Source organism: Erythrolamprus reginae, unplaced genomic scaffold (genome assembly GCF_031021105.1).
Source record: "Erythrolamprus reginae isolate rEryReg1 unplaced genomic scaffold, rEryReg1.hap1 H_7, whole genome shotgun sequence".
NCBI lineage: Eukaryota > Metazoa > Chordata > Lepidosauria > Squamata > Dipsadidae > Erythrolamprus > Erythrolamprus reginae.
In genome coordinates, this window is record NW_027248528.1 from 1,240,528 (window position 1) to 1,311,998 (window position 71,471).

The following is a 71,471-nucleotide window of genomic DNA, read 5'->3' on the forward strand; positions in this document are numbered from 1 at the left end:
ATCTGGCCGGCACCTACATGCACGCTGGAGCTGAGCTAGGGCAACAGCTCACGTGCCAGCATACATGACTCCACATGCCACCTGTGGCACCCATGCCATAGGTTCGCCATCACTGTCCTACAACATCTTGAATCTCCAAAGATCTACACAAGAGTCCTCTTTGTAGACTTTAGTTCAGCATTTAATACCATCATTCCAGATATTTTTCTAACTAAGCTGAACCAGCTAGCATTACCTCAATGCACTTGTAAGTGGATCATAAGCTTCCTAATAAATGGGAAGTAGCAGGTGAAGCTAAGCCGAATCACATCAGATACCTGTACAATTAGCACAGGGGCTCCCCAAGGCTGTGTGCTTTCTCTACTTCTTTCTACACTGCTCAAAAAAATAAAGGGAACACTTAAACAACAGAATGTAATTCCTAGTAAACCCAACTTCTGTGAAATAAAACTGTCCACTTGGGAAGCAACACTGATTGACAATCAATTTAGTTATTTATTAATTGGACTTGAATGCCTCCCTTCTCACAACATATAGCAAAAACACAACAGTACAGTTTATCCACTTAATATACTAAAAAGATTCTTAAAATTCTAAATTTAAGACATTCATTTTCATTCATTCATTGATTACACTAACTGCATTAGTTGGACAGGGGAAGGTCCAATGTCCCCCGTCCGGATGGCAAATATGTGTTTTTAAACTCTTTTGGAAAGCAAGGAGGGTGGGGGCAGTGCGAATCTCCGAGGGAAGCTGATTCCAGAGGGTCAGGGCCGCCACAGAGAAGGCTCTTCTCCTAGATCCCGCCAGCTGACATGGTTTGGTCGATGGGACACTAAGGAGACCCACTCTGTGGGACTTCACCAGTCACTGGGATTCATGCGGCAGAAGGCGTTCTCCGAGATAGTCTGGTCCTATGCCATGTAGGGCTTTATAGGTCATAACCAACACTTTGAATTGTGTCCGGAAACCAATTGGCAACCAATGCGTTCCATGGAGTGATGACGAAATAGGGGCATGCCTTGGAAGGCCCATAACCGCTCACACCGCTGCAGTTTGGACGATTTGAAGTTTCCGAACACTCTTCAAAGGTAGCCCCATTGCAGTAGTCAAACCTCGAGGTGATAAGGGCATGAGTGACCATGAGCAAAGACCCCCTGTCCAAATAGGGCTGCAACTGATGCACCAGGCGAACCTGGGCAAATGCCCCCCTTGCCACAGCCGAAAGATGGTGATCCAAAGTCAGCTGTGGATCGAGGTCATTTTCTTTTAGAATGGACTGCCCTGGACACAGCACTGAGGAACGCGACCGAGGTATTGGTATAAATGTCAGGTAGGGCACACGTTATCCAGGCTCATCCCACCACCACCACTGGCATCGCTACACGCACACATTCTATTTGAGGAACACTGGACTATATAAAGCGGTATTTTAACAGTTCTTTGTGTTGTGTAATGGGATGGTGTAATTGTAGGAAGCAGTCCAACAGGATTTACAAATGACAAATGTAGGTTAATCCTCAACTAAAGCAAAGTTATTATTTGTCCAGAAGGGGGAGATGTTGAGAAATACAGTTTTGTGGAAAGAGCTGTTAGTGGCTGAAATAGGTCGCCAGGCCTTTAATGCAGCTTCTAATGCATGCCTCAGAAACAAATCCTTTTGCTGACCACACAAGGTATAGAAAGTTACTCACTTATCCCCCTCTCAATTTTTCCTCTGTATTCCTCTACCCATATTGTACAACAGTTTAATCTTTGGGGGTTGAAAGTGTTACACCCTTTGAAGGGATCCTGGATTGGGGATAAAATTTATTATTTATTTATTTATTGGATTTCTATGCCGCCCCTCTCTGAGGACTCGGGGCGGCTCACAATGTATAAAATATACAATATCCAATATCTTAAATCCAATTAAGTAATTAAAAATCTAACCCTCCCCTCCCCCCCAAAAAACCCCATAAAAAACAATCATTCCATTCATTTCACATTCTCTCAACACATTCCTTGGCCATGGGGCAAGATCTAATGGCCCCAGGCCTGGCGAGGAGGGTGGGGGCAGTACGAATCTCCAGGGGGAGCTGATTCCAGAGGGCCGGGGCCCCCACAGAGAAGGCTCTCCCCCTAAGCCCCGCCAAATGACATTGTCTAGTTGACTGAACCTGGAGAAGGCCAACTCTGTGGGACCTGACCGGTCGCTAGGATTAATGCGGCATAAGGCGGTCTCGGAGGTATTCTGCTCCCATGCCATGTAGGGCTTTATAGATCATAACCAACACTTTGAATTGAGTCCGGAAACTGATTGGCAGCCAATTCAGACCGCGGAGTGTTGGAGAGATATGGACATGTCTGGGCAACCCCGTGACTGCTTGTGTGGCTGTATTTTGCACAATGTGTAGTTTCCAAATGCTTTTCAAAGGTTTCAAATTTAATTTTAAAAATTGGAACGAACCAATAAAATTCTAGAAAATGCATAGAGAAACCATCGTGTTCTGCCCGGTTCCATGTTAATTAAAATATTGAAGGTCACATTCTTACAAGGAAACAGGCATCTCAATCACAAAAACCCAAAGAATGTATAAAAACTCACCTACAATCAACCCTATTTTGTCAGCCATCCCAGAAACATGCTGCTGCCACTAGCTTCTGGCTACCAAAAAACCCAGGGGTCCTCAAACTACGGCCTGCACGCCATATGTGGCCCACCAAAGCCATTAATCCAGCCTGCACAGGGCAACAAAATTGGCACACCCCACCCACCCTTTGTTTGAGCGTAGGACTTACTTTCATGAACTCCGTGGGATGGAATTGAAAGGTAAGGCCAACAATTTTGGCCTGTAAGACATTCTGGAGGAGGGAGAGCTGAAAAACGGGTGAAAATGGCTTGTTTTTTGACTTTAAAAATCAGACTGTTTTTGCCTGGTTTTGGTCAGCAGAATGCTTCTGGAGGCAGGGAACCTCCCTCACTTCCAGAAGATAAAGAGATAGAGAAAGACAGAGAGAGAGAGGTTTCTCAAGTTCCTTGTGGCTGAGAAGAATTGATACAAAACCGAGTTTCTTGATGTGGACCACTAGACCAGTGTTTCCCAACCTTGGGAACTTGAAGATATTTGGACTTCAACTCCCAGAATTCCCCAGCCAGCATCCGCTGGCTGGGGAATTCTGGGAGTTGAAGTCCAAATATCTTCAAGTTCCCAAGGTTGGGAAACACTGCACTAGACGCCTAAATAGCTTAAAAAATGACCTAGTAAAAAAGAAAAGTCAACCAAAAGAGGAACATGCAAGCAAAAACAAGTAGACACAACCTCACCAGAAAAACAAATTAAAACTTAATTTGGGTATATTGTTTAATGGGCTGATAAATGGGCCACGTTCAGTCACATGACCATCTAGCCATGACCACCCAGCTGGTCCACACACACACACCAACAGACTGAGGAACCGTGAATTGCCCCTGTTTTAAAAGTTTGAGGACCCCTGAAATAAACAGACACTTCCTTTCCTGCAGCCTGCCTCCATTTTTATGACCTTTAAAGCCCTTCATGGCACTGGACCAGAATATCTCCGAGACCGCCTCCTGGCGCACAAATCCCAGCGACCGATTAGGTCCCACAGAGTGGGCCTTTTCTCCGGGTCCCGTCAACTAAACAATGTCGGTTGCTGGGCCCCAGGGGAAGAGCCTTCTCTGTGGCGGCCCCGACCCTCTGGAACCAACTCCCCCCCAGAGATTAGAACTGCCCCTACTCTCCCTGCCTTCCGTAAACTCCTTAAAACCCACCTTTGTCGTCAGGCATGGGGGAACTGAAACACTTCCCCCGGGCATGTACATTTTATGTATGGTATGTTTGAGTGTGTGTTTGTTAGCAAAATGGGGTTCTTTTAAATATTTTAAATTATATTTGGATTTGTTATAAACTGTTGTGTTATGCTGTGAGCCGCCCCGAGTCTGCGGAGAGGGGCGGCATACAAATCTAAATAATAAATAAATAATAAATAAATTTTATTTCCCGGCTTGGAATTGAACCAGATTTCTCTTCCAACAGTAGGAATCTGGGCCGAAGGCAGCATGCTTTTAGAATTGCTGCCATAAGCCACTGGAGGGAATCTGTTCTCCCTCCAGCTATTTGTGACCTTTGGTTTCTGTTGTTCCTCACCATTAGCCACACTGTCCAGAACAGAAAGGAAAAGTGCTCCAACCACAGAAGGATTGTTTTGGTGAACACCCTTTAAAATATGTGAAAGCTTCCCACAGGACATCAATGTGCTTATAACTGCACTTAGCAATTATCAGCAAAGAATCGGAGATAATGCTGATGACTAAACTGGACGATTAAATTGATTTAATGCAGTTGCCAAAGGAGCTCTAGACACAATAATCAGCTATTGCAGAATCTAGGAATAAAGCCATATTTGGACCAGGTTCTAAATTGTACAGTGATACCTCATCTTACAAACGCCTCGTCATACAAACTTTTCGAGATACAAACCGGGGGTTTTAAGATTTTTTTGCCTCTTCTTACAAACTATTTTCACCTTACAAACCCACTGCCACTGCTGGGATGCCCCATTTCCGGACTTCCGTTGCCAGCGAAGCACCTGTTTTTGCGATGCTGGGATTCCCCTGAGGCTCCCCTCCATGGGAAACCCCACCTCCGGACTTCTGTGTTTTTGTGATGCTGCAGGGGAATCCCAGCAGGGGAATCCCAGCATCGCAAAAACGGGCGTTTCGCTGGCAACAGAAGTCCGGAGGTGGGGATTCGAGGGCTTCGGTGTTTTTGCGATGCTGCAATTTCACTGATGCTCCCTTCGCTGGGAAACCCCACCTCCGGACTTCCGTTGCCAGCGAAGCGCTCATTTTTGCGATGCTGGGATTCCCCTGTAGCATCACAAAAAAACAGAAGTCCAGAGGTGGGGTTTCCCATGGAGGGGAGCCTCAGGGGAATCCCAGCAGTGCAAAAACTGGCGCTTTGGCTGGCAAAAGGGGTGAATTTTGGGCTTGCACGCATTAATCACTTTTTCATTGATTCCTATGGGAAACATTGTTTCGTCTTACAAACTTTTCACCTTAAGAACCTCGTCCCGGAACCAATTAAGTTTGTAAGACAAGGTATCTCTGTATTCTCTTTTTTCCTGCCCTTGGTTGGTTTGTTACTCTGGGTTATGAAAGAGACATGCCCTGTATTTTGATAATGGTCGGGATCTGGTCTTGAAATCTTTGCTTTAAGCTGTGCTGGCTACAGGCTGCTCCAAAGGGAGCCTGGGTAAAATTAATCCATAATCATCTCTTAGCAAATTATTTTTATTTTCAGGGAATTATTTCATTTGGGCTTCTGAGCTGTATTAAAAATCTCCTTACCCATCCCACAGCTGGGAAATGAACCCTGATAAATATGAAAATCTGCTTTCAAACTAATATTCTGGGGGAAAGGGAGTTAAATTTCAGAGAGTGACTTATTCTCCCTAAGCTTAGAAGCAATAATTCCCTTTCAATAAGAATTGTGAACATATTGAAAGAACGTGTTGCCAATTTGTGGGTTTAGTGCAGTGTTTCCCAACCTTTTTTGAGCTGCGGCACATTATTTACATTTACAAAATCCTGGGGAACATTGAGCGGGGTTTTTTTTAAAAAAGGTTTGGAAGGGATTCTCCCGCCAGGCCCCAAAGCTCACCTGCTGCCGCCGCCAGGGAAGCTCCAGCCGGGCAGAGCGTTGCAGCTGGCGCAAAGAAGGAAGCTCAGCTTCCGGTCTCACAACTTTTTGCTCTTCGCACTCTCAGCAAAAGGTTGCAAGACCAGAAGCTGAGCTTCCTTCTTCGCGGCACATCTGACACTGGTTGGGAAACACTGGTCTAGTGGTTAAGGTGCTGGTTTAGGAATCAGGAGACCATGAATTCTAGATTAGATTAAGAGAGCTGGAAGGGACCTTGTCGTCATCTAGTCCAACTCCCTGCCCAAGCAAGGAACCCTACACCATTGCCAACAAATGGCAGTCCAATCTCTTCCCGAAAGTTTCCAGTGATGAATCACCCACAACTTCCAAAGTCAAGCTATTCCATTGGTTGATTGTTATCACTGTCAGAAAGTTTCTCCTTATTTCCAGATTGAATCTCTCCTTGGTCAATTTCCATCCATTATTCCTTGTCTGGCCTTCAGGTGCTTTGGAAAATAGCTTGACCACTTCCTCTTTGTGGAAACCTCTCAAATATTGGAACGCTGCTATCATGTCTGCCCTGGTCCTTCTCTTCACTAGACTAGCCTTGCCCAGTTCCTGTAACCATTCTTCATGTTTTAGTCTCCAGTCCCCTAATCATCTTTGTTGTTCTTCTCTTCGATTTTTCTTGAACCTCAACATCTTTTTAATAGCGTGGTAACAAAAACGGGATGCAGTATCTTACTAAGGCTTTATAGAGTGGCATTAGTACCTCGCTTGATATCGATTGTATAACTTCTGTTAATGCAGCTAAGGATTGCATTGATTTTTTTGGCTGCCGCTGCACACTATTGACTCATATTTACCTGGTTGTCCACTAAGACAGTATTTCCCAACTTTGGCAACTTGAAGACATTTGGACTTCAACACCCAGAATTCCCCAGCCAGCGAATGCTGGCTGGGCAGTTCTGAGAGTTGAAGTCCAGATATTGTATCTTCAAGTTGCCAAGGTTGGGAAACACTGCACTAAGACTCCAAGATCCCTCTCACAGTCACTGCTATTTAGCCTGGTTTCACTCAGTTTATATGTGTACTTTCAGTTTTTCTTACCTAAGAGTAGGATTTTACTTTTCTCAGCATTGAATTTCATTTTATTAGATAGGGCTCAGTGTTCAAGTCTGTCAAGATCTGTCTGGATCTTGAGTTTATCCTCTAGGACGGTGATGGCGAAGCTTTTTTGGTTCAAATGTACACACTTGCCCCCCAAGTACTCCCTCTCTTCCATGCATGCACACAGGCTTCACTGATGCCTGGGATAGTGGGGGAAAAAAGGGAATAAGAGCAAACCGGAAGTTCAGAAAAACAGACTTCCGGTTTGCCCGTTGTGCTATTTTTCGCACTCCAGAGCCTTCAGGGAAACTTCCCTGAAGCCTTCGGGGGGCAAAACGGCCTTTCCCAAGGCTGAAAATCAGCTAGTTAGCACACACATGCGCTCTGGAGCTGATGTACCCCCCAATATGCCTGATGTGCCCCCCAATATAACTCCGCATGCCACCTGAGGCACGTGTGCCATAGGTTCGCCCTCAGTTTTAGGGTGTTAGGTATTCCTGCTAGCTTAGTACCATCTGCAAATTGTTTATGAAGATATTAAAGAGTACTGGGCCTAGGATGGAACCTTGCAGTACTCCACTGCTTACTTCCCTCCACGTAGACGTAGACCCATTGGCGGATACAGTTCTGGGGTCGTCTCAGGCATGAAAGTTGGCTGGGAGACTTTGGGCCAATTATTCTCAAACTATCTCACAGGGTAGTTGTGGGCAAAATAGGAGGTCGGAAGAGCAAAAGGCATGTTCACTGCCTTATTTATATAAAAAAAATGAAGGTTGGATTAAAACAAATCTAATAAATTAGGAGGAAAAAAAACCCCAACGTACGGCTAGCGAAACAGCTTACAAATCCCGATTTTCTGGTTTTGTACCCCTGCTCACAGAATGTCTTGAATGTTTCAGACTGATTGGATGGAAATAAAACATCCAAGCCTTCGCTTTAATTAGCTAAGCTTGGCAAGTGCCCAAGGAATTTATATTGTCTCCCTTGTTCTAATCTACCAACTGCCCTCCGATAGAAGGAAGGGGGCGGAAAAACCCTCACCTCCATCACTTCAATACTTTTATTTATATAATACATACACACACACACACACACAAAAGTACTGTACACGCCTAACGTTTCCCTTCCCCCTCGCACTGTATATTTCCCCCTCCATATTTCTCTTAATACAGAAGCTCTCTGGACAACAGAGCCAGCCGCAGTCCTCCCCACCCACCCCAGTCCCTGCTTTCACACAGTCCCTGGCCCAGCCGTGTCCTGGAGCTCCCATCTTTAGCCACAGGAAGTTAACATGTCTGAGCTGTGGGGGGGTGTCTCTGGCAGGAGCCCCGCCTCCTCCTTCACAACTCAGGTGCCCCTGGAGGTGCCTGGGATGGCAATCCAATGGTTGAGAAGGTAGAGGCAGATTTGGAGGAAATTTAACATTTCTTAGGCTCCACCCCCTACATAAAGTTGTCCAAAGATGCTGGTTGGCTTTCAATCCCAGCCATTGTCCTTAATCATGTGGTTCAGTTCAATTATGAATTTGCCCTCCTTGTATTTCTGGCTAGTCTCGAAGGCTTGTTCCTGTAGAAGAAGAAGAAGAGAAAGGAATGATAAGGGTGGGAGCCAACTATTAGGGAAGAGCCTTCTCTGTGGTGGCTCTGACCCTCTGGAACCAGCTCCAACCAGAGATCAGGATTGCCCCCACCCTCCTTGCCTTTTGTAAACTTCTTAAAACCCACCTCTGCCGTCAGGCATGGGGGAATTGAAACATCTCCCCCTTGCCCATGTAGTTTTTGTGTATGATTCGATTGTGTGTTGTTTTTTATATATTGGGGTTTCTTTTTTGGACTTTTTAATCTAAAACTGTAATCTAGATTTTTTAAGTATTAGATTTGTTACTATGTACTGTTCTTCACCATTGTTGTGAGCCGCCCCGAGTCTGCGGAGAGGGGCGGCATATAAATCCAATAAATCTAATCTAATCTAATTAAGGGTGCAATTGTTTTAGAGAGGGAGAGGAAGAGGTCACCAAGCAGGAGACTCACATATTTCCATCCAAGGGTGGTCTTGCAGTTTTCACAGTATATATCAGCTACAGCATGCAGACCCGTCAGCAGCACCCGCTCCTCTGCTGGGCCACATCCAACATTCACTCTGTATGGAGCCAGAAGAAAACCCAACATCGTCTTAATATAATAACAGAGTTGGAAGGGACCTTGGAGGTCTTTTAGTCCAACCACTTCAGACATGGCTATCCAACATCTTAAAAACTTCCGTTGGACCATTCAAGTTGAGGCAAGTTGTTCCATTGATTAATTGTTCTAACTGTCAGGAAATTTCTCCTTAGTTCTAAGTTGCTTCTCTCCTTGTTCAGCTTCCACCCATTGCTTCTTGTTCTACCCTCAGGTGCTTTGGAGAACAGCCTGACTCCCTCTTCTTTGTGGCAACCCCTGAGATATTGGAAGACTGCTATCATGTCTCCCCTGGTCCTTCTTTTCATTAAACTAGCCATGCCCGGTTCCTGCAAACGTTCTTCGTATGTTTTAGCCTCTAGTCCCCTAAACATCTTTGTCACTCTTCTCTGCACTTTTTCTACAGTCTCCAAATCTTTTTTTACATCATGGCAACCAAAACTGAGTGCCGTATTCCAAGTGTGGCCTTACCAAGGCATTATAATGTGTTATGAACACTTCACGTGATCCTGATTCTATGCCTCTGTTAGTGCAGCCCAGAACTATGTTGGCTTTTTTGGCAGCCACTGCAAACTGTTGGCCCATATTTAAATGATTGTCCACTAGACTCCGAGATCCTTCACAAAGTTACTACTGTTCAGCAAGGTACCACATATACTGTACCTGTGGATTTTTTTTTCTTGCCTAAATGTAGAACCTTTTTTTTCCACCGCTAAATTTCATTTTGTTAGATAGCGCCCAATGTTCAAGTCTGTCAAGATCCTTCTGTATCTTGAGCCTACCTTCTAAAGCAGAGGTCCCCAACCGCCGGTCCGCGGACCAGGACCGGGCCGTTGGGGTTTTCCAGCCGGTCCGTGGCGCCGCTGCCCTCCCGGCAGAGGACATTATGCAGGACAGGGTGGGGCATCGGGCAGGGCGGGGAGAATCAGGAGGCTCCTTTGGCGGCTGGGGGCTGCCTGGCTTTGTGATTTTGGCTGGGGGGGAGTTAGGAGGGTCCTACTTCTCCCCCCCCAGCCAAAAACTCAAAGCCTATCTGCTGGATACGGGCGATGAGCGGGACGAGCGGTGCCGAAGCCGGTGGCTGTGGCAGCTGCTGCAAGAGGCTTCCGCGCTGCTCTGTCCCACTCATCGCCCGTATCCAGCAGATAGGCTTTGAGTTTTTGGCTGGGGGGGGACTTAGGAAGGTCCTACTTCTCCCCCCCCCAGCCAAAATCACAAAGCCAGGCAGCCCCCAGCCGCCAAAGGAGCCTCCTGATTCTCCCCGCCCTGTGGAGAAGTGTGGAGGGCTGCGTCACTAAGCTCCACCCCTCCATAACCCCACCCCCATTTGACCAAAGCCCCCCCCCCCACCGGGCCATGGAAAACTGGTCTAGCTTAAAGCCGGTCCCTGGTGCAAAAAAGGTTGGGGACCTCTGTTCTAAAGAGTTGGCTCTTCCTGCCAGTTTAGTGTCATCTGCAAATCTGATGAGTTCCCCATCTATCCCCTTGTCCAAGTCATCTTAGTTCTAACAGGGCCCATCTGTCCCATTCTGTTTTCCTAGTATGAGTTCTACTTTGCCTTGAAATCACTGATGAAGGAAATCAGTAAAGTGATGAAATTAAATCCATGGAATTGTCCTTAGGAGCTTGACCCATTGCTGACAAAACAATGGCTCTGTTCCCTTTGGTGGGTGCTTGACAAAACCCAGGGTTACTTTGAGGGGAAAGGTGGGATGTTAGGTTAGATTGAAAACACACCAGGATAAGAACAAGCCTAAAACTTCCTCACAAACTGGATATGAAGATGGAGATTATTCCAAGATTTGGCTTGTGTCCAGCTTCAGAGTCACTCAGTGGCTTCAGAAGCACAACTCCCAATGAGGGAGGTCAGCCCACAACCCCCTTGTGGAAAGGAGGGCTAGTGTTTCTCTGTTTTGCGGTCTACCAAGGTGTTTTGAAACACAGTGCCACAGAGATAGGCTGGAGCTGGGGAGGAAAGATACCAAAAATAGTTTCTAAGCTTATGGTGAAAAGTCAATTGTGCAATGCATAGTCACAAACAAGGGTCTGCCTATTAGAAGAGGGGCTGGTTAACCTCCAGGCTGTGGCTCTGCTATCAAAATAGAAATAAAACTTACAAATACCCAGTTGTTCCTGCAACTCAGTTGCAGAATTTGCTCATTCCTATACAATCCCTGGGAAATAACCTTCTTAAATGTGGTGTGCATTTCCATTTGGAATGAAGTGCCAATGAATACTAGATCTGAAGTATTTTAAGTTTCATTTGAAGGCCTCCTATATCTTTGAACTTTTATTTAAATACCCCACATTCCTGCTGGGTTGACTGTCTTTGGAAAAGGGGAGATTAGCCTATTAGGTTATTTTTTTACTGAAACATACTCCTACCTTCTCTCATTCTACTATCTTAATAGCTTAATTGCTTCTGTCTTCCTCTGTTTCTTCAGCTAAGAGCCAATAAAAATGAAATATTGTCTCTTCTGCTGATCCCTTAAGCTACAGAAGCCCATCAAGATTCAGAAGATCTTCAGGGTGTGATCTTTTCTTTTATTTAGCTGGCTGGGTTTTTCTCCAGAAAGGATTATTTGGTTGAGTGAAATCTCTATGCGGATACAAGTACTGCCTAAATACTACCTCTTTATTATGGTCACAGACCAATAAATAAAGCATTGTAACAATAATAACAGTAAAAAAATAAAAGACACAGAATAATATATTGCAATTGGTAGCAGATTAACAGTAGGCAGATAAAGTTTGCCTAATTTTACATACAATTTGTATGTACATTTGTATGTACAATTTTACATAGAATTTGGCCACGTTCAGAGAAACTACTTCATACTGATCTAATAACAGGAGTTGCACATTAAAAGATCAGTATTTCTCCGATACTTTATCGGCTAGGGCAGGGGTGAAATCCAGCAGGTTCTGGCAGGTTCTAGAGAACAGGTAGTGGAAATTTTGTGTAGTTCAAAGAACCGGCAAATACTATCTCTGGTTGGTCCCAGGAAACATAGAAACATAGAAGACTGACGGCAGAAAAAGACCTCATGGTCCATCTAGTCTGCCCTTATACTATTTCCTGTGTTTTATCTTAGGATGGATATATGTTTATCCCAGGCATGTTTAAATTCAGTTACTGTGGATTTACCAACCACGTCTGCTGGAAGTTTGTTCCAAGGATCTACTACTCTTTCAGTGAAATAATATTTCCTCACGTTGCTTTTGATCTTTCCCCCAACTAACTTCAGATTGTGTCCCCTTGTTCTTGTGTTCACTTTCCTATTAAAAACACTTCCCTCCTGAACCTTATTTAACCCTTTAACATATTTAAATGTTTCGAATATGTCCCCCTTTTTCCTTCTGTCTTCCAGACTATACAGATTGAGTTCATTAAGTCTTTCCTGATACGTTTTATGCTTAAGACCTTCCACCATTCTTGTAGCCTGTCTTTGGAGTGGGGAGTGAATGGAGATTTTCTCCTGCCAAGCCCACCAAGCCACACAACACCTACTAAGCCACGCCTACAGAACTGGTAGCAAAAAAAAATGGATTTCACCATTGGGCTATGGTGTTAAATTGAGTCATTAGGAAACAGCAAAACCAGCTGCTCTTCTGATGGTAAACTAAAACTCCCAACTCATCTGTCCTGGCCTCGGGAGACACCGCTGAAGATTGGGGTCCCCCTGGGCTGCGCCCTACTGCCTGGGTGTGGCCTATTTGGAATTGGGACATGTGAGTGGCTGGCTGAGTGCGTATGCGCAGCTCAACTTTCATAAGTGGTGTGCCATTTGCCACTTGTGTAAAGGCTGCATGCACACATCTGCCCAGCCCGCCACTCATGTGGCCCAGTTCCCTTCTTTCCCTCCAGGTGGGCGCTCAAGCCACAAAGGTTGGGACTGCCAACTTAACATAGCTAACGGTCAGATAAGAAACACACACCCCCTCCAAAAAAAGGAAGTGGGTGGAAATGTCTCTGTCCTATGGAGCGAATATTGTCTATCGCGATGGGCCAGCGATGACCCTCACTATCTGGAACAGCTGATTGGCGGTATTCCTGGATGCGGATACAACCTGATCCAGGGTGGGGTGGGGTTGGCAATAGCAGAGGAATGCTAGCAAAACTCCAGGGGTGGCGCAGCAGGTAGAGTGCTGTACTGCAGTCCACTGAAGCTGACTGTAGATCTGAAGGTCAGCGGTTCAAATCTCATCACCGGCTCAAGGTTGACTCAGCCTTCCATCCTTCCGAGGTGGGTAAAATGAGGACCCGGATTGTGGGGGCAATAGGCTGGCTCTGTTAAAAAAGTGCTATTGCTAACATGTTGTAAGGCGCCCTGAGTCTAAGGAGAAGGGCGGCATAAAAATTGAATAAATAAATAAATAAATTCCCCAGCAGAAGTAGCAGACACAGAGGCAGCAGTCTGCGGAGAGGGGCGGCATACAAATCTAATAATAAATAATAATAATTAAAATAGCACAGTTTCTGATTGGCCAGTCCACTGATGGGTGGGGCTACAGGAGGCCGGATTCCAACTGTCACTCAACTGACTAGGGGTGGGTGCAATGGAGTCCTGATGAGCCATGTGCTGGGGCTGGGAGGCAGAGGCAGATTTTATTTTATTTTTCCCCTACTCAAAAGCTGGGTGGGTCTTATGGCCCGGAGTGTCTTATAGTGCAAAAATAAATAAATAAATTACAGCACTTTTTTTCCTTCCAAAATATGCTCCTCTTTTGTAATACTCACACAGAGTTGAAGAGATATGCCCGTCCTTGGCTTCCTTGAAAAGACTGTTAACAAAAAAAGATAACGGGGCATAGGTCAAAAACAAAATGCGTTTTTCCTGCCCTTATTAAACAAATGCCTCCAACCAACCTTGAATTCTTCCCACAGTTATTCCGCCTCCTTGCCACTCTGTCTCCCTGGTTGCTCCCCACTCCAACCTTGGGAACCGAAAATCTCAGGAGAAGCCTCCACCCTGGTTCTAGACCAGCTATTTATCTTCCCCTCCAGCCTGATGGCAAGCAGCCAGAGGCTCTCTTCCCCATTTCCTTGTTTATTCTCTTAAGTTTGCTTCCAAACCCATGAAACTGAATTTAATGATTAATCAGCGGCAGCCGAGACCTGTTGCCCTTGTCAGTTCTTGAGAACTAGCTGGAGGTGGCAAACAAGTCTGGGTAGGCGTCTGTGAAAGAACTCGTTGCCCTCCATAAACCATGTACCCCATGCCCACCCCACTGCACGTCTCATCTCTTTCCTTCTTCTAGTCCCAAATAATGTCCCACCTTTTACTGCTCAGAAATTCTGCAGCATCAGTAAGGTGGCTCTGGGAAGCCACAAGACGTTGCAGTTGGCTGCCTGCTTTTAACTGGGCTATTCCCAAAGGAGGAGCTTCCAGATTTAAATCGTGGTTTGATTAGGAAGTGATGATGTCTCCAATAAACCATGCCGGCCAGAGTTTAGATTGCTTAATCTATATTAATCTATAATCCGCTCTGTGTTTAACTTACAACATTAATATTTCTATGCTATGGGTAAAAACATTTAAGAGATTCTTTGACCCTGACCCTGAAATGATTCACAGGGCCATCTTTGTCTTACAGCCACAATAGGGACTAGTGAATTATTGTAGCCATTAAGCGAATCTGTCCCCCCCCCCCCCACTTTCCTTGCTTGCCAGAAGTCAGCAGGGAAGGCTGCGAACGATGGTCACATGGCCTTGGACGCTGCAACCATTGTAAATATGGTGCTAGTTGTCGCGCACTCTGATCAGGTGACCATGGGGATGCTGCATAGTCACGTGATCAACCTGGTGGCTATAACCACGAGGTTCAGTTGTAAACCCTTTTTGTCACTGCTGTTGTAACTTCAAATGGCTACTAAAATGAATTGTTGTTAAGTTAAGGACTACCTGTACTTAGTTGTAGCAGGACTGAGAAATTTTAAAGGAACACAGAAAATTCACAGTAGTAATCTTACCGTGAGATATAAGAAACTATGGCGGTCCTTTCTTAATTGCCTTTCTGAATTTACATTCTCCTTTGGTAAATAAAACACTGTATATTTTTCTTTCTTTCTTTCTTTAAAGAGCTAACAAAGGCAGAACAGTGATTTTTCCCTAGAGGGTTCTAGCAGGCCTACCTTCCCCTTCCTCCCTTCTTTGTACCTTGGAAATGAGGTCGTCGTGATTAGCCAGGTGGGCTCGGCAATGCACGCAACTGTAGCGGCGGTGACAGTTGTCCAGATAGGCCTGAAAGGTTTTGGGCTTGGACAGCCTCACCATTGTGGTGGGAGTCACACCTGGAGAAAAGCTGCAGGAGAGTTGTGGAGAACCAGACGGCTCCCGGAGGAGGCAGTGGAGTGGGGCAGATGAAAGGCCTAAAAAAAGAGGAAGAGGCGGATCACCAATCTACAGAGAACCTGCCAGAAGCGATAGTTTACAGACCTCCAGTCCGAATGCCAAGATTTTGTTTCTTAGCTCTGGAAACTGGCCAGGTTCTGTGTAACCAGTCTGGTATCTAAACAAAAACAATACCACGTGCTTCCCCTCCTTCCCTCCCTCCGCAGCTTCTTGGAGACTCAGCCTGTAATTAACCCAAGGATGTAGGTCACAGCTGATCATCCTGTGCGGAAAGAAAACTACCCTAGAATAAAGCTCAAGCGCCTTAGCTTTTCCAGCCTCCCTCCCAATTAATTTTTCCTAGCACCTCTTCAACCATGAATACACCTCACTGTAAACCCTAGGCTTTTGTTAACCAGACATTTAGCTCCACCATCACCCCTTTATTCTACCAGACTGTGGACATAAACTTTTGAGTATTATAACCACCCACATATCACAAACCCAAGACCAGATTTCACTTTTGCAGCATGGGCCTTTACTCATACATATACATACATACACACACACACACACACACACACACACACACATATATACATATATTATATATGTAATATATAATTATTATATATTATAATATATATATTATTATATTATATTATATCATATTATATTATATTATATTATTTATTTATTGGATTTGTATGCCGCCCCTCTCCGGAGACTCGGAGCGGCTAATAGCAACAATAAAACAGTGTACAATAGTAATCTAATACTAAAAACGATTAAAAACCAATTAATATAAAAACCAAACATACATACATACATACCATGCATAGAATTGTAAAGGCCTAGGGGGAAAGAGGATCTCAATAATATAATATATAATATAATATATATTATATTATTACATATAATCCCAACTTTATTATTTTTATAAATAGCTCGAGACCTCCAGGTATAGCTGGACTCAGATCCTTCTTGTCCATCTGCATCCCACCTTTATTACTTTATTACTATTACAAACAACTCAAGGCAGCAAACATACCCAACCTTCCCCCTTCCTATTCCTCCAGCAATAACCCCGCCAGGTGAATTGGGCTATGAAACAGGGATGGGCCCAGAGTCACCCAGCTGGTTTTCATGCCTAAGGTGGGACTAGAACTCCCTGTCTCCTGGTTTTTTAGCCCAGTTCTTTTACCAGTAGACCAAGCTGGCAATTGCCACCTGAGATGGAAGATCATGACGGAGAGCAGCAAAGTCTAGAAAGCATACTTGGTGGTGACAGACATCAACAGCTTGTCACTGAACAGCAGGCAGGAGTTAAGAGTTGTGAAATGATGACGGGATCTTCACTAAGTCAGGAAGAGGGCAGGAGGAATCTAGAGGAATTATGTTACAGGATGCCCAGAGATGGGGGAGGAAAGGAAGGGCTTCAGAGAAACGCAACAAAGAGCTTTTAAGAATTGTGTGGCACTAATGGAGACCACTTAAGTGAAGCCAGACCAGAGGAAGTAGAGACATACCTGCAGTTCAAAGCACAACTTGAGAGGGACAGCTGGCTGCAGGAGAATGGGGTAGACACAAAGCAGCCCTGAAGGATGAGAGAAGAGGGGGAGGAGCAGAGCGGAGGGATTTTCTAGAAAATACAGTGGGATAAACCAATCAGCTGGGGAGGTATTTAACGGGAGGCGGGCAAGAGGAGAATCTGCAAGGAAGGATGGAGGCTTGGTTTTCAAAGGGGGTGGGTGGAGTGGTTGCCTGGAACCTCACAGTGGAGGAGGAGGAGGAGGAGGAGGAGAAAGGAAGCAAACCATCCAGTTGGGCAAGCAAGGAAATGCAGATCCAGAGAAAAACGTTGGCTGAGACTCCATACATTTTACCTTGAAACTGGATTTGTGTTTTGGCTTTTTTTGGAGGGGGAGGGGGAGAAGGTCTTAGCATTTAGGAGAACTTAAGAGGTTTCCCCCCCCTTTTCTCTTTTCCTCCCAAGGCAAAATTTAAAGCAAGCGATGTCACCTTGGCATAGGGAGGGTTCTTCCCCACATCTTTTTAAATTTCTCCCTAATTTATCTAAGGCAGTGTTTCCCAACCTTGGCAATTTGAAGATATTTGGACTTCAACTCCCACAATTCCCCAGCCAGCGAATGCTGGCTGGGGACTTCTGGGAGTTGAAGTCCAGATATCTTCAAGTTGCCAAGGTTGGGAAACACTGATCTAAGGAACTACAGTATAGGGAACACAGAAGTTATTGGTAGGATAATGACAAGAAGGAATATAATAAGGAATGAACATGAACACAGAGAGTAGCTAGACATGAGAAATAAAGGGAAAAGTGAAAGGAAGGACATGAAGATGAAAGTTTTTTTAAAAAAAATATAGTTCCCTTTTTTAAAAACAATGTTTACACTTTTGAAAAGGGTTTTTTTTTAAAAAAATATAACATTGCATTATTCACTCTCAACCTATGTTCCTTATAAAAATGCAAACAAAGCTCCCAAGGAACTGTAACAAAAATATTGTTCTTAATAAATTGTATAATATTTATTGGTAGGATAATGACAGAGAAAAATATAACAAGGGATGAACATTGGAAATAGCTAGTCTAGAGAAATAAAGGAAGTAGTAAAAGGAAGTAAACAGTTTGTTTTTTTAAATGCAGTTCCTTTTAAAAAAAAATATTTATAATCTTGAAAAATGTTTTTTAAATGCCATTGCATTAATCACTCTCAGCCCATATACCTTATACAAATGTCATCAAAGTTCCAAAGAACTGTAACAAAATTAATGATTATTTAAAAAATTAATGGTACAAGATTTGGCAATAACAGTTGCAACTGAGATTTTGATAATGAAAAAGATGACTTGCCATGGTATATGGTGCACTAAGAACAATATACTTACCGTATTTGTTTATATACAGCAACTTGACTCTGGTATAGCAAGTAGGAAGTAAACATGGGCGTGCTATGTTATTGAAATGATATGAACCTCAGAGAAATGGAGTGGATCTGATATATCAAATATATAGAAACCAGAAGTGGGTTCCTCCCAGTTTGGACTGGTTCTATGGAACTGGTAGTAACTTGGCAGCCTGGGTTGCTAGAACTGGTAGCGAACCAGGCCTGCCATACCCCTGAACTGACTCTCATTTTTAGCATTTTTAGCATTGCGCCTGGTGCATCAGAAAGCAAACCAGCAGCAAGAAAAATCAGAACCCACCCTGATAGTAACACAGATAACAACACAGTCAACAATAAAAATATGGGGATCCTTTACTAAGAGAGAAATGGGAACAGAGAAAAAGATGAGACAAGCTGAAGTATCTTGGATTCTTTTTATTATAACAATCATGTGCTTATTTTTATACTTACTTATTTTTATAACCATTGAACAGGAAGCTTGAAATATACATGTAGAAGAACAAGAGGTGGATGTAGAGGGCGGAACATTTGATGATAGGCCTGGTGAGGTGTTAGTCATAAACTGAAAATTTGTGTTTGTGTTCTGCGTTCAGAGGTAAATGGCAAGATTTTTTACTTCAGAAAGTATCAGCTGTTGAATAATAGGCCAAATTTTATATTTCCATATAAATTGTAGGATTATTCATCTAAACATTGTCCTGTTTTTTAAAAAAAACATTTCTAAAATATGAACTTTAGAATAAGAATAAGGAATATGGAAAGAAAAGTTGGAGGTGCAAATCACTGCCCCTAACTCCTTCTATTAAAACTTTTGAAATAGCAGTACTGGAAGATGGGGGAGAATAAATTTTCTTGACTGATGGACAGAGAAAAAAGAGAAATCTACTTGCTCAGGGAGACTAAGGAAGGGTTAAAAGCAGCTTTGATAAACAGTGGCATGGTTATGACTAGTTTGGCTACCAATCCATATTGTGTTGGAAACTATCCCTTCAGGGACAAAACGCAACCCTGGCTGCTCAATACATAAAGGATGCCACCTGATCCCGAATTAGTGACTCTTGAAAACGGATCCCTCTCTACAGCATTTCCTGTGGGATTAGAGGAGATACGGGCCATCGCGAAGGGAGGAGATAAATCCCCTGCTGAAATAACAAAAGGAACAAGAGGGTTATCCTAGAAAATGCCCACTTCGCGTGGCCAGGAGGAGTTTAGAATACTTGGAATCCTCTGAAAGGGATCCACCGGAATCCTTTTCATCCCTCTCCGGCTATTCAGATCCGCTCGCCTTTTCGAGGGGGTCAGTGGGTCACTCGCTGGAAATCCGCGCCCGCAAGCACCCACCGCACGCCTCCCTTCCCTCCAATTCTTGCAGGAGGATCCATCCACACAACACCTGCGTGTTTTCTGCACCCAGGGAGAGACGGGCCGACACGCACCGTGGGAAAGAGGCGCCCTCGGACGCGGACGCCCCCCCTGAAAGCCCTTCCCGCTGCCACACCACCCCCGACCTCACCTGTCCGAAGGGCAACGGCTGAAGCGGCCCCCACGTCGGATTGTACCTCGGTGCGCCTTTTCGGGAGGGGAGTCGCAGCCCCCCGCGAAGAGCCCCAGCTGCGAGTCTAGACTTCCTCTTGTTTACAAACCCAGGCTGTGAAACAAAGGTGTCTCCACCCCCTTTTTTTTCCCCTCTTTTTTTTCTCTCTTTTTCTCGTCTCTCCCTCCCTCCCCTCCCTTCTCTCTGCGGGCTTCCCCCTCCGCGCGCCTTCCTCTTTCCGCCTAGCCAATCGGGGACGGATATGCAAATAAACTGCAGAACTGATCAAAGGGGAGGAGGGGAGGGAGAGACATGCACGCGCGCACGCGCGGGGGGGGGGTAAGGTGGAGGGAGAGGACGCGCTTGGTTCGGCACGACGTCGGTGGGGGCGGGGAGGTTGAGGGGGCGGGAGGCGGTCTGGAGAGATGGCGTGGCTGGGCGGCGCCAGCCTTGAAACCGACGGGCCTCTAGGCCTATGCAGAGCGCCTTTGGCTCGGTTGTTGCTCGCGGAGGAGCACCCCACCGCTTCGTAAAAGCGGTTTAGGGAGGGATGGTTGGGGAGGTTAGTCTTTTGAAGAGTAGCCTTGTAGATCAGTGTTTCCCAACCTTGGCAACTTGAAGATATTTGGACTTCAGCTCCTGGGGAATTATGGGAATTGAAGTCCAGATATCTTCAAGTTGCCAAGGTTGGGAAACACTGTTGTAGATAGGTGGCACTAATAAGCTTTGATCGAAGTAGCCTGGATTAAAAAGTTTTGCGGTCGAGCCAGGATCTGGATCTGCCTGTAATGTATTCGGTCCCGCAAGCTGGCTAATGCCAGAAAAATAAACCATATTGCAGTGAACCGAGTCCAACGTTGCTGATTCGATAAATAATATATGCATTTAATATGAGAGCATTCCTGTTTGAACTGGTGAAATCGAGGATCCTGCAAACAAGACTGCTGAAACTGACTTTGGGGCTGATAAATAACGCTTTTTAAAATTCTAGATATTAAAATGGAAATAGTGCAAACATCAACGTCATTGTTTATAGTAGAAGTTCCTTCCCCGAAGACATGGTTATTGTATGGTGGGGGAAGGCTGTTTTATTGAATTCTGGAGTTGCAAACACTACCTTCCAGTAAAAAGGGGGTGGAGGATTGCATACCTTGGGATCTGAACAATTATTCTGTGCTTGGCTATTTTGGAAAGTAATTGCAAGCCAAAGGAGACAATATTTGGCCTGGGAAGGGAAGGCAATCCTTGTTCACTTCCTCATTGTGAGTCAGGGTTAGATGGGGGAAGGAAATTGTCTGGGGTACTGCAACAAAGTAGCCCAGGTTTAAAGTTTTATGGTTGAGCAGGATCTCCATCTGCACACAATAACTTCAGTTCCATAAATTGGCTGATGCCAGAAAAATAACCCTGCTGCAGTGAAACCAACCTTGTTCATTAGATCAGTGTTTTTCAACCAGTGTGCCGCGAGACATGGTCAGATGTGCCGCGAAGCTCAGAGAGAAAGAAAGAGAAAGAGAAAGAAAGCAAGAGAGAGAAAGAGAGAGAGAGAGAACAAGAGAGAGAAAGCAAAAGAGAGAGAGAAAGAAAGAGAAAGAAAGGGATGGAAGGGGAGAGAGAAAGACAGAGGGAGGAAGGGAGGGAGAGAGAGAGAAAGAGCAAAAAAGGAAGGAAGGAAGAAAAAGAAAGAGGGATGGAGAGAGAAAGAAAGAGGAAGAAAGGGAGAGAAAGAGGGAGGGAGAGAGAAATAGAAAGGGAGGAAGAGAGAGAGAATTTTTTTGTCCAAACCTTTTTTAGCCCCCCCCCCCCAAATGTGCCCCAGGGTTTCGTAAATGTAAAAAATGTGCCGCGGCTCAAAAAAGGTTGAAAATCACTGCATTAGATTAATATATGCATTTGGGCATCAGTTTTGTGACGGTCACAAACTCTTTTATCAGCTGCATAAAGTGACTTTTTAAAAAATGGATAGATAGGCAGTTTATGACCAGAGCCAGTTTGGGCTAGTGTAAGGATCTCCCATCTTTGGCAACTTTTAAGACTTGTGGACTTCAAAGCCCAGAATTCCTCAGCCAGCTTTGCAAAGTAGCCCAGATTAAAGTTTTATGGTTGATCAGGATCTCAGTCTTCAAAGCTGGCTGAGGGATTCTGGGTTTTGAATTCCACATGCCAAGGTTGGAGACCCCTGGCCTAGTGATTAAGATTCAAGGCTAGAAACCAGCAGATCCTCAGGTCTAGTTCCACCTTAGACATAAAAGCCAGTTGGGTGATCTTGGGCCAGTTGTTCTCTCTCAGCCCCACCTGTTCTGCAGGGTTGTTGTGGGGAAAATAGGAGGAGGAACATGTTTGCTGTCTTGAGTAATTTGTAAAAGTAATTAAAGGTGGGATGCAAATTACCAAACATGAGCTGAGTCCAGACAGAAAAATGTGCATTTTACCTATGTCCAGCTTGTAAAAGGTAGAACACAGCACATAATAATGCTGTGCAAAACATGAGTGAATGCCTGCTTATCAAGAGACAACATGACCCAGTCAATATGCCTGTAACCTTTTTCTAATCAGCAACTGCTGATTCTTGCACAGAAGAAGATAAATATTGTACATTTTCAGAAATTATCTTGTCCTTAGATTTGATAAGATCAACTTCAGTTAAGGAAATTCAGTAGTTTCATGACTACCTTGTTTCCTCGAAAATAAGACCTTGTCTTATATTTTTTGAAGCCTGAAATAAGTGCTTGGCCTTATTGCCATGCACTCAAAAGCCCAATTAGGCTTATTATGGGTGTGTGTGTGCGTTATTTTGGGGAAAACAGGGTAATTTAAAAAACTGTCAGTGTGGTTCATTTTTATTTGCTTCCACACAAACCTAAAATCCTGCAACCTTTTTGCTAGAGATTTTATATATGAGATCCCACTTTGTCAGCTGGATGCTATGGGCTGCGCTTGGAATAAAGTAGAATGGGAGACAGAAATGAATTTAATTTGCTAAGATAGCTGCAGAATGAATATATGCAGCTTGTATGATTGTGGTTGGTTTCCAAGCTGTTTGCCTTTGCCTTTCTTTGTACAGTATTGTTTATTTAACTGCAGCCAGTTCTAGCAAATATTTATTTGAAAGGGAGTGTCCCCTAGCGGTTAGGAGTGGGAAGACCTGGGTACCAAGTCCCACTCAGCTATGCAGCTTCTTGAGAAATCTTTGCCAGACTTACTTCTCATTCTAAAACACACCCACACATGTGGGTTTGTACAGAAGAGACTGAAGAGACCCGACAGCCATCTGTCTGGAATAATATAGTGTCTCCTGCTTAAGCAGGGAGTTAGACTAGAAGATGTCCAAAATTCCTTCCAACTTTGTTATTCTGTATTCTGGTTGTGAGAATATATGACAAAGTTAAGAGACCCAAGTCTTCAAAGTAAGTGGAAAGAGACTTGATAAATCTATTTAAGATTTCTTGAAACAAAACATCTGATTCTACTTATTGTCCAAATTGTACAATATCTATTATTCATATTTATGTGATTTCTAAGAGTCAAATGCCAACTTGATAACACAAGATTAAATCTCTATGGAGATTCTCAATCATCCAGATCATGGTTGCCCCAAAGGTGCCTTTTCAAGAGGCAAATGGACTTTTGTATTTCTCTTGAAAAGCATTTTTGGGACATGATTAAATCAAATCAGTCAGATTGGAAGAGAGGATGTAAAGCAGAGGTTCCCAATCTTGGCAACTTTTAATCTTATGAACTTCAATTTCCAGAATTCCTCAGCCAGCCATGCTCCGCAAATCTTAAAGTTGCCAAAGTTGGATATCCCTGATGTACAAGTATCAACTAAATCAAACTGGATCCCAGAATTTAAATGATATCCCCATGATTTTTCTCTAGGTCCATGAACCTCCCTTCCTTCTAATAGGCAGAAATTCTTGAGATAATTAGTTTAATTGTGCTATCTGCCAGAATTATTTCTATGATTCCCTTCCGTTTTGAGTGGTGACTAATTTCCTACAATTTTGTACCCTCGTAGTACAAAATAGCTTCTGAGGACAAGCACTTTAATCAGAGAAAAGGCAATGGTTATGGATTCAGCCTATTGCCACTTAGAGGATATGTTATATAGTGAATTGTTGATAATTATGGGGACCTTGACTTTTACATTGCAATTAATTTGAACTCAGCTGGCAAAGCCTGTTTTTCAACGTTAGGGCTCAGCCAAGGATTATCTCAACAAATAATATGGAGGAGGTCTCTGGCCAGATGTGAACTCTATTACCATTAGTAATTGTAGCTCACCTCTTAAAACCTCAAATTGGGACACAAGAGTAATAGCACTGGTACTTTGAGTGTAAAAACTGTGCATGGAGGTTAATTTAGTGCCATCTAAACTAGGTGTAGAAAACTAGGTGTAAAGTAGGTGACAAATTGCAACTACAGCTGCCATTGCTTCTGGTTACTGGTCCTGCTGGCTTAGACTGGTGGGAATTGATGTCCAACAATATCCGGAGTTTCACGGATTCCATATGGAAAGTATTTGACAATTTTTAAAAAATCACATCATGGTGCCACCTTAATATTTCTTTATAATTAATGCTTTTATATTGTTGTAAGCCTCCAAGATTCACTTAGGACAGTGAGATAGATGGCATACACTGGTAGTCCTTGACTTATAACCATTCTTTAAGTGACCATTCAAAGTTACTATAGCATTGAAAAAAGTGACTTATGACAGTTTCTACACTTATGACAGTTGCAGCATCCTACTTGTCAAGCAGCCGAATGTTGTTCCTGTGACCATGAATGCAAAATTCATTTAACAGCTGTCTTGCTTAGGAATGGAAATTCTGGACTTAGTTGAGAGCATAGGTCAAGGATTGAGTCAGTGGCCAAAATGTCTGAATTTCGATCATGCAACGGTTGTAAGCAGCGAAGGCCTGCCGTCTTTGGTGTCACTGGTGCAGCCTCCGTGCTCATTGGCGCAAGATTTGGCTTCTGTGCATGTGCAGAAAGCAAAATCTCACGTGAAGACACTCCCACAAGCAAAATTTTGGCAATTTTCACCAATATTTTTGTTTTCGCGCATGTGCAGAAGCAAAAAATCGGTGAAAGCCATCAAGATCTCACTCATGCAAGTGTCTTCATGTGATATTTTGCTTTCTGCGCATGCACAGAAGCTAATTCTCACAAGGGGCACACATGCATGGATCAGGGGCATACAGCTGCGCAGGCATCCCTAGAATGGCTACTGAAATGTAGCACTTTAGTGTTCCAGTAGCAGGCCATCATTGGTTTGTAAACAGCGGTGGGCTACGAGCTGGGACGCTAAATTGTGCTCGCCCTGGCGGCTTGTAGGTTCTTGTGGGATCAGTGCGATTTTGAAGCAAAATCGCACACGTAGCCACAGGTAAAACCTCGGTGAAACATGGGTGCACCACAGGTGCAGCAGCAAAATCACACTGGTCCCACAAGAACTCACAAGCTGCAGTGGCAAGCACAATTTAGCATTCCAGCTCGTAGCCCACCGCTGGTTGTAAAGGTGAAAAACTGCCATAAATCACTTTTTTTCACCACCATTATAACTTCAAATGGTCACTAATTTTATTAACTAACTAACTAATTAATTAATTAATTAATTTTTTATTATGACTTCTAGGCTGCCCAATCCCAAAGGACTCAGGGCGGCTTACAACAATATTAAAATTACAAATAACAGCAGCAATAAAAAGAAGTCAAGAAAAACTAATTTCTAAAATCCTGATTAAAACTAAAAACAACTTGGTAGCATACATGCAAATCATTCAAACCAAATGAACTGTTGTAAAGTAAGGACTAAGTGCAGCAGGAGCCAATGTCCATGAACTCGGATGGTCCTAAATGTAGGCTTCCATTGGTCTTTCATTTCAGCATCATTCCCACACCTCACTGCAAGACGTGGCCTTAAGAAGAAGATTCAAAGAGGATAACCCAAACAGAAACCACATCAGGAATAGGCTTGAGCACCAGGAATGTGCCCAGGAAGGGTGAGGACTCAAGGCAAATTAATCATCTAGGAGAACTTGTTGCCTCTCCTCGTTTTTTTTCTTTTTGGCATTCTCTGTTGATGTCAACAATCACAGAAGGAAAAGGAAAATGGACCTAAGAAAAGCCACAGATCAAATTCCATCAAATATTTACTCCTTAGAGCACATACCCCGCCTTGTACCATATATAGCCATCAGTGTTCCAAGTAAACCAAAGTCCAAGGCAGGTAGATTTCTCAAGGAACAATTTTATTCGGTGATATCGTATCGGAAACAGACTGGTGAAAACCAACTCTGAGAGTTCCCACAGTATTCACCTAATTCAACGGTAGGCAAAGTTGGCTCTTCTATGACATGTGGACTTCAACTCCGGGAATTCCAGAGCTAGCGTGATTGGCTCAGGAATTCTTGGAGTTGAAGTCCACAAGCCATACAAGAGCCAACTTTGCCTATCCCTGACCTAATTTAAAAAGTGAAAGTTTCCCTTCCCCCCCCAAACAATAAGTTATACTGTCCAATCTGGGTGCTGATCAGTTTCCTGTTTACTTCTGTCCTCCTCTCTCCAGCCAGCTGTTGGAATGTCCTTAGTTCATGGGAGAAACTACTTTGTTTTGGTTACAAAAGCACAGCTATCTCTAGTCCCCACTGAGGGCAAAAAAATAGTCTTCATGGTTGACAATAGAATGGCAATTGGGCAATCTCTGACTTCCTTCTCTGGCCTTGATTAAAATATTTGGCTAGAACATAGAACAACCCCACATTGTGACAATGACTTGAAGTTGGCATTTCTTGGCAAACCCTTACAGCTGATCCTTCTTTTGTGAGACCTGTCAATTTGTTTGCATACCTGCTGTTGAAACAGGCGACACCCTGCAGGGAGAGGTACCTGAGAGAGTGTAAAAGGTTGCCTTAATAACTGTCGCATACCTGCAATAATTTTATGCTGAATTAAGTTGCTGTTCTCCCCTGACAACTAAAGCCTCTAGTACCATACAGAGATAGGCAGCTTGTGACTTTACAACATGGTTTCCCAACCTTGGCAACTTTAAAATTGGTGGAATTATACAATTCAGGGGAGGGGCAATATAGCCTGCATGATAAATCATTGAAGTATATATGAAATTATTTTATTAATGGAAAAAAGCATGCACTAATTTATATACATGAGACAAATTATAGCCTAGTGCAGTGTTTTTCAACCAGTGTGCCGCCGCACACTACTGTGCCGCGAGACATGGTCAGATGTGCCGTGAAGCTCAGAGAGAAGGAAAGCAAGAGAGAGAGAGAGAAAGAAAGCAAGAGAGAGAAAGAGCGAGAGAGAGAGAACAAGAAAGAGAAAGAAAGCAAGAAAGAGAAAGAGAGAAAGAAAGCAAGAGAGAGAGAGAAAGAGAGGGATGGAAGGGGAGAGAGAGAAAGAAAGAGGAAGGAAGGGAGAGAGAAATAGAGAGAAAGGGATGTGCCCCAGGGTTTTGTAAATGTAAAAAATGTGACGTGGCTCAAAAAAGGTTGAAAATCACTGGCCTTGTGTATAATTAACATAATATAAATATAGTGACTTTAATGCTAATATAATACAGTGGTACATCTTCTTACGAACTTAATTTGTTCCGTGATCAGGTTCTTAAGTTGAAAGGTTTGTAAGTAGAAGCAATTTTCCCATAGGAATCAATGTAAAAGCAAATAATGTGTGCAAACCCATTAGGAAAGAAATAAAAGCTTGGAATTTGGGTGGGAGGAGGAAGAGGAAGAGGAGGAGGAGGACAGTCGCTGCCGAAGGAAGAAATCCCCAAAATCCAAAACTTTAAGGCTTAAAAAAAAAACCTCTGAAGCGGCGAGGAGGAGCATGCGCCTCCCATACACACGGCGTGAGGCTGCCGCCCATACACTGTGCCAGAGAGAGAAACCCAGGCAGGCAAGAGGGGGGAACCTCCTGCTCCTTTGACCGAAAGGTGGCTGCTGCTGCTGCTGCTGCTGCTACCTGCTTCCTCTTCCCCCCCATGCTTGTTTTCAGTCTTAATTGATTGTCAAGTAAATATTTCCATATTTTAGCATCTTTTAACAAATTAGGATGAGAGATTGCTTCTATCGGTGAGATCCATTCTGGCATTATTTAAAAATGATTTTTTAAAATCTTTTTCCAAACATCCATTAATGCCTTTCTGATTATATTCCTATTGAAATATGAATGTGTTTTGGACTTTTCATACCATACAAAGGCATGCCAGCCTAACATTAAGTCGTGGCCCTCTAAATTTAACAATCTTCTATTTTCCAAAATTAACTATTCTTTTATCCATGATAATGGTAATATAGCTTCCAATTTGGGAGGGCAAGTCTTCCTCTCTGTTTCCAATCTTCTAATGAGCTTTGTTTTATTTTTGGTTGTTTACCTTGCCATATAAATTTTTTAGTGATCTTAGTTCTTTAAAAAAATTTGCTCCTGGATTTATTGGGATTACCTGAAATAAAAATAAAACTTTAGGAAGAATGTTCATTTTAATTGTAGAAATTCTTCCTACTAAAGATAGCTGTAAATTATTCCAAATTTCCAAATCTTTTTTCAATTGACCTGGGAGATTTGTATAGTTATCTTTTTTTAAAGACTTAACTTTAGCAGAAATCCAAATACCTAAATACTTTTCTTTCTTTGCTATTTTCATATTTGTTAATTTTTCTAATTGTTTTTTCTGTGTATCCGTCATATTTTTTATAAACATTTGTGTCTTTTCCTTATTAATTTTCGGACCTGCTACTTTTCCATATTTTTCTATTAAGTCTATTAGTTTTAATATCAATGTCAGTGGGTCTTCTATTATGAAGACCACATCGTCAGCAAAAGCTTGAACTTTATGCATTTCTTTTTTAATCTTCAGGCCTTTTATATCATTTTCTGTTCTTTTTTTTATTAATAATGTTTCTAATGTTAAAATAAATAGTAATTAATTAATTAATTTATCTATTTATTTTACCATTAGAAACATTATTAATAAAAAAAAGAAAAGAAAAGTCTACGTTTCTACATGGGTCCTTCTGCAGGAGAGGATTTTAAAAGAAAAAAGTCAAAATAGCTGTGGCTGCATGATCAAACCCCACTGTTTTTTTAAAAAGTGTATTGCACACACAGTAAAAAGTGTGGGGCTGCAATTGTGTGGGTGTGGCCACTACCTTGAATCTCTATCCAGTTAGAATATTCCCCAGAGTTCTAGTAATAATAACTGGCCTCATGAGAGATAAAAGGATGAAAAACATACTAAAGGAAAAATAAATGAGGTGGTGATTATGATAGTTTCAATAAAGGAGAATATTTGTAGCTCAATGTTGAAATGAGAAGTTTTTGCTTTCTTCGTTTGCTTGTTTTCTTGCAGATGTTTTATTACCCCAACTAGGTAACCGAGGTGGAGGCTGAGGTGGTAAGTGGGTAGAGTGTAGTACTGCAGGCCACTAAAGCTGACAGTAGACCTGTAGGTCAGCGGTTCAAATCTCATAACCTGCTCAAGGTTGACTCAGCCTTCCATCCTTCCGAGGTGGGTAAAATGAGGACCCGGATTGGGGGGGCAATAGGCTGGCTCTGTTAAAAAAATTGCTATTGCTAACAGGTTGTAAGCCACCCTGAGTGTAAGGAGAAGGGCGGTGTTGTGATTCAGCCTGAGGCTCCTCAGGGACCGGCTGGAGCCCTGCCGGATCCATGCCCAGAGGAGGAGGACAGTGAACAGGAGGGGGAGGACCAGGCAGACGGGGGAGAGGAACGTCAGGAAGAGGAGGAGGGAGAGCAGCCTGAGACCCCCGGGGGGACTCTCCCCAGCTAGTAGCCTGGATTCATTGGATGAAGACGCACAGGCTATAATAGACATGAGGCAGCGACGTGCAGCTCAAAGACGGGGCCAATTAGAAAGGTATTTACATCCCTGAATTGGCAACAGCTGGGTTTGGGTGTGGTTCTCCTCAGCAGGGTTGAAAAGGCAGGCCCACCCTTACAGTCTTGTGGAGAGTTATCAACTGGGAGTCCTGTGACCTTGCTTCGATTCTTGGCATCTCTGATCTTGGCTTGTGGCCTAGAAGTCTGGAAGACTTGGGGGAGGCGTGGGGTTTATTATCTCCAGCGTTGTTTTTGCCAGCAAGAATCCTGTTTTATTGCCTGGCCTTCGTGAAACCTCTGTGAAGCTTCATAGTGTTCCTGTCTGTAAGAACAGGTTTTGTTACCTGTGTTTGCTTTCAATTATATAAACTGCCTTTGCTTTTTACCAGTGTGTCTGGCTACTCTTTTTGGTTGGTGTTGGCGTCTGGGGGGAGCCAGACAGAGCAGGCGGCATAAAATATTGAATGAATGAATGGATGGATGGATGGATGGATGGATGGATGGATGGATAGCATCATCACTACTAGTGTGTTAATGGGTTTTTTAAAATACACTTTTGGTGTGAAATTATGGTTTCACACATTTTTGGTCCTGAAATCACCCCCTTGTTCTCTTCAGTTGTTTGTTAGATTTTTATCCCATATTTATTACTATATAATAAAGTAGGTTCAAGGCAGTGAACCTACTCAATGCTCTTTTTTCCTATTTTCGCCATGATAAAAATCCTGTGAGGTGGTTTTAGGTGTGAGAATGACTGGCCCAAAGTCACCAAGTTGGTTTTCACGTCTAAGGTGGGACTAGAACTCACAATCTCCTAGCGATTGGCTCCAAAGTCATCCAACTGACTTCCATGCCTAAAATGATACTACAACTCAAAGTGTCCAGATGAGTGGCCCAAAGTCACCCATTTAGCATTCATTCAAGGTGAGACTAGAACTCACAGTCTCCTGGTTTCTAGGCTAGCATTTTAACCACTATACCAAACCAGTGTACTGGCACATTTATTACAAAGGAAATACCTTGGGAGAAAAAGGAAGTTGATCGTTTTTTTAACATCCTTTTTTATTTTTCATTTGTTTTGCTGAGTGTTAATGAAATAATTGTCTTTCTCTTTTGTTTATTTTTTTTTCTGCTTAAACATCACTATTTTACAAGCAGGATTGTAGCAGAACAATGACCTCCCAACCTTTCATAGCTTCAGTCCCTTGCTACAATGTGTAACACACTGTATGTTACTCAGTTACTGAGAATGCCCCACACTGGTGACAAAGTTGTTGTAATTGTTTCAGAGTCTTTTACAGTATCCACAGGCAGAATGTACTTTTGGGTTTCCTTTCTTTTACTTCAGAGGTCTCCAACGTTGGAAGCTTTGCTAGCTGAGGAATTCTGGGAGTTGAAGTCCACAAGTCTTAAAGTTGCTAACATTGGAGACCCCTGTTTTACGTGGTCTTCTTTTTCTCTCTCCATTCCCCGTCAGACTTGTCAATGGTAATTCTAAAATAGCATTACAGTTTACAAATTGAAAGGTGGTGATGGGTGAGTATCTAGGTATTCTCGAAGAAGAGTTGGGTAGTCAGATATGACTCCACAGACCCCATAACTGAAGGCTTCGTCAATGTCTTTTTCTTCATTCAAAACCCAAAGAAGAGTCTAAAGAGAAAGCAGAAGAGGGAAAAAACACAATCACAAAATGCAAACAATGAAAATAAAAGGCCTATGAATGGGGGGGGGGGGAGAGAGATTATTAAGAATAAGAAGCGCCTCTGTGCAATCCCAAAATTTCTGGAGCACTACTTCACCACCACTGTTAGTAGCCAGGTCAATGGGCAATATTTTCACAATACCATGTTTTCCCCAAAATAAGACCCTGTCTTATTTTATTTTTTTTGAACCCTGAAATAAGCGCTTGGCCTTATTGCCATGCACTCAAAAGCCCAGTTTGGCTTATTATCAGAGGATGTCTTATTTTGGGAGCAAAAAGGGTAGTTCCAACTCAGGTTTTAATTTACACTCAGCCATTCTTGCCTTGGATATCTTCGCACTTGGACTACTGCAATCCACTCTACAAGGAGCTACCCTTGAAGAGTATTCGGGAGCTACAGCTGGGATAAAATGCAGCAGCGCAAACAATGGCCCATGTTACACCACTGTTACATGAATTCCATTGGTTGCCAGTTTACTTCCGGTGTTGTTAGTCATTACATTAGACACAGTCCAGGTTATCTGAGGAACAGTCTCACTTAGATGGGAATGGCCCTACCTACTTAGTCCAACAGGAGGGGCATGCTCTGGATCCTATTGGCCAAGGAATTGCAATGGGTGAGATACAACAACAACAACAAAAGCCTTCCCTGCTGTGGCTCTTGCCCTGTGGAACATCATGCCTCTTGAGGTGAGATTTGACTGCCAACTGGCTTGGGACCCCAATGGAAAGTGGTTTCATTTCTGAGGTGGCTCATATATTAGAAGATTTCACCCCCACCCTGTAGAGACTTTTTATTTTATTTGTTCTGTTGTTTAACTTTTGTTTTAACTTTGATGCCCAATGTTTTGCTCTTTCGATGCTTTAATTGCTTTGCATTGATGATTATAACATGAGTGGCATATAAATTTAATTAATCAATAAATAATAAATATTTCTGATCATTCCCAGGAGTAGACTAGCATGCCACCCAAAATTTTGATTCCTCAGCTTTCCCCAACATACTTGTATTCCTCTGTCTTCCAGATGTTTGAACAGCTGTTTATGCATTGTCGCTCTGTTGGGAAAGGAAAGAAATAGCAATGAAAAAGGTTTAGGTATAAGTCACTCTGCTTTATCTATTGTAGAGCCCAGCAGAAAAAAAAGGGGGACAATAGACCCGAGAAAAATCAAGACATTCCATGTAATGTCATTTGGGGAGAGGGGGTAATTTTTCTGATTATTTACTGTCCCTAGCAGGGAAACAACTGGCTTAGGTTATGGGTTTCATTGAGAGCCCTCCTGCTGGGAAAGGAGAGGAGAAGGTAATGGAGGAAAGGAATACTTAGTAAGAATAACATAATTAAAAACCATGGCTCTGTGTCACTCACTTGGTGATAAATTTTGCCAGTAGTGATCCAAGCATACCCTTTTTCACTGGAAAATATGTCCTAGGATTAAACAAAACAAAAAAGGTGGCAAAATTAACAAGTTCCTGAAAACTGCTGGTTTCCTGCTATTCCTCCTCTAAAATATTGGATTCCACACTTTTTCCAAAGAAGTAATTCCATGAATTACAAAACATACAACAAATGTATCTCGTCTTTGACAGGAAAACTCTCAGAATAATTTTACATACATGTGTTTTCTTCACAACTAAACTTCTACAGAACATGAAAGAGAATTTATGAGGAAGGCCATCTTAACTTTATCCTGCTCAATTAGTTACATTATAGGGAGATCTATTAGATCTGATGTAACTGAACAGAACCCTTAGATTGATCCAATCTCAAGGGAGACACAGAAGCACTGAACCAGCCTGGACAGGTGCCTCCCTACAAGACGGGGAGGTGTTTAAATTGATAAAATACAAAATGATAACATACTGTAAGTATAGTGGTTAGGACATTTGGCTCAAAACCAGGAGATTGGGATTTCTAGTCTCACCTTAGGCACAAAACCAGTTGGGTCAGCTTGGGCCGGTCACTTTCTCTCAGTCCTCGGAAGGAGTCTGCGAAAAACCACTTTTGAAAAACTTTGCCAAGAAAACTTCTGGGATTTATTCAGGCAAATCTCTGAGAATTAGCACTAGCACTTATATACCACTTTTCGGTGCTTTACAGCCCTCTCTAAGTGGTTTACAGAGTCAGTCTCTCTGCTCCTCCAGCTACAAATTCCATTTCGCTAATATCCATTCATTGATGACTGCCCAAAGTTACGACTGACCTGAAGAACAAGTAACTTAGGGCTGATCTTTGCACTTACGACTGTTTCATCATCCCGGCAGTCTCATGAGTGTGATTTGGATGCCTGGCCAATCATATGACAACCATTTGTAACCTTCCATCCAGTTTCCAAGATTGCAAAGTCAGTCAAGAAGCTATCAGGGAAGGTCGCACGTTGCAGTCATGTGATGTTTTGTTTAACAACCACATGGATTCATTTAACAACTATGGCAAAAAAAAAAAGTAAAATTGAATATGGTCTTGTGATACCCTTCTTAATTATTGTACCACTAGATGAACTTTCTGGTCCCTTGTTGTGGTCATAAGTTGAGGAACATCTGCATAATTGGGGGTTCCCAATCTTGGCAATTTTAAGACATGTTGAATTCAATTCCTAGAGTTTTCCAGCCAGCCATGTGGGATTGGGAATTCTAGGAGTTGAGGTCCACTTATCTTATTTATTTTATTTATTTATTCATTAGATTTGTATGCCGCCCCTCTCCGTAGACTCAGTTCCTATGACTGCCGATTTTGACTCAGAGGAGCTGGGGCCGTCTGATCACAGAAGACCTATCTGGCTGGAGGAGGAATCTGACAGTGAACCAGAAGGAGAAAGGAATGAGGGAGGGGCTGGAGAGGCACAGAGGGAAATAGAGCCGGTCAGAATTTCATCTGAGTCAGACAGCTTGCCTCCAGAAGTTGTGAATGTTCTAACAGTGGAAGTTTTTAAGAAGATGTTGGATAACCATCTGTCTAAAGTAGTGCAGGGTTTCCTGCCTAAGCAGGGGGTTAGACTAGAAGACCTCCAATTTATTATTATTATTATTATTATTATTATTATTATTATTATTATTACTACTACTACTACTACTACTACTACTACTACTATATTACTACTACCTAGGATCAAACTCATAGTCTTCTGATTGTCAGGTGAAAGTAAGGGGGCTGTGGGAAGACATTTGTAGGGTTCTGCTTTATGTCTCCGAAAGAGATGAGAAATATTTGGTGACTGATGGAAGGGAGGCAAAAATGCTTCTCAACTCTGATCAAAACTGCGAAATAATCACCAAAGATTATGTGACAACTTTCTATTATGTAAGTTGCCAAGATTGGGAAGCCCTGTTGCATACAATATACATATAATGAGGACCTGGATTGTGGGGGCAAATATGCTGGCTCTGTTAAAAAGTGCTATTGCTAACATGTTGTAAGCCACCAAGAGTCTAAGGAAAAGGGCGGATTTTTAAAAAAATGAACAAATAAAATAAATAAATACTATGCTTGATACTATTACTACAACGCATCAACATCCTTGGAGAGGGGCAATATAGAAATCAAATGAATGAATGAATGAATGAATAAATTTCTGTCTTAAGTTGCCATCTTTTTTTCTGTGTTAATGGCTTCACGTAGAGTTCTTGCAATTTTTTTTATGCTGTGCTTTGTGTTGCTCTGTTGTTATGCTTCTTTTTGCACTCTCTGCTCCTGAAATAAAACACCACCTTTTGTTTGGCTGCTGGTTGCAGAGCAGCAAAAGAGCATCTCCTTCCTTCTCCTCCCACACCTGTGTGAAGCGTGCAGCTTTATTGGCAACTCCGTTGATGCTGGATAGAAGTCTCTTATGGGGGGAAGAGACAGCAAGGCACCTGCAATTTTGCCTCTATCGCTTCAGAATTCCTTTTAGTTATTGGAACATCAGAGAGATCCAGTTAATTCTACTCGAAGTTTTGGGTGTTGGCGATTCTATTTTTGCTTTTGTGGTTTGTTTTTCAAGTTTTATTACTTCCTGCTTCTCAAGGAGTTAACGTTATGCCTCCTTTAAAAAAAAACCCCACCAGATTCCAGTCCTTTCTTGCTATGCTTCATAGCAACTGCCTCTGAAATGAAGAAGCCAATTTAGCTGTCATCCTTCTGTTGCTGTTCAGTGAATTCTTTACTGGTTCTAGCAGCAGCCAGGGGAGAAGCTGTTTGATGGGGAAGAAAGAGTACAGTATTCATATTTCAATCAATCAGAGTAGAGTTGGAAGTAACCTTGGAGGTCTTCTAGCCCAACCCCCTACCTGTGCAGGAGATCCTCACCTATAGCGTCTTAAACAGGTGGCTGTCCAGTCCCTTCCTAAAAACCTCCAGTGATGAAGTATCCACAAGCTGTTCCACTGATTAATTGTTCTCATTATTAGGAAGTCTCTTCTTAATTCCAGGTTGCTTGATTAGTTCCCATCCATTGTATTGCCTTCTGGTGCTTTGTGGCAGCCTCTCAAATACTGGAACTGCTCTCACGCCCAGTGTTCCCTCTAATATTTTTTTTTGGGGGGGGGGCGGAAAAGTATAGTGTCTGAGCGGCAGTCCCTTCGGGACTGGGCGGCACAGAAATATTATATAAATAAATAAATAAATAAATGAATAAATGAATAAACAAACAAACAAACAAACAAACAAAAAACCCACCCTGTTTTGCCTCAGAGAATTTCAAAATAAAATACTGTACTGTGTGTGTATAACAGTGAGCTCATAATAGGGCAACTCTATCAATATCAAAATGCCACTTAAATAGTTGAGCTAGTTTCAAACTAGATTTTGATTTTCTTTCTCTCTTCCTTACTCCCATTCTTTTTCTTTCTCTTTTCCTTCCTCTCTTTTTTCTATCTGTTTCTCTCTCTTCCTCTCTTCCTCTCTTCCTCTCTCTCTCCTTCCCTCTCACTCTTTCCCTCTCGGCTTCTGGGCAGGTTGGAAAACTCTGAGTTGATGATGATTTTTAAGTGAGCGATTGCTCACTGCTCAGCTTAGAGGGAACTATGCTCACGCCACCCCTAGTCCTTCTTTTCTCTAGACCAGGAGTGTCAAACTTATGGCCCACCAGCCCGATGCGCCCACTGGGTGTGGCCACGACCACACCCAGTTTAGCAAAGGAGGAAAAAGTTGTGATACGTCATCTGATGCCATGCTGATGCGAGTTTGACACCTCTTCTCTAACCTAGACTAAAAAACTATATTTGTTTGTTTCCCATTTTTATTATTTTTAAATAAATAACTCAAGGTCGGGGGGACACCAATATACTCTTTTTTCTTCCTAATTTCCCCCTTAAAAACAATCCTGCAAGGAGGGTTGGATTGAGAAAGAGTGACTTTCCCAATGTCACTCAACTGGCTTTCATTCCTAACTCATCGTCTCCTGGAGATTGGCCCATTGTCACCCAGCCAGCTTTCATTCCTAAAGTGGGACTAGAACTCACAGTCTCCTAGCAATTAGTCCAAAGTCACTCGGATGGTTTCCAGGACTGGTGCTTTAACTACAAGACAATTAATGGCTCATTAATACATGCGACATAGTCATTGATTAGCGTCTAGCCCAGGGTCGCATATAAAATGGAATGGGACCAATGGTGACTGGCAAAAGAATAAAATATAATCAAATAGAGGCAGCATGCAGATAGAAACGGTTGATCCAGAAAAACTCCTCAGATCCCTTGACCAAATGCCTGGGAAAAACCCAATCTTCTTTGCCTTTCAGAAGACAGACAGGCAGGGCCATTTGAATCTTGGAAAAAATGTTGTTCCACAGGAGAGACAGAGTAATAAAAAAAGGCACATGGTTTGGGTCTCATCAGATGACCTTGATTAATGGATGGGACCTGACACATGTCAATCCTATGAGATTGGGCCCATAATTTCTGTGGTTGAGACACTTGTTAAGTGAGGGTTTTTTGCTCCGTTTTACGACTGTTCTTTTCCATGGTAGTCAAGTGATTCACAACAGTTGCTAAGTGAGTAACCCAGTTGTTAAGTGAATCTGGCTTCCCCATTGACTTTGCTTGTCGGAAAGTCTCAAAAGGTTGACCACGTGGCCTTAGGACAGACACATCAATGGTCCTAAGTATGAACCAGTTGCCAACCATCTGAATTTTGATCCCATGGTCACGGGGATTGCTGGAGAGGCCGTAACTGAAAAACGGTGGTAAGTCCCATTTTCCAGTGCTGTCGTAACTTTGAATGGTCACTAAGCAAATCATTGAGTCGAGGGCTACCTGCATTGGATGAGCAGGAGTAGCTGGAGGTGGGTTGCCTCATAAACAACCCTGCCCTGTACCATGATCAAAGCCAGAGCAAAGAGGGCAGCATTGGCCGTGGCTCATTGGGGCTGATTGACCAATGCCCCTCACTTCTCAGTTGAAAATTCTTGGATGCTGGTTAGCTGGTCAATAGTGGGTTCCTACTGGTGCGCCTAATTGGGTGCAGCTCTGCAGCTCTGGTGCACAAGTGTGCATTCCACCAAAATTTTGCTTCTCACACAGGGACACATGTGCACACGTGTTTCAACAAGGTTTTTTGATTCTTCACAGGTGTGAAAGCAAAAAACCTCACTGAAACACACGTGCAGTGCGTCCCCGTGCAAGATTTTTCTACCTGTACAGGTACAGGAAGCAAAATTTCACTTGAATGCATGCTCATGCGCCAGAACCATGGAACTCCGCCCAATTAGGTGCACTGGTAGGAAACCACTACTGCTGCTGGCGGTGCACAAAGGCCACGGTGTAGTGTGGATTTATTTTATTTTTATTTTTTATCCCTTTTTTTTGTCAAGTACATATTTGAGGTATGTAAAGATATAATAAAATTCATATACATGATACTAGTAATAAGAGAAAAAAAATAAGAAGAAACATTAGATATAATAATATTCATATACATGGTACTAGTAAAAAACTAAAAGAAACATTAGGACAGGGGACGGAAGACACGCTGGTGCACTTATGCACATCCCTTACTGACCTCTTAGGAATAGGGAGAGGTCAAAAGTTGCCTTGACACCAGCGGTGGGCTCCTACGGTTGCGATCAGGTGCGCAGTACCAGTAGCAAAATTTTGATATTTTTTTTTCTTTTTTTCCCTTCTGGGCTCTGGATATGTTTTTCCTATCGCAGTAAATGAGGTTGAATGTGTATAATTTTGGAAGAGCTGTGTGTGTGTATGTACATACACTTTATATTATTATTATTATTATTATTATTATTATTATTATTATTATTATTATTATTATTATTATTTATTAGATTTCTATGCTGCCCCTCTCCGCAGATTTGAGGCAGCTCACAGCAGCAATAAAACAATGTACAACAAATCTAATAATTTAAAAAACACTAAAAACCCCTTATTAAAAGTAAACATACACACAAAAATACCATGCATAAACTGTATAAGCCCGGGGGAGATGTCTCAATTCCCCCATGCCTGATGGCAGAGGTGGGTTTTAAAGAGTTTACGAAAGGCAAGGAGGCTGGGGGCAGTTCTAATCTCTGGGGGAAGCTGGTTCCAGAGGGTCGGGGCTGCCACAAAGAAGGCTCTTCCCCTGGGTCCCACCAAATGGCATTGTTTAGTCGAAAGGACCCAGAGAAGGCCAACTCTGTGGGGCCTAACCAGTCGCTGGGATTCGTGCGGCAGAAGGCGGTCCCGGAGATATTCTGGTCTGATGCCATGAAGGGCTTTATAAGTCATAACCAACACTTTGAATTGTGACTGGAAACTGATCGGCAACCAATGCAGACTGCGGAGTGTTGGTGTAACATGGGCATACCTAGGGAAGCCCATGATTGCTCTCGCAGCTGCATTCTGCACGATCTGAAGTTTCCGAACACTTTTCAAAGGTAGCCCCATGTAGAGAGCATTACAGTAGTCGAACCTCGAGGTGATGAGGGCATGAGTGACGGTGAGCACTGAGTCCCGGTCCAAATAGGGCCGCGAACCTCGGCAAACGCCCCCCTCATCACAGCTGAAAGATGGTTCTCTAAAGTCAGCTGTGGATCGAGAAGGATGCCCAAGTTGTGGACCCTCTCTGAGGGGGTCAATAATTCCCCCCCAGGGTTATGGACGGATAGATGGAATTGTCCTTGGGAGGCAGAACCCACAGCCACTCCATCTTATCAAGGTTGAGTTTGAGTCTGTTGACACCCATCCAGACCCCAACAGCCTCCAGGCACCGGCACATCACTTCCACTGCTTCGTTGACTGGACATGGGGTGGAGATGTACAGCTGGGTATCATCGGCATATTGATGATACCTCGCCCCATGCCCCTGGATGATCTCACCCAGCGGTTTCATTTAGATATTGAATAGCAGGGGGGAGAGGATCGACACCTGAGGCACCCCACAAGGGAGTATACAGTAGATAATCAGGGGTGGGCTACTGCCGGGATTGGGGAGAACGCAGTGAGGTAGTGAAAATGGAGCTCCACCGTCAATGCATAAGCCACGCCCACAGTGTGGTAGTAAACGTTTGGTAGCCCATCAATGCCCAACACCCTCCCTTTTCTCAGATCAGCATGCCAGCAAAGTGTCTCTCCAAAGCCGGCACACAACAACTCTATTTGAAGAAGAGAGCAAATGTGGTCCTTGATTTCCGAAGACTGATTATTAAATAGAGGGTCACATTTCTAAGCCTTTTGTCTTTTTCTGCCTAAATCCTACCCCTGTTAGTGACTGTCACCTGTTGATGATCGAGGGCAGCACGAATTCAAGGAAGGATTCCTTCAGGGGGACGAAGGGCAGCAGTCCAAGATACCAGAGAGAATAAAGGATGATGACTCTCTTCCCAGAGAAGACGAAGGGCATGTCTTTATTCTGGGGAGGGAAAAATAACATTTGTTTTTTTTATTTTATTTTAAGACACGATTTCTCATTCTGAGACTTTCATTGCTGGGAAGGTTCCTGCATTTCATCCCAAAGCTTTGTTTTTCCAGCTCACTAAAAAGATATTGACAAAATTGAACGAGTCCAAAGACGGGCTACAAGAATGGTGGAAGGTCTTAAGCATAAAACCTATCAGGAAAGACTTCATGAACTCAGTCTGTATAGTCTGGACTCTGGAGGACAGAAGGGAAAGAGGGGACATGATCGAAACATTTAAATATATTACAGGGTTAAATAAGGTCCAGGAGGGAAGTGTTTTTAATAGGAAAGTGAACACAAGAACAAGGGGACACAATCTGAAGTTAGTTGGGGGAAAGATCAAAAGCAACGTGAGGAAATATTATTTCACTGAAAGAGTAGTAGATCCTTGGAACAAACTTCCAGCAGACGTGGTTGGTAAATCCACAGTAACTGAATTTAAACATGCCTGGGATAAACATATATCCATCCTAAGATAAAACACAGGAAATAGTATAAGGGCAGACTAGATGGACCATGAGGTCTTTTTCTGCCATCAGTCTTCTATGTTTCTATGTTTCTAAGCATCCAAATATCCCAAACAGAGGGGAAGATTCAGGGAAAATATAATTATTCCCCTCATTTGACAAAACACTAGTGCTTAACACAGCCTTAGCACCTTGGTTGGTGGATTTAGGGAGCTGCTATCTAATACTTACCCAGAATTAGAAAAAGCAGGTGCAACAAGTTGGTCTACAAAGAAAGCTTAAGAAGAGACAGGAGGAAGGGAAGGGACTTTTAAAACTATGATCTAATATATTACAGACAATCCTTCATTTATGACTAAAATTGGGACAAGGAATTTCTGTTAAAACCAGTGGTGGGTTCTTAAACCGTTACTACCAGTTCACACAAATATTTGCAATACTTCCGCGCATACACAGAAGCACCCTGGGTGGGTGGGTGGAGCCTCCTGCTACCCACGCTACCAGTTCAAGGAACCAGACTGAACTGGGAGCAACCCACCACTGGTTAAAACATAATGTAGTGTTAAGTGAGTCGTGTCTAATTTTATGGCTTTTTTTGCTGTGGTTGTTAAGTGAATCATACACTTGTTAAAAGAACTGGCTTTCCCCATTGACTTTACTTGTCAGAAGCTGGCTTGGAAAGTTGTAAATGGTGATTTTTAAATTATTATTATTATTTATTAGATTTGTATGCCGCCCCTCTCTGGAGACCCAGAGCGTCTCCACAACAACAATATATAGTACAAATCTAATGATTAAAAAGAAAACAATTAATTTTATGACTCCAGGACACAATTAATTTTTTTACACTAGATAGGTTATACAGGGGTTTAGTTTTTTTAGGAAAATGTGTAAAAAGAGGTAGGAGGCACTACGGCTTAGTGTTTAATATGTTAGAAATATTGTTGGTATTATACATTTGAAGGAACATCAAGAAGGAAGTTTAATTAGAGGATAGTTGGTGTAGCTGGATGACAAAATTAGAAAGTTTTGCAATGAGAAAATATGATTGAGTTACTAACAAAATATTGCATTTTATTGTATTGGAAATAGAAGGAATATTGCACTGTTGCAATGTATGTTGAGAGAAAAAAAATAAAAAACTTTTACCCAACGATCATAAATGCAGTGGTACCTTTACTTACAAACACCTCTACTTACAAACTTTTCTAGATAAGAACTGGGTGTCCAATATTTTTTTTGCCTCTTTTCAAGAACCATTTTCCACTTGCAAAGCCAAGCCTCCAATACTGTAACCGGAAATGGCAGGAAAAAGCTTCCATGGGGCCTCTCTAGGAATCTCCTGGGAGGAAACAGGGCCAGAAAAGGCAAGGAGAAGCCTCCATGGGGCCTCTCTAGGAATCTCCTGGGAGGAAACAGGACCTCCACCCTCCCTGTGGTTTCCCCAATCGCATGCATAATTTGCTTTCACATTGATTCCTATGGCAAAAATTGCTTCTTCTTACAAACCTTTCTACTTAAGAATCTGGTCAGAGAACAAATTAAGTTCGTAAGTAGAGGTACCTGAATTTGTGACCGTGAGGATGCTATAACTGTTGCAATGTGAGGACCTGCTGAACTCACTTTTTTCAGCATCATGGTAACTTGGCCATTAAATGAATGTTCGCAAGTCGAGGATTACCTGCATTAAGGAATACTTTATTTATTGCTGTTTTAAGAATCTAAAAAGACCCCAAAAGTATGTTTATACAATCTGAATCTTTAAGCAAAAAAAAAAGGATTTGTAAACATAAAATGTGAAAGTAGAGGAAAAGACACTTGATACATACAGCTTTCTGGCATTTTTTCAATATTCGATCACTGAAGGAGGCCCAGATGCTGATGTGGGAACGTTCGTATTTCTGGACAAGATTTGCTATCTGGAAGAAGAAGAAAAATAACTCGTCTGAAATAATGAATCCATAGAAGGAACAGTTCCTTTTTAGTACCACAATTGCCTCTTGTGGAAACTGAATAAGACGCAACAATCAGATGAGAGGGAGCGGAGTCTGAAGGCACCAATTGAGTGGCTCCTCTGTGGCATGTGGATTTGGGCAAAAGTGGCCAAAGTACTCTTTCCATCCTATACTGTGGAGCTCTATAGCAGTGTTTTTCAACCAGTGTGCTGTGAGACATGGTCAGGTGTGCCGCGAAGAAGGAATATCAGGTTCCGGTCTCACAACTTTTTGCAGAGAGAGAGAGTGTGTGTGTGAGAGAGAGAGAGAGAGAGAGAGAAAGAAAGAAAGAGAGAAAGAAAAAGAAAGAAAGCGAGAGAGAGTGAGAGAGAGAGAGAGAGAAAGCAAGAGAGAGAAAGAAAAGAGAGAAAGAGAGAGAAAGCAAGTGTCAGAGAGAAAGAAACCAAGAGAGAGAGAGAGAGAGAGAGAGAGAGAGAAAGGGAGAGATAAATGAGCAAAAAGGGGAGGGAAAAAAAGAGAAATGAGAAAATGATTGAGACAGAAAATGAGAGGAAAGAGAGAGAAACAAAATAGAGAGAGAAGTGACTCTTGATTTAAAGCATATGATAAAAAGCACACAAAGAATAAGAGAGAACCCCCCCCCAGCCCTCACCTGTTTTTGGAAATGGTTCAAGAGCGTGTACACAAACACACACACACACAAAAGGGTGGGGAGGAGACAGGGATGGAAAAAGAGAGGAGACTGTCTTAGGGTGTCATTTTGTGTCATTTTGGTTGGTGGTGTGCCCCAGGATTTTAAAATGTAAAAAATGTGCCGCGGCTCAAAAACGGTTGAAAATCACTGCTCTATAGGCAGTCAGCTTCTTCTAACACAGTAATGGCGAACCTATGGCACGGGTGTCACAGGTAGCACGCAGAGCCATATCTGCTGGCACGCGAGCCGTTGCCCTAGCTCAGCTCCAATGTGCATATATGTGCGTGCCGTACATCTGATTTTTGGCTCGCACAGAGGCTCCAGGAGGGTGTTTTTGGCTTCCAGAAGGCTTTTGGGGGGATGAGAGAGGGCGTTTTTATCCTCCCCTGGCTTCAGCAAAGACTTTGGAGCCCTGGGAGGATGGAACACGAGCCTACTGGGTCCACCAGAAGTTGGGGGAAAGGCCATTTCCCACCTCCAGAGGGCCTCCAGGGCATGGAGGAAGCTGTTTACGCCCTTGCCGGGCATTGAATTATGGGTGTGGGCATTCACACATGTGCGATAGCACGCACCCATGCTCTTTCGGCACCTGAGGGGGGGGAAAAGGTTCGCAATCATGTTCTAACTCCTTGATGTGAACAGTGATATGAATAAGTGACGAGGTAGGGGGCCCAATCCACTAGTTAGACTGCGGCTACCTGTACTCTCGGTTCACAGATGAACAACTGGAAGACCTTAAGCTGATTGTAGCCCTCTTTCTTCTTTTACTGTCTCTGAAGCTTCCAAAGCTTCATACTACCCAAAATTGCACCCACTCATCGACTCCCGAGCACAATGGGCACCAGGATTCCCATTAATAAGGTGGTTGTTAACAAAGTCACGCCCAATTTCACAAACTTTTTTTTTTTTGCCATGGTTAAATCAATCACTGCAGTTGTTAGGTGAATATATACAGTCATTAAGCAAAACTGCCCCCCCCCATTGACGATGCTTGCTGGAAACCGACTGGGAAGGTCACAGGTGTGACTTTGGGATGTTGCAACTATCATAATAAATACTGGCCGGTTACCAAGTGTCCACATTCTGACCATGCAGCCATGAGGATGTTACAATAACATTTTTTTTTCCAGGGATGGTACAATTTAAAACAAATTTATTTATTATTTATTTATTTATTGGATTTGTATGCTGCCCCTCTCCGCAGACTCGGGGCAGCTAACAACAGCAGTAAAACAGTATATAACAAAATCCAATACTAAAAACAGTTAAAACCCCATTATATAAAAACCAATCATACATACAGACATACCATGCATAAAATTGTAAAGGCCTAGGGGGAAAGTGTATCTCAGTTCCTCCCATGCCTGGCGGCAGAGGTGGGTTTTAAGCAGCTTACGAAAGGCAAGGAGGATGGCGGCAATTCTAATCTCTGGGGGGGAGCTGGTTCCAGAGGGTCGGGGCTGCCACAGAGAAGGCTCTTCCTCTGGGTCCCGCCAAGCGACATTGTTTGGTTGACGGGACCCGGAGAAGGCCCACTCTGTGGGACCTAACTGGTCGCTGGGATTCGTGCAGCAGAAGGCATTCCTTGAGGTAATCTGGTCCGGTGCCATGAAGGGTTTTATAGGTCATAACCAACACTTTGAATTGTGACCGGAAACGGATCGGCAACCAATGCAGACTGCGGAGTGTTGGAGTAACATGGGCATATTTGGGAAAGCCCATGATTGCTCTCGCAGCTGCATTCTGCATGATCTGAAGTTTCCAAACACTTTTCAAAGGTAACCCCATGTAGAGAGCATTACAGTAGTCGAGCCTTGAGGTGATGAGGGCATGAGTGACTGTGAGCAGTGACTCCCGGTCCAAATAGGGTCGCAACTGGTGCACCAGGCGAACCTGGGCGAACGCCCCGTTCGCCTGGTTGTATGTCAAGGACTATCTGTTGTCATATGGTCAAAAGGACACAAAAGTTGTGGTTCTTTTTATCCGGGTGTTCTCAGGCAGCCTGTGATATTCCTGGTCCTTATAAAACAATACTGACACCTCCTTCTCCAGGAAAGGACTTCTGGTTCCTGCTCTAAATTATGATTAGATAATCCAATTTTGTTTGAGAGAAAATGTGAGTAGTATTTCTTATGTAAGCCTTCAAGAATTTATTTTCTTTCCTCTATGCCTGCTATTTTTATCTAAAATCCCAGATACATTTTAAAATTCATTTTCGTTTCCACTTGTAGCAAATGTTTTTTTTTCAAAATGATGTTTTTTTCAAAATGCTGAATGCAATTTTCTCAATGGATTTGAATGGCCTCAAAATGAAAGCATTAACTGCAGAAATGGAATGAGACTGGAAGGTCAACAGGTATTAGGAATGAAACTAAATTTTGAGACTAGAATATTCAATAGAATAGAACAGAACAGAACAACTCTATCCTCTCAGTCTATTCTACTGAATATTCTATTCCAATCCATAGAATAGAATAGAATAGAATAGAATAGAATGTAGAATAGAAATATAGAATAGAATAGAATACAAAAACAGAATAGTTCAATAGAATAGAACAGAATAGAATATTCAATAGACTAGAATAGGAAAATAGGATAGGATAGGATAACATAGGATAGGAATATAGAATAGAATAGGAAAATAGAATAAAAGACAACACAACACAATGCAACAATCTTTATTGGCCAAGTGTGATTGGACTCACAAGGAGTAGCTGTACTATTACCGTATTTTTGTTTGCTACAAAAATACAAAGTGACTTATATCTTTAATGGATAAGGCATTTTCCAGTTGAATATGTCTTTATGTGTTGGAGAAACATTTGGTAAATGTAGCTTCACGTTGACAGATATAAAAGTGAACATAAATCTATGTTTAAAGAGAGATCTAGAGGCTGCGCCCTGGCCAAAATCTATGCTTCATGCAACATGTGTTGGAGATATTGGATGGGAAAGAAATTTGAAAAGCTCTGTTGGGTTTCAGTCAACTGGTTATCCAATCTCTTCTTAAAAACTGCCACTGTTGGGAGGCAAGTCGTTCTGCTGATTAATTGTTCTGACTGTCCAGAAATTTCTCCTTAGTTCTAAGTTACTTCTCTCCTTGTTTAGTTTCCACCCATTGCTTCTTGTTCTACTCTCAGGTGCTTTGGAGCAGTGATTTTCAACCTTTTATGAGCCGCGGCACATTTTTTACATTTACGAAACCCTGGGGCACATTGAGCAGGGAGGGGGGGGGCGGCTAAAAAAAGTTTGGACAAAAAAATTATCTCTCTCTCTCTTCCTCCCCTTCACTCTATTTCTTTCTCCCTCCCTCATTCTCTCCCTCCCTTCCTTCCTTCCTTCCTCTTTCTTTCTCTCTCTCTCTCCATCCCTCTTTCTTTCTCTTCCTTCCTTCCTCTTTTTTTGCTTTCTCCCTCTCTCCCTCCCTCCCTCTATGTCTTTCTCTTCTTCCCTCCCTCTCTTTCTCTCTCTCTCTTGCTTTCTTTCTCTCTTGCTCTCTCTCTTTCTCTTTTCTCTCTCGCTTTCCTTCTCTCTCTTGTTCTCTTTCTCTCTCGCTCTTTCTATCTCTCTCTCTCTTTCTCTCTCTTGCTTTCTTTCTCTCTCTCTTTTGCTTTCTTTCTCTCTTTCTTTCTCTCTCTTGCTTTCTTTCTCTCTGAGCTTCGCGGCACACCTGACCATGTCTCGCGGCACACTGGTTGAAAAACACTGCTTTGGAGAATAACTTGACTCCTTCTTCTTTGTACAGCCTCTGAGATATTGGAGCATGCTTCCATGTCATCCCATAGGCCTCCTTTTAATTAAAATAGCCGTACCCAATTCCAGCAACCATTCTTTATATGTTTTAGCCTTCAGTCCTGTAATCATCTTTGTTGGTCTTCTCAGCACTCTTTCTAGAGTCTCAACATTCTTTTTACACCATAGTGACTAAACGACGACGCCTTAAACATGACCTAAGTATTGCCTACAAGATCATATGTTGCAATGTCCTGCCTGTCAAAGACTACTTCAGCTTCAACCACAACAACACAAGAGCACACAACAGATTCAAGCTTAACATTAACCGCTCCAAACTAGACTGTAAAAAATATGACTTTAGTAATCGAGTTGTTGAAGCATGGAACTCATTACCCGACTCCGTAGTATCATCCTCTAACCCCCAACATTTTACCCTTAGACTATCCACGCTTGACCTCTCCAGATTCCGAAGAGGTCAGTAAGGGGCATACATAAGCACACTAGAGTGCCTTCCGTCCCCTGTCCTATAGTCTCTCCTATATCTCGTATTTCTTCTCTACTATATCCTCTATAACGTTCATTGTGTAGTATTGTTTATTGGACAAAATAAATAAATATAAATTTAAAAAAAAACACTATACCAAGGCATTATAAAGTGGTATTAACACTTCTCATGATCTTGATTCTATCTTACCTTATTGATTTCTTACCTTGTTGATGAGATCATCATTATCCACTTTAATTTCAATATTAATAGGGGTTTCAGGGAATTGCTTAAAAACCTCTTCCAAAGGTGGAATCTGGCGATCAGTACCATAGGAGATTTTTCCTGTTAGGGAGGGTAGGCTGAGGGTAGTAGCTGCCAAGAACTGAGCATTTTTCTCAGAGGCAAAGAGAACAAATGATTTGCCTTGCTTTCTACCACACTACACCCATATCGCCTCTCAGACATTAACACCCTTGAAAATGTCCAAAGATACTTCACCAGAAGAGCTCTTCACTCCTCCACTCAAAACAGAATACCCTATGAGACTAGACTTTCAATCCTGGGCCTAGAAAGTTTAGAACTAAGACGCCTTAAACAAGATCTAAGTATTGCCCACAAGATCATATGCTGCAACGTCCAACCTGTCGGCGACTACTTCAGCTTCAACCACAACAACACAAGAGCACACAACAGATTTAAACTTAATATTAACCGCTCCAAACTTGACTGTAAAAAATATGACTTCAGTAACCGAGTTGTCGAACCGTGGAACTCATTACCGGACTCCATAGTGTCATCCCCAAACCCCCAACACTTTACCCTTAGATTATCTATGGTTGACCTATCCAGATTCCTAAGAGGTCAGTAAGGGGTGAGTAAAGTGCACTAGAGTGCCTTCCGTCCCCTGTCCTATTGCTCTCCTATATCTCCTATACCTTTCCTCTATTCCTATATCTCTTCTTCTATTCTTTCATTGATATATTCTATTCCTATATCTTCTTTTCTATTATTCCTTAGATATATTTTACTATGAGTATCTCCTCTATAACCTTCATCATGTATTTTACTATGTGTATATTGATATATACCCACTAAAACCCTCATTGTGTATTGGACAAAATAAATAATAAATAAATAAATAAATAAAAATAAATACATGTTTCCCCCCAAAACAAATCATGGTCCTACTCACCTGGAGAAAATGTCACCTCCAGAGCAGACTTATACTGTGGCAAATCCTAGGGGACACAATCAGCGAGAATAAGAAGTTTTAAGAGAAATTTGCCATATGTGTTGAAGGGAGGGAATGAAGAACTGGTACTCTCAACCTTTCTAACGCCGTGACCCCTTAATACAGTTCCTCATGTTGTGGTGACCCCCAACCCTAAGTCTAGCACCAATTCTCCCAACAAAGCTTTAAGCTGATTGGCAGGAAGATCAGAGGGATAGCCCCACTGTAAATTCTTGATTGGTCAGATTGTAAAAATATGTTCCAAGGGGCCTGAATAGAGGTTTTAGTTCCTAACACTGTGGGAAATTTATCTTTTCTCATGGTCTTAAATCTCTCATGTGAAACGGTCGTTCAACTCCTAAAGGGGCCCCGACCCCCAGGTTGAGAACCATTGTCCTAGACGTTTTGGGAGAAGCTCTTTGACTCTCCTCAAAAAGCTGGAACCATTGTTTTCAGGGACTAATATGGACGTTATCTTGCTTCTGGTAAGTGTGTAAAGGTGTTGGGGTGAAGGGTTAGAATGCTGAAATAGATCTAAGTTAGATCCATTTGCAGGATGAACATGTTCATCCAAATGACAAAAGCAGCTTTATTCTGTTGTGACCAAAGCTACACCTCTTTTGTTAGGTGCTTGCAATATTGTGTTGCACTCTCAATAGTGGTGAAGCTTGCATTGTGATGGCACAATGGCAGTTTCATTATTCATCATCACAACCGTACCCAATTCAAACACAAATCCCCTTCCAATCATAAAATTCACAAGGAGACTTTGAGTGAACCTCACACGCTCCACGCAACCTACAAGTTCAATGGGATTTTTAAAAAAGAAGTGTTAACAATGGAGGATGTTATCTATTCCACCTTGAATTTCTGGAGGAAGTCGTGACTTATATCTAATGATACTTCATAATGAGAGACAGCCTGGGAACATCACTTACATTGCCTTAAAATCTGTCACCAAACGAAACTAAATTATACCCAAAGGGCAAGGCATGCGGAGACCAGAGATGATGATGATGATGATGATGATGATGATGATGATGATGATTATTATTATTATTATTATTATTATTATTATTATTATTATTTATTGGATTTGTATGCCACCCCTCTACGCAGACTCGGAGATGCTCACCTTATAATCTGTTTTGAAGATGTTAATGTTGTGTCCTGTCTGACGTTTCAGATTTTCATCATGGGACACAACCACAATCCCATCTTTAGTTATGTGGCAATCAAGTTCAAGTAGGTCTGTCTCCTGGCTCATCGCACTGGGAAGATGCAAAGATTGGCAAGAGAAGTTGAAGGGCAAGATTAGTACACAAAAAGGGCACGTTGAGGTAGAGTGATAACACACTGATAACACAACTGCTCTCCAAAAAGACCTTGACGCTTTTTCTGAGTGGTCTAACACATGGCAACTCCAAATCTCAACTAGCAAATGCTCTGTCCTACACATTGGGAAGAAGAATCTGAACTTCAAATACGAACTGAATAATCAAATTATCACAGATGATCCCCACTCGGTTAAAGACCTCGGTATACTAATAACAAAAGAGTTAAGTGCCAAAGCCACTGCAGCAACATAGCCAAGGAGGCTTCAAGAGTTGTAAACCTAATCCTACGTAGCTTCTGCTCTGGCAATCTCACACTACTTACCAGAGCTTAAAAAACTTTTGCCAGACCCATCCTCGAATACGGCTCATCTGTTTGGAACCCATATCGCATCTCAGACATTAACACCCTTGAAAATGTCCAAAGATACTTCACCAGAAGAGCCCTTCATTCCTCCACTCAAAACAGAATACCCTACGAGACTAGACTTTCAATCCTGGGCTTAGAAAGCCTAGAACTAAGATGCCTTAAACAAGATCTAAGTATTGCCCACAAGATCATATGATGCAACGTCCTACCTGTCGGCGACTACTTCAGCTTCAACCACAACAACACAAGAGCACACAACAGATTTAAACTTAATATTAACCGCTCCAAATTTGACTGTAAAAAATATGACTTCTGTAACCGAGTTGTCGAAGCATGAAACTCATAACCGGACTCCATAGTGTCATCTCCAAACCCGCAACACTTTACCCTTAGATTATCTACGGTTGACCTATCCAGATTCCTAAGAGGTCAGTAAGGGGCGAGTACAAGTGCACTAGAGTGCCTTCCGTCCCTTGTCCTATTGCTCTCCTATATCTCCTATACCTTTCTTCTATTCCTATATCTCTTCTTCTATTCTTTCATTGATATGTTCTATTACTATATCTTCTTTTCTATTCTTTCTTAGATATATTTTACTATGAGTATCTCCTCTACAACCTTCATCATGTATTTTACTAAACTCTCATTGTGTATTGGACAAAATAAATAAATAAATAAAATAAAATAAATAAATAAAGTGGCGATTGCATTACTCACTTGTTAAAGGCACCCAAAGTGTTCTCAATCCGCTCTCCAGAACCTGAAGAGGAAATTAGATTCCGAGAAATTTTATTGTAGGCACTCTTCCTTCAAACGAATATCAAACTGTTATGCTTTGGGCTTTAGGAATGTAGCTTTACAAGTCTTGGGGCTATTGTGGAGCAGAAAGAAATGCAAATATCCCACCTGCCCACTTCTAAAGAAACGGGAATCTCACAGTTTATTGCCTTTTCTCTTTGCTTCCCCCATTCACCACTGACTTGCATCTGCGGTGCACAAGCTGACCTCTTCAGCCTCGCTCCCCCCCCCCCCGGTGCCCCCAAAGCCCTTCCACCCAGACACCCAATATACATCGCAGAACTTACCACCCCTGTGGGAGGCATGTAAGCATCGACGGGGAAACCTCTGCGGTATGTGAAGGAGATGTGGCCTCTTCCGAAAATAGCGAGATATCAGCGCATAGATTCCCAAGACAGGTAGTCCATATAGGAGCAACGGGCAGCTCATTGTGATACGTGGGGACGAGGAAGCAGGTGGTTAGTATTTCTGGGCTTGGTAAATTAAAGCAAGGAGCAGCAACTTGAGGACACTCAGATTCTTTGGAATGAAAAGCTCTCCTGGTTTCTCGCAGCAAGAAACGTAGGGGTTAGGTCATCCGCGTAGAGTCTGGCAAACCTTGGTGGGTGAAATCAGGTAGATTGGGATTCTTGATTTCCTGGATCCATGAATCTTGAACGCTGTAGGTAAGGGAGTGGAGTGAAGTTTCTGAAGAACAGGAGATGGAATAAAAGGGTGTGTTGGAGTAAAGAGTAGAAACTTAACCCTCCCCTTTGCTATCAAGACCTTCCCATCATGACTTTTTACCTGTTGGTTCACCTAATAAACTCACACACACACACACACACACACACACAGAGGTCACATGGTCATAAATGGGCACACATAATTGCATGGTTCAGTCCCTCCCAACCTTCTGCCAGCCTGCCTATGTTATCATTTGGCCACTCCCATGGAGGGGGGAAAAGCTAGTTTCTTGGCAGGAGAATTATGACAGGTGTCGCCCTACTTGGTTCTACCTGCTTTATCCTCAGGAGTTGGACTCTGCTTTCACATCTGGACACTTGTCTCCTTCATCACTGTACATACCTGGAGACCTCTGGAAGCCACTCTTCCCATCAAGCCAGCAGATTCCATCTCCGTAGTTACATAAGCAAAGAACCATGGATTTGTGGCCCATAGAAGGCTCCCACTGTGATGCTTGCTTCAGGAAAGAGATCTTGTTTATTCTTTATAGGAGGGCTATAGGGAAGGAAAGCAAAATATGTTTGTCGTGCCTACTGTGGTCTCCTTTGTGATTAGCTGATGGGATTTGTGTAAACCCACTTTAAAAAACCCACCGTGTAAGTAGAGTTTTCAATTTTTCACAAGTCAAACGATCTAGATCCCAAAAAGAGCCGGGGTGGCGCAACAGGTAGACTGCTGGACTGCAGGCCACTGAAGCTGACTATAGATCTGTAGGTCAGCGGTTCAAATCTCATCACCGGCTCAAGGTTGACTCAGCCTTCCATCCTTCCGAGGTGGGTAAAATGAGGACCCGGATTGTGGGGGCAATAGGCTGGCTCTGTTCAAAACTGCTATTGCTAACATGCTGTAAGCCGCCCTTGAGTCTAAGGAGAAGGGCGGCATAAAAATTGAATAAATAAATAAATAAATTTGTAGAAATAAAATGCTCACTGCCCCCTAAAGCAGGGGTCTCCAACCTTGGCAATTTTAAGCCTGAAGGACTTCAACTCCCAGAATTTCACAGCCAGTTGTGAAGACCCCTGCTTTAGGGGAGACCCCCTAATGGTTGGAGACACCTGCCTTGCCCTAAAAAACATTCATATCTTTATATTGATAGTCCTCAATTTAGAAACAGTTAATTGAAGGCTAACACTTAGTGACCGTTCAAGGTTACGAGGGTTGCCCAGAAAGTAATTCACCAAATTTTTTTCTTCAACAATTGTTTATTGAACCCAATGAAACTTATACATAAGAAAGAATGATGTTTCTTCTACACTCCCTATTTTTCTACATAATCTCTGTCCCGTTCTATGGCCTTCTTCCAGCGAGACACAAGGGTGTGTATGCCCTGTCGGTACCACTCCTTGTTCTGGTCACAAAGCCATTTCTGCACTGTGCAAATCAACTCTTCATCATCCTCGAAATGTCTTCCACAAATGGCACCCATTCAGATCCACGCAAATTATCCATAAACTGTACACAAACGTTTGTGAATGTTCCCAACAGTTTCTTTCTCCCCAGTGAGAAATTCATGCTGCTTGTAACGTACATCACATACAGATGCCATTTCGAAACACCACTGTCCTTCTAAAGAAAAGCAAAATTTACACACGCACTCCTGGCAATTCAAATAATGTCTATTTAAAATTCCGCATTCGTACCATTACTGCAGGCTGAGGAAAAAAATGTGATGCATTACTTTCTGGGTGACCTTTGTAGAAATGAAAAAAGTGACATAACTATTTTTCACACTTACAACTGTTATAGCATCCCCATGGTCACCTGATCAAAATTTGGCAACGACTCATATTTATGACGGGTTTCCGTGCTTCCAGGGTCATGTGATCATCTTTTGCGACTTCGTGGCAAGCAAAGTCAATGGAGAAGTCAGTTTCATTTAACAGCTGTACTAGTAACTAACAACTGCCATGCTTCGCCTTTAACAACTGTGACAAAAAGGTTATAAAATGGGGCAAAACCCAGTTAATGAATGCCTTACTTAGCAACACAAATTTTAGGTTCAATTGTGGCTGTAAGTTGAAGACTAATGTATTTTAAATTTCATTTGTCATTTATGCTAAATGTTAAAGGCTTAATTAGAATTTCAGTGATGTACCCGGTGCCCCACTTAGATTGCTCTGGAAGTCTTTTTAATGTATATTTCATATGAAATATGAATATGGCACATGGAGAATTATTGATTCCCTCAGAGAGGGTCTGCAACTTGGGCATCCTCCTCGACCCACAGCTCACATTAGAGAAACATCTTTCAGCTGTGGTGAGGGGGGCGTTTGCCCAGGTTCACCTGGTGCACCAGTTGCGGCCCTATCTGGACCGGGAATCACTGCTCTCACAGTCACTCATGCCCTCATCACCTCGAGGCTCAACTACTGTAACGCTCTCTACATGGGGCTACCTCTGAAAAGTGTTTGGAAACTTCAGATCGTGCAGAATGCGGCTTGCGAGAGCAATCATGGGCTTCCCCAGGTATGCCCATGTTACACCAACACTCTGCAGTCTGCATTGGTTGCCGATCAGTTTCCGGTCACAATTCAAAGTGATGGTTATGACTTATAAAGCCCTTCATGGCACTGGACCAGATTATTAGTAAAGAATATTTAAATAAATGTTACATAACACAGAATAACAGAATTGTGGAATGGACCTTGGAGGTCTTCAAGTCCAACCCCTTGTTCAGGAAATCCAATATCATTTCAGACAAACAGTTGTCTGATCTTTCCTTTAAAACTTCCAGTGTTTGTTGGTGAATTCACAGAATATTATTTCCTAGAATTATCGTTGTTGTGTTTGGTGAGTTCTCTGGATGAAGAAAGTCCACCAGCGCTGAAAAGGGAATCATGCACGGCATTGACCGGTTGCCTCTCTAAACCCAGTGTTTATCTCAACCTTGGCAGCTTAAAGATGGTGGCCGTTGACTTCAAGGCTGGCGAAATCTGAGAATTGCCAAGGTTGAAAAACACTGATTTAATCTGATCCTTTTCGGGCAGGCTGACCTAGATCTCTCATTGCTGCCGGTCAGTTCTGATACATCGACTGATGTGAAAAAGCTGCTTTTCAGTTATTAGTTATTATTAATTATCTCTCCTTCTTCCTCTTGAGATCTCCTTGGCTTGGAGGCTCTCAAGGATGACAATGTTATCATTCACCTGAAACTCTTGGATGAGATCATTTAGGAGTGATAATCTGAGGGTGTAAAGAAATACGTGGATGATACTCACACCTCTCTTGAAAAGTGTCGGTATAACTGCTCCTTTTCCCTGTCCCATTTCCCCCTCCTCCTTGCTCACAGGAGCATCTGCCACCAATTCCTGAACTTGCAGCAGGATGGGGTTGGTGATTCAACTCTGAGTTAATATCATTTCTTTGAATTGTCAATCATCCTGAAGGTTAATAATTTTGTAAAATACTTCCCGGGGATGTTTCTCTCTAGACGTCATCAAATTGCTGCAGGTTGGAGTCAAAACAAAATTCCAACTTGCAGTAATACAGACCTTGTGAACTTCGTAGCATCTACAAAATATTTCATCATCACAGGTACAGGTAGTCCTTAACTTACGATCACAACTGAGCCCAATATTTCTGCTGTTAAGTGAGCCAGGTGTTGAGTGAGTTTTGCCCACAATTGTTATGTGAATCACTTAAGCAGTTTTTAAGTTAGCAAGTTAGTAACATGGTTGTTAAGTGAATCTGGCTTTCCGGTTGACTTTGCTTCTCAGAAGGTCAAAAAGCGGATCAAATGACATTGGGACACTGCACCGTCATAAATATGAATCAGCTGCCAAGTATGTATTGGCAGTTCTGTGTTAGCAAAAACTTCAGAAGAGAAGGATTTAGGGGTAGAGTCTCAAAATGGGTGAACAGTGCAGTCAGGCGGTAGCGAAAGCAAGTAGGATGCTTGGCTGCATAGCTAGAGGTATAACAAGCAGGAAGAGGGAGATGGTGATCCCGCTGTATAGAGTGCTGGTGAGACCACATTTGGAATACTGTGTTCAGTTCTGGAGACCTCACCTACAAAAAGATATTGACAAAATTGAACGGGTCCAAAGACGGGCTACAAGAATGGTGGAAGGTCTTAAGCATAAAACGTAGCAGGAAAGACTTAATGAACTCAATCTGTATAGTCTGGAGGACAGAAGGAAAAGGGGGAACAGGATCAAAACATTTAAATATGTTAAAAGGTTAAATAAAGTTCAGGAGAGAAGTGTTTTCAATAGGAAAGTGAACACGAGAACAAGGGGGCACAATCTGAGGTTAGTTGGGGTAAAGATTAGAAGTAATGTGAGAAAATATTATTTTACTGAAAGTAGTAGATGCTTGGAACAAACTTCCAGCAGATGTGGTTGATAAATCCACAGTAACTGAATTTAAACATGCCTGGGATAAACATATTCTGGTTCTGGTGGAGCAGTAGGAAGGAAAGAGGAGATTGCTGCTCCGCTGGACTATGGTAATAACATCAGAAATACAGTGGTACCTCATGATATGAACCCCTTGTGATACGAACCCCTTGTGATATGAACCCGGGGTTCGGAAACCTTTTGCCTCTTCTTACGAACTTTTTTCGGCTTACAAACCCACCGCAGATCGCAAAATGGTGCTCCGCCGCCACCCGGCTGTCACCTTTTAAAACAGCTGGGGGGCTTCTCGGCGTTCTCCCAAACCCAAACCCGAACCTGGTCGGACGTCTTCGTGACGTCAAAGCTCCGCCTATGGAATTCCCTATTGGGATTCCCCACCTCCTTTCTAGCCTCCAGATCGGCCGAAAACGCCGCCGTCGATCACAAAAACAGCACTCCGCCGAGCGGTGGCACCCAGCTGTAATCTTCTGAAACAGCCGGGCGCTTCTCGGCGGCCTCTGGAACCCGAACCCGAACTTCCGGGTTTGGTGTTCGGGAGAACGCCGAGAAGCCCCCCGGCTGTTTCAGAAGGTGACAGCCGGGCGGCGGCACTTCTCGGTGGCCTCCCAAACCCGAACCCGAAAAGTTCAGGTTCGGGTTCGGGAGAACGCCGAGAAGTCCCCCGGCTGTTTTGAAAGGTGACAGCCGGGTGGCGACGCCCAGCAGAGCGCCATTTCGGGATTTTTTTTTTTGCACGGATTAATCGCTTTTAAATTGTTTCCTATGGGAAACAATGTTTTGTCTTACGAACGTTTCGCCTTACGAACCTACTTCCGGAACCAATTAGGTTCGTAAGACGAGGTATTACTGTATAGGGTAGTTTTAGACTAGTTCGAGAAATCTGTGTATAGTCCAGCGAGGCGAAAGTTCCCCGTCTCGAAAAAACCCTCGGTGCCTGGTTTCTGTGCAGTGTCTTCTCTCTGTTTTGCTGTGAGAGAGCTGAGAGCCCCGATCAGCTGGGGCTTGGAAAATGGCAACTGCTACAGAGTGAGCTAATTAACCCTGCCTCTGAGTCCTTTTGCTGAGTTCTCTCGCTGAGTTCTTTCGCTCCAGCAGCATTCCGCAGCATTCCGTGGTGGAATGAGCTGTTTTTAAACTGCAGACACGCTGGGGCTGAAACTGAGGTTTTTAAACTGCAGACACGCTGGGGCTGAAACTGAGGTTTTTAAACTGCAGACACGCTGCGGCTGAAACTGAGGTGGCTGAATGAATGAGAGGGCGAGTTTTTGAGCGAGCCAGCCAGCAAGCCGGATGAATTGGATTACATTAGAAGAAGACGTTTTTGAGAATGGTGTGATCGACCTGGCAGACCCGGGATACCGAGCAGCTGTATGGTGGGCACCCTCGGCACTGGAGGACCTGGTAGATGGAGGACTGGCCGTTGCGATGAGGAAGGGGACCGAGAGGAGACTGAGAGAGAGGAAGACTGGTGGGCCGAAGTGTGACGGTGTGAGAGTAATGTGGAGGGTGCATGTTATGACTAGGGGCCAGGAGATCCAGAGATGCATCCCAACACCAGCAGAAGCACTGACAGATATCCGGGGCGACCTGCGAGAGCAGAGAGGTGCCATGAAGGTGGGGAAGGCGAAGAGAAAGACCTGGATAACAATAGTAGCTGACATTAAGAGCCTGGGAGGACAGGATTTCTTACACCCAGGACTCAGACTTTGTCTTGTGAACTACGTTAGTTATCCCCTGAACTCACCTTTGAGATCTGATGTTACCTATATGAACTTGGCTGAACTGACTATTGATTATTGACTATTGACTATTGACAGATGGGTTGAAATTAGAGCTACTTTTATTACCCATATCTCTATTAATTAGGATGAATTTTAGAATTTTAGCTTTTAACTTTATATTACTTATAGTAATTATAGTAATTTTAAATCAATTTTAATTAATTTTTAATTAATTTATTGTGGGTTTTAATGATGGACGACTGGGAGTGGTATGAATGATACATATGAGATGAATGAATGGAGGGGAGGGTTCAAGTTGGATAACTGGGGCGGAGGACTGATTTGTATGAATCAAATGAGTGGGGTGGATGGGATAATATGCATTTGAATAATGAGAGTAGTATGAATGTAGATTTTAGCCTACCTAGCGATAGAGAGACAGGAGGGATGGGGATATCTATCTCTGGGGTGACAGAGGGCCAGAATATTCCGGTCTTGCTGGGGAGAGGTAGATATGGCGGGAGTCACGGGGCTAGCTGTTCTGGAGGAAGAAGGGATCGCTGCCTAAAAGTGATCCCCTGTTCCGGTTCCGTGAGCTCAACCCAGGGTACTGGTGACGTGTAATCTGGGCCCTGGGGTCAGGCTGCTGCTACTCAATGCCAGATCGGTTGTTAACAAAGCTCTCCTCATCCGGGATTTGATCCTGGATGAGGAGGCCGATCTGGCATGTGTGATTGAAACCTGGCTGGGCCCAGAGGGAGGAGTTCCTCTCTCGGAAATATGCCCAGCTGGGTTTTGGGTATGGCATCAGCCGCGACCCCAGGGAAGGGGGGGAGGAGTGGCTATTGTAGCCAAGGAGAACCTTTGCCTGCGTGGACTTGTTGCCCCTGAGATTGCGGGCTGTGAGTCCCTTCTTGTGAAGTTGGACTTAGGGGTTCAGGTGGGCTTGTTACTCACATACCTGCCTCCCTGCTGCATGTCAATAGCCCTGCCTGTGCTGCTCAAGGAGGTGGCCGGGCTGGCAGTGGAGTTCCCCGGACTTATTGTCCTGGGGGACGTGAATCTACCGTCACTCGGCGGTTCCTCTGGACTGGCACAGGAGTTCATGGCCACCATGACAACCATGGACCTGACCCAAGTAGTTCAGGGTCCGACTCACAAGGGGGGACACACACCCGACATGGTATTCCTCTCGGGGTAATTGAATAATGGTCTGATTCTAAGGGACTTAGAAACATTGCCTTTGTCATGGTCAGACCATTTTCTATGCGGCTTGATTTCTTGGCTCCAATCCTCCCCCGCAGGGAGGCGGAACCAATTAGGTTGTTCCACCCCAGACACCTGATGGATCCAGAGGGTTTTCAGAGGGCGCTTGGGGTTCTACCAGATTCACTTGTCCACAGCTCGGCAGAGTCTCTGGCTGAGGCCTGGAACAAGGGTGCAGCAGAGGCTCTTGACCGAATTGCACCACTGCGACCTCTCTGTGGCACTAGACCCCGTAGAGCTCCATGGTTCAACGAGGAGCTCCAGGAGTTGAAACGCCAGAAGAGACATCTAGAGAAGTGATGGAGGAAGTTCGAATCCGATCGAACACTTGTAAGAGCTTTTATTAAGACCTACAAAGTGGCGCTCAAGGCAGCAAGATGCACTTACTATGCCGCCTTGATTGCATCAGTGGAATCCCGCCCGGCCGCTCTGTTTAGGGTGACTCGCTTCCTTCTAAATCAGAGGGGAGTTGGAGAGCCCTTGCAGGGCAGTGCCGAGGAATTTAACTCGTTTTTCGCTGATAAAGTCGCTCGGATCCGGGGGGATCTCGACTCCAATTTTACAGGAGTATTGACTGACAACGAGTCAGTCGAGGTGACTGGGGCTAAATGTCTTTGACTTGGTGACACCTGATGAAGTGGACAAGGCCATTGGAGCTGTGAGTTCCGCCACCTGTTTACTGGATCCGTGTCCCTCTTGGTTGGTTCCGGCCAGCCGAGAGGTGACACGGAGCTGGGTCCAGGAGATTGTCAACGCCTCCTTGGGGAGGGGGTCCTTTCTGGCTCCTTATAAGGAGGCACTTGTGTGCCCCCTCCTCAAGAAGCCTTCCCTGGACCCAGCCGTGCTTAATAACTATCGTCCAGTCTCCAACCTTCCCTTTACTTCCCTTTAATTGTACAAACAACAAGGGATATTTGGATTGGATTGGATGAATGAATGTGTATGAGTATACATGGGGTCTTTTAAAATGTTTTAGTAAATTTTCATATTTTATAGTTATTAGATTTCTTATGTTGTATGCTGCCCTGAGTCACCTTGAGAAGGACGGCATAGAAATCAAATCAAATCAAATCAAATCAAACCAAACCAAACCAAATCAATATTGATGGCATGACAAACAAGACCACCTGGATGAACCTTCAAGATTTGTCTATGGAGATTCTCAGTCATCCAGGTCAGGGTTTTCCCAAGTGCGCCCTTTCAAAAGGCAACTGGACTTTCTTTGTTGTTGTTGGGTTTTTTTATCTGAAGACATTTTGCTTCTCATCCAAGCAGCTCAGAACTGAAGAAGCTTCTTGGAGGAGAAGTGAAACATCTTCAAGTAAAACCAAAGGAAGTCCAGTTAAAATATTGTTCTCCCTCCGGCATAAAATGCTCTGAACAGATGCTTATTGCCATATTTTCTGCTGCTACTGTTGCTCTGTACATCTAGAACCTTCTTCCTTTCCCAAGAGGCATTACTGTACTATACTTCTTCTAAGCATTTCCTATTACATCGGTCCCCTTACATCTGCGCTTAATTTTTCTCCACCCCCTTTCTGATTCTCATCTACCCTCCTCATGTTTGGTCTCTGTTTGATGATGCTTCTTTTTTGGATTAGTGAACCTGGTGCGGAAAGAAAGAGGAAAGGAATGATAAAAAAGCTTTTGGATGCATAAATACAGTTGCCTAGCAACTTTGAGGCCTATGATTACCCCTAGTTCACTGTCCTAGAATAACCATAATGTATTCCCTTGGAAATTGTGAAAGATGAAATGAAACTTAAGATTGCTAGAGATATGACCTGGGGGTGGTGTTTTTTTTCTTACTTTAAATTAGTTTAAACTACTTCAGATTAGTTTAAACCGCCAAGATTAGGCAAAGCTCCTAGTACTGAAGAAATTAACAGATAACCTGGCGAAACTCTTATGTACTTTAGTCAGATATCTTTTAATCAAGATGAAGTCAGCCTCAAGTTTAAAGAACATTTGGATGCAGAAGGGCGTGTTTGTCACTGGCTTATATACTTACAATGAAAGAAGTATTTAATTTAGATTTTAAAAGTTACAGGTAAAAACAGTAAAAAAAATTAACTTGAGATTGTACTGATGAACGTTTTATTGCAAAGGTTTAAAAAATGCTAACATTTAATTTGGAAAATGAATATGTGAAACATAGAACGATTCAATGGTTAAGGAACTAAAGCAGAAGTCTTCAAACTTGGCAACTTTAAGACTTGTGAACTTGAGTTGGTCCACAAGTCTTAAAGTTGCCAAGTTTGGGAACCCCCCGAAAAGTTTGAGTAATGGAAAAACATGTGGATGAAAGATTTAAAATTTATAAAAGTTATAATTTAAAAGAACATTTCTCTAAAATGATGTTATTAGTATTTAACACCTGATAAATTATCAAAGATGTATATGTTGGGAACGTAATAAAAAAATTAAAATTATCTTTGGAGGATTTGTGATAAAGCAAAAAGAAGTTGGGGGCAAAATTATATTTTAATTTGGATTTTTTTTTTAAAAAAAAATGAATATAAAATTGAAACCAGAGACTTTTCTTTTAGGACTACTGGTCAAGGGACTGGAAAAAACCTGGAAGCTTATTCACATACATGCTGACTGCAGTGATAATTCTTTATGTTCAAAAATGAAAAGATGCAACAATGGATGAAGAGATGGAAAAAAACTGATGTGCCTAGTATAAATGGCCAAATTAATTGCTTTAATTAAATAAAAGTTATATATCCTGCTGGAAAATTCTGGAAATTGAAGTCCATTCATCTTTAACTTGCCAAGGTTTAAAAATACTACTCTAACTCTCTTCAGTCATATTGTTATATAACCCTTATTGTATCTGATGTTTAAATGCAATTTTATATTAAAATTCTGTCCTTACTTTTGAAACTAATTACTACCAAGTGCTTCCCACACTTGTTTTTACAACTCTATTTAAGACTATGCATCCTAGATTAATCACCTCTGATATAATTTTTGCTTGGCAATGGAGTGTCTCCAGGGGTGGGCTACTGCTTGGAAGGGGGGGGGGCACAGTGAGGTAGTGAAAATGGAGCTCCACCCCAGAGCACCCAATTTGCACTGAAAGATGTTGAAAGAAAATGCAGGGCATCCTGCATAAGCCACGCCCCCAGTGTGGTAGCAAAAATTTTGGTAGCCCTTCACTGAGTGTCTCCCTTGTCCCTTAAATAAGGTTCAGGAGGAAAGTGTTTTTAATAGGAAAGTGAACACAAGAACAAGGGGACACAATCCGAGGTTAGTTGGGGGAAAGATCAGAAGCAGCGTGATAAATAAAATATTATTTTACTGAAAGAGTAGTAGATGCTTGGAACAAACTTCCAGCAGACGTGGTTGGTAAATCCACAGTAACTGAATTTAAACATGCCTGGGATAAACATATATCCATCCTAAGATAAAATACAGGAAATAGTATAAGGGCAGACTAGATGGACCATGAGGTCTTTTTCTGCCATCAATCTTCTATGTTTCTATGTTTTTAGCACCCATACCAGATATATGGAGGGTGTAGTGGTTCAAGCACCAAGCTAGAAACCCAGAGACTGTGAGTTCCAGTTTTATGGATTAAAGCCACCTGGGTGAGCTTGAGTCAGCCTCTCTCTCTCTCTCTCAGCTACCATGTCACAGAAGTACTGTATTGCTGAAAGGAAAAATAAGAGGCAATAGCATTAAATATGACTGCCACCTTGACATGGCCCAAAAACTCCACTGAGATACAAAAATAACATAGGTTGTCCTTGACGTATGACCACAAATGGGATCCATATTTCTGTTGTTAAGCAAGATGGTTTTAAAGTGAGTTGTGCCTGATTTTATGACTTTTTTCTGCTGTTAAGTACTATACTTTTTTGGAGAATATGACACACTTCCCCCCGTGAAGGGCTGGAAAAATTTGTACTACCACATTGTGGGTGTGGCTTATTTTGTGGGTGTGGCTTGCCAGCCATGCGACCAGGTGGGAGTGTCTTGACGATCATGTCACCAGGTTGGATTAAAGATCATGTGACTGGCTTAAAGGTGGCCAACTTGACATCACTCATGTCAGGGTTTGGGTTAGGTTTAGGGTGCCTGGTCTCTACTCACCTCAAAGAGATACAATTTCCCTGTCTATTTACTATTTACATCCAAAATATACTATTTAATTCTATGCATATATACTATAAGTGGACATACATATTACACACAGCCACACAAAAATATACATTATTTACTATATAAACTGTATGTGTATGTACATGCACAAACACAATGCACAGCTCTTCTAAAATTATACACATTTAACCTCATTTACTGCGATAGGAAAAACATACCCTGAGCCCAGAAGGGAAAGAAAAGAAAAGAAAATCAATTTTTTTCTGCCAGTTCTTGAAACTTGACCAAATTTTTTCTACCGGTTCTGCATACCTGAGCATACCTGTAGGAGCCCATCACTGCTCCCCCCCCTTTAAAAAGGCTTAAAATTTGGATGCGCCTTATACTCCAAATGTAACTTTTCCAAAGCTTCTTTTAGCCCTAATAAAGTACTGAGAGTGATACTTTGCCTACTTTTTTCATTGCTACTCACCAGTAGTGGGTTCTAAAACCCTTTACAAGTTCAGACACTGTTGGCATGACTGGTTTTAAGAACCGGTCTAAACCAGGAGCACTCACCGCTGCTGCTCCCTCCGAAAATCAGCTGTACTTTGGAAGCTTTTTTTTCCAGCCCTAATGAGGTGTTAACAAATGAAGAAATTTTCCGTGCTTTGCCTGCTCTTTTTTAATGCTTCTGTCTATCAGCTGTGCTTCCAAAATATTAGTGCAAACTCCAAGGTCCAATCACAAGGTCAGCAAACAAGGCCCAGGTCTGTAATCACGACAGCAGGAGTCACCAAATTGGAACACATGCACAGCATAAGGAGCTGGTTGACTCCAACATCACTTTGCTCCACATGCCGGGCTAAGTAGCCACCAGCCAGTGCGCCTTAATAGGAGGAGTGAGGCTGCCTCCTTGCAAATAGTCTCATCGACCTCCACTGCAACTCTCTCCTTTTGGCCCTGCGCAGCGGAGGGTTCCAACTTACCTCACTGCTGGTCCGCTTCCTCCAGCTCTGTGGGGCCGCACCTTATGGGCACCCATGCGCAAAGTGCATGCATGCACAGTGCCATTTTTTTAAAAGCCCCAAAATCCAAAAACAAGATGGCGATGCATGTGCAGTGCCAGAAACTCATCTTCTAGACATGTGCAGAAGAAAAAAACCTGGTAAAACAATTCAATAAAAATAACATTCCCTCCCCCCAAAAAACCCATAGCGGCATCCATGGACCAACCCAAAGCAAAAGATTTTACTACACAATGTGGGCATGGCTTATTTTGTAGGTGTGGCTTGCCAGCCATGTGACCTGGTGGGAGTGACTTGATGATCATGTGACTGGGGTGGCTTAAAGGTCATGTGACTGGCTTCACTCACATCAAGGGTTTGGGTTAGGGTGCCTGGCCTCTCCCCGCCTCAAAGAGATATATTTTCCCTATCTATTTACTATTACTGAATATCCAAAGTACAATACCTGTACTGTATACTATTTAATTCTATGTATATATGCCATATGCGTACATACATATTACACACAGGCACACAAAAATATACATTATCTACTATATAAGCTACATTCAACCTCATTTACTGTGATAGGAAAAACATATCCAGAGCCCAGAAGGGAAAAAAAGAAAACAATTCAATTTTTTTCTGCTCGTTCTGCATTCTTGACCGTACCTGTAAGAGCCCAACACTGGACCAGGCCCGACAGAACCGGTTCTGTGACATCATCCTGACATCACCAGCAGGTTGCTATCAGTTTTGGCAAACTGGTCCAAACCAGGAAGAACTGACTCCTGGCCCCATGTACTCTGGGATCTTGTAGAGAAGTCAGTTCCTCCTCATCCCCACTAACCACCTGCAACAGCATCTCTTCCCCGTGTTGTGCTTCTGGGTGGTCCTGTGAGCCTCCTGGCTGCAACTGCATGTCTTTTCTCTCTTCTTTAGACAGGCATTTGTCCAGTCATTCCTCTGACTGCCCTTCTGAGGTTTCTGGCTTTTCTGCTTCCTCTTGCCATCCTCTCCTGATGCAGAGTCCCCTATTCTTCCTGATGCTCCTCTGCACCCCACTCCAAAGTCCCCAGAGATGGTTCCTCCCCACCATTTGAGCTGACTTCCAGGAAAACCATCGCACTTCCCCAAATTAGTGGCTGTATAATCATTGGCTGAGATAGCACCTTGAACTGCGTCCATTTAATAGTTTTGCCTTTACACATTATTACTGCAAGAATATGGATATGAAGCCACCATTTCTGATTGGGTTAATGTTATTCCTCTTAGGGGCCATGATGGCTCAGTATTTAAAGCGGCTGGGCTTGTCAGCTAGAAAGTTGACAGCCCAGGTGTGAGACACGAGCACCCTGTGACAGGGTGACCTCCTGTTACTCTCCCCAGCTCCTGCCCAACTAGTAGTTTGAAAGCATGCAAATTTATTTATTTATTTGGATTTATATGCCATCTCTCTCTGAGAACTCTGAGTGGTTTACAACACATAAAAATAAGAAAAATCCAATCCAATTAATTTAAAACACCTAAATGTACTAGTCCAGGGGTAGACAAAGTTGGCTCTTCTATGACTTGTGGACTTCAACTCCCAGAATTCCTGAGCCAATCATGCTAGCTCAGGAATTCTGGGAGTTGAAGTCCACCTGTCATAGAAGAGCCAACTTTGCCTCCCCTTGTACTAGTCTATAAAACCCAGTATTATTAAGAACCCAGTCATATCCACTCAAACAACAACCATATGTAACATTCATTGGCCAGGGGGCTAGAATCTAATCGCCCCAAGCCTAGCGGCATACATGACTCTTAAAACTCTTGTAGAAGGCGAGGAGGATGGGGGCAGTACGAATCTCCGGGGGTAGCTGATTCGAGGGCTGGAGCCCCCATAGAGAAGGCTTTTCCCCTAGGCCCCACCAAGGGACATTGTCTAGACTCTAGTAGACCGGACCTGGAGAAGACTGATTCTATGGGCCTAACCGGTTACTGGGGTTCATGTGGCAGAAGGCGGTCCCCCAGCTAATCTGGCCTGATGCCATGTAGGGCTTTATACACTTTGAATTGTGTCCGGAAACCAATCGGCAACCAGTGCAGTCTGCAAGTAGATAAATAGATAGGCTTTTGGTGCAGGCCCCATAAATAAGGAAGCATCAAGCATGACCCCTAAAACAGGATATGACTGGGCAGGATAAATCTTTACCTTTATTATTCATAGGGAGAAAAAGCTATGCAATTTAGAATGGGAAGCAACCCTGTATTATCTTGAGTTCTACTGAATAAAGACTAGGTATGAATACTTCACTTAGAAGTGCTCTGCAGATACTCTGATCTTTTTAAAGAATGCTTTGCTGATTAGAGGTAGCAACTCTCCATATAAACAAATGCTTGGGCAAGAGAGGATTATGTTCCTATGCTCCTATCATAGTCAGTTTATAGAACAAGAGAAATTCTCAGCCTACAATTACCTTTGTAATGCAGATTGGTTTTAATGCAATTTAGATTTGGTTCTTTGATGGCTAAGCAGGCTAATTAATGTTTCAAGGGCTGTAATAGCAGTGGAGGACTTACACTATAATACTTAGACAATAATGTTACCCATTTACTTACACCACATAATTCTCAGCTTGGCTGAACTCGCTGGGAATAAATAGGTGTTATTGCTCTGTCCCAACTGCAAGAAGCAGCTTGTTTAACAGCATGGGAGGAGGAATAGCGAGACTTGAGTTCTAGTCCTGTCTTAAGCATGGAATGGAATTTGGTGATCTTGGGCCATTCACTTGCTCCCAGCCCCAGGAAGAAGGTAGGGGCCAATCAAATGCAAAGATTTTAAATGCATTACAGGATTACAGGAAAAGCAACAATGTCCCTACAGTATGTCTGCACCCACTTCGTGCATCCAGAGAAAGATATACAGTAGTCCCTCGCTATAGTGTCAACCCCTAACCCCCATCATTTCTCCCTTAGACTCTCCACGATTGACCTCTCCAGGTTCCTCAGAGGCCAGTAAGGGGCGTTCATAAGTGCACTGATGTGCCTATCGTCCCCTGTCCAATTCTCTTTCCTTACCCCTTTTATCTTATATATTCTCTCCTCTATACATATTCTCTTCCTATCTACTTCTCTTCTTTTTACTTCCCATCTTTATGCCTATTCTCTTTCATATGTATTGTATATTGGACAAAGAATAAATAAATAAATAAATAAATAAAAATCGCGCTTCACCTACCACGGCTTCACTTCATCGCGGATTTTCAAGAAATATTTCTTAGGATATATGAGAGACAGAGAGATTACGTATACGTATGAGAAAGAAAGAGAATGTTGTTGCTTTATTGTTTTTTATTATTTTTTTAGTTTTAAGTTATATTATATATGTACTACTGTGATATGTATTTTGTAAGAGTGTGGGAAGGGTTTATAAACACTTAAAACAATGAAAACTTACCAAACAATTACAATATAAATACTTAAATAAATACTATCAGTCGATAAATTCCACATCGCGGATTTCACCTATCGCGGCCGGGTCTGGAACGTAACACTAGCGATAGGTGAGGTCTTACTGTAGTGATAAAAGCTGACATACAATTATGGGTGAAAGGGGCATTCTTCTTCCAGATATGATTAATAAATATTTTTAACTTGAGATTTTTGATAAAGACCTTTTTTCTCAACTGATAATGGGTTTTTTGTCATTGCTACTTTGCTTTCATAATCTCTGCTATCAAACCAAGATCTTTGAATGGAATTGAACATCGCAAACACATAAAGGGTTTCCTGCATATTTATTTGATGTTCTTTCACACTTTTCAATATCAAAATCTCAATTCTGCCCTCCTTGTCCACATTCACTGGTGCCTTTAGATATTTTGGATAAGACGAAGGGCATAAAGGTTCTCAGTGTTAGATATGATTCTGACTTACGTTGTTGGTGTTACTTCCTAAAAGCCAAACTTTTATGCAAGGTACCCGGTAGTTTGACTTAATAATCACCATTCAACCCAAATTTTATTTTACTAAGTGAGACATTTCTTAAGTGGATTTTGCCCCATTTTATGAACTTGTTTGCCATGCTTGAATCACTGCCGTTGTAACACAACTGTTAAGCGAATCAGGCTTCCTCATTGATTTTGTATGTCGGGAGGCTGCGAAAAGTAATTTCATGATCCCGGGATGCTCATAAATATGAGACAGTTGCCAGGGGTCTGAATACGCATCATGATGTAACCATGGGGATGCTACAATGTTTGTGTGAAAAACAATCATAATTCAATTTTTTTTCCTGTACTTCTGTAATTTCGAGCAGTCACTAAACACTGTTGTAAGTTGTATTTAGAGATGCAAAACTCTATAATCATGTAGGGAGATTTTCAAGGACTTCCTCATTGTAGAATAGGAATAGGATAGAATTTTATTGACAAGTGTGATTGGACACACAAGGAATTTGTCTTTGATACACATGCTCTCAGTGTACATAACAGAAAACACACACTTAGAACAGAACAGAACAGAAAACATATACTTAGAACAGAACAGAAAAGAAAAGAACAGAATAGAATTTTATTGACAAGTGTGATTGGACACACAGGGAATTTGTCTTTGGTACATATGCTCTCAGTGTAAAGTGACCAGATTTTAAGATTGGGAAAGAGGGACACCACTGAGCAGGCAAGGGGGTGGGGGGCTAAAAAAAAGTTTAGCAAAAAAAACCCCTCTCTTGCTTTCTTTCGCTCTCTCTCTCTTGCTATCACTCTCTCTCTCTCTTTCTTTCTTTTTCTCTCCCCCTCTTTCTCTCTCTCTTTCTCTCTCTCTCTTTATTCCCCCCTCTCTCTTTCTCTCTCCCTCTCTGTCTCTTTCTTTCTCTCTCTCATTCTCTCTGTCTCTCTTGCTATCTCTCTCTTTCTCTCTCCCCCTTTCTCTTTCTCTCTCTCTTTTTCTCCCTCCCTCCCTCTTTCTCTCTGTCTCTTTCTCTCTCTTTCCCTCTCCCTCTTGCTTTCTTTCTCTTGCTCTCTCTCTTTCTCACTCTTGCTCTCTTTCTCTCTCTCTCTCTTTGTCTCTCTCTCCCCCTCAATGAGAGAGCACGCTCAGTCCAGTGATGGGCTCCTACGCGAACGCAGTTCCGGTAGCAAAATTTGGAGCTCCACCCCAGAGCACCCAATTTGCACTGAAAGATGTTGGAAAAAAATGCATCAGCCATGCCCACAGTGTGGTAGTAAAAATTTTGGTAGCTCATCACTGGCTCAGTCTCTCCACTCTTGGCGAAGGCGAGGAAAAACGCCGGGCCGAGACGGATCCACCTTTATTCGCCAGGTGAGCTGGTGTTTGGAAGGAGCAGACGGGTTTTCCCACCTGGCGCAAATGCTGTTCTGTCCATCCGCCCACCCCCAAGCACAGCGGATGGGCTATTGGAGGAGGAGGGGGGTGAACGCAAGTGAGCAAGAGTGGAAGAGGAAGAGCGGAGGAAGTGAGAAAATAAAAATAAAGAAAGAAAAATAAAAGGGGGGAAAAAGAAAGGTGGGAAGGGGCGCCGGATATGTTAATTGATGGCTGTGGGCGGCTGAGGAAGCGAAGAGCAAAAAGTTGTGAGACCGGAAGCTGAGCTTCCTTCTTCGCTGCTTCCAAGTTTCCCCCCACCCCCCGGCACTGACGATAGAATCTGCCAGGGAAAAACGTGGAAGCCACGAAGAAGAAAGCTCAGCTTCCACGCTGCCCAAAATCAACTGATGCAGCAATCTCCAGCCGGCGGCTTGTTTCAAATAATCGGGACTTTTAAAAAATGCCCTGGGACGCGGGACAAATTGCTAAAAAGCGTGACTGTCCCGCGGAAAGCGGGATGTCTGGTCACCTTATTCTCGGTGTACATAACAGAAAAGATACATTTAGAATAGAATAAAATAGAACCGAACAGAATTTTATTGACAAGTGTGATTGGACACACAGGGGAATTTGTTTTGGTACATATGTTCTTAGTGGACATAACAGAAAAGATACCTTTAGAATAGACTATAGAATAGAATAGAATTTGTCAAGAATCACGAGGTACAACACTTAATGATTGTCACAGGGTGCAAAGAAGCAATCAGGAAACAATCAATTTTAATATAAATCGTAAGGATACAAGCAACAAGTTACAGGCATACAGTCACACATTTTTTCAATAAGTAATCCTACAAAGTAGGCCAGTTTCAGTCAGCTCAACAGCTACCTCAGTGTTGAAAGCTAACACTCCTGAAGTAGGCAAGGTAATTTCCCTTGACGGAGGAGGTGGGTGGGGTGTTTAAAGGTGAACAAATGACTTTCTGCTTTGCTTCTTAACACCTTTCAAAAACAAAAACAACAAAGCCTAAAAGCTTAAAAGAGGCCAAATGCACTGGAGATGCTGGCAAGAAACATTTCCTTCCCAAGCCATACGTATTTCATTTTATTATTTTATTTTATTTTATTTTATTTTATTTTATTTTATTTTATTTTATTTTATTTTATTTTATTTTATTTTATTTTATTTTATTTTATTTTATTTTATTTTATTTCACGGTCCCGGCGGTGGCAACGGTTTCTTCAAGGAACCAACAGCCGGTCCTTCTTGGCGCTGCGTTGCTGCAGCCTCCGAGGCCGCCCACTGCGGAGATCCCCTCGCCTGAACGGAGGTGGTGACGGTGGCAGCAGCCTCAGAGGCTGAAGCAATGCAGCGCTGAGAAGGACCGGCTGTTGGTCCCTTGAAGCCGCCTCCGCCTTCGTTTGGGTGAGGGGATCTCCACGGGGTCTCTGAAGCTGCCGCCCACCATGGAGATCCCTTTGCCCGAACGGAGGCGGTGGCGGCAACAATGGCTTCGAAGCTGTCCCCGGGTCATCGTAACGACGAAACGTTGTACGTCGGTGACGACGTAACCCGGGGACTACCTGTAGACAAATGCTTGTTTTAGCCTCCAGTCATGTAATCATCATTGTTGCTCTCCTCTGTAGTCTTTGTAGAGCAAGGATATCAAATTCAAGGCCTGGGGGCCGGATCCTGCTTGCAGGGTGCTTAGATATGGCCCATGCGGCCGCCCTGGAAACAGTGAAGAGCCAGCTCACA

The 71,471-nt window shown here is 42.9% G+C and overlaps 2 protein-coding genes across 4 annotated transcripts; both read right to left on the bottom strand.

The window, feature by feature from the left end:
- Window positions 1-7,803: 7,803 nt before the first annotated feature.
- Window positions 7,804-19,904, bottom strand: LOC139155854 (protein yippee-like 3). 2 transcript variants are annotated; one of them, XM_070731188.1, is made up of 5 exons: window positions 19,708-19,904; window positions 15,094-15,305; window positions 13,674-13,717; window positions 8,786-8,894; window positions 7,804-8,321 (listed from the first exon to the last, which is right to left on the bottom strand). In XM_070731188.1, the coding sequence occupies exons 2-5, from the start codon at window positions 15,208-15,210 to the stop codon at window positions 8,232-8,234; spliced, it is 360 nt and encodes a 119-aa protein (XP_070587289.1). In that variant the 5' UTR covers window positions 15,211-15,305; window positions 19,708-19,904; the 3' UTR covers window positions 7,804-8,231. The 2 variants fall into 2 exon arrangements, with proteins under 2 accessions (XP_070587289.1, XP_070587290.1); XM_070731189.1 differs by lacking the exon at window positions 19,708-19,904 and adding an exon at window positions 16,797-16,900.
- A 10,676-nt stretch (window positions 19,905-30,580) lies between these two features.
- LOC139155825 (lysophospholipase D GDPD3-like) lies at window positions 30,581-52,363 on the bottom strand. 2 transcript variants are annotated; one of them, XM_070731134.1, is made up of 11 exons: window positions 52,304-52,363; window positions 51,523-51,922; window positions 51,155-51,197; window positions 49,869-50,004; window positions 48,695-48,740; window positions 47,726-47,844; window positions 42,461-42,550; window positions 39,983-40,116; window positions 32,665-32,724; window positions 32,300-32,351; window positions 30,581-31,242 (listed from the first exon to the last, which is right to left on the bottom strand). In XM_070731134.1, the coding sequence occupies exons 2-11, from the start codon at window positions 51,662-51,664 to the stop codon at window positions 31,105-31,107; spliced, it is 960 nt and encodes a 319-aa protein (XP_070587235.1). In that variant the 5' UTR covers window positions 51,665-51,922; window positions 52,304-52,363; the 3' UTR covers window positions 30,581-31,104. The 2 variants fall into 2 exon arrangements, with proteins under 2 accessions (XP_070587235.1, XP_070587234.1); XM_070731133.1 differs by lacking the exon at window positions 52,304-52,363 and having other exon boundaries at window positions 51,523-52,011.
- Between the last annotated feature and the right edge of the window lie 19,108 nt (window positions 52,364-71,471).

What these genes read in the sequence shown, in the direction of transcription:
- LOC139155825 (XM_070731134.1), bottom strand. Translation starts at nt 51,664, where the DNA reads ATGAGCTGCCCGTTGCTCCTATATGGACTACCTGTCTTGGGAATCTAT. An exon ending in ACATGCCTCCCACAGGGGTG is followed by an intron (nt 51,198 to 51,522) that starts GTAAGTTCTGCG and finishes TTTCCTCTTCAG; the next exon opens with GTTCTGGAGAGCGGATTGAG. An exon ending in CTGGCAAAATTTATCACCAA is followed by an intron (nt 32,352 to 32,664) that starts GTGAGTGACACA and finishes CTTTCCCAACAG; the next exon opens with AGCGACAATGCATAAACAGC.
- LOC139155854 (XM_070731188.1), bottom strand. Translation starts at nt 15,210, where the DNA reads ATGGTGAGGCTGTCCAAGCCCAAAACCTTTCAGGCCTATCTGGACAAC. An exon ending in GCATATCTCTTCAACTCTGT is followed by an intron (nt 8,895 to 13,673) that starts GTGAGTATTACA and finishes GGCTCCATACAG; the next exon opens with AGTGAATGTTGGATGTGGCC. An exon ending in CCACCCTTGGATGGAAATAT is followed by an intron (nt 8,322 to 8,785) that starts GTGAGTCTCCTG and finishes CTTCTTCTACAG; the next exon opens with GAACAAGCCTTCGAGACTAG.